Below are 72,089 nucleotides of genomic sequence, written 5' to 3' on the forward strand. Positions count from 1 at the left end.
TCTCTGATGGAACCAAGGTATCATCTTTGGGAGTATCTGAAAGCTAGACAAATTCTCATTACAGACTACGCACGTTTTCTACAGTGTAGAAAATCCCTATGTGAAACTTAATGTATCAGAAGTTCGAGTGGAGGAGGTGACAACACCATGCTGGCCAGGTAGAGATGCACTGGATAATGCTAAATCTCAACAAACACTCAAGTGCACAATCTCTACACCATCAGGAAATATACAGTTTAAATAAGATTGTTGTCTGGAATGGCACATACTTTCAGTTAATACCTAATGCAAACCAGAGTGTTCACCAAGAAACACTCGTAGATCCTTTCATTGCCTCTTGCGACAATGAAAACTTTTCATCATTTAATGAGCTGTGGGTTATCATAGACTACATTCTGAATGAGGACGTTTGCACTTATTTGTTGGACAAGCGGACAGAAAACAATGCTAAAAACTTTAGTTAAATTGCTTGACAGGCAAGAGAATAAATTTGTATGTCCAGAAAAGGATGATGCAAGTAAAGTTGGCAAGAACCTTCCACACAAACGTGGGAAAACCTAAATTTTTCTACACTGAAATTAAATGTTTCCCACTAAATCTGTATTCTTAATGGTCTTCATTTATTCATAAATGTGACACTGCACAATAATTTTAACAATTTTAAGTACAGTCAGTCACTGTAGTTTAAGTGGAAGTGTTATGACTGTTACATTAAAATTTACATCTGTAACATTTAACACATCGACTACCACGAGGCCACAGCAGAACCAGCAGTACGAGTTAAATGTCTTGCTCTATATTAATACTAACTTTTAATTTTTTTTAATGGAAAATGAACACAGACCGCATCATCAAATCTTGATTGTATGTTCATATAAAGCTCTATCTGAACAAAAATTAGTAGTCTCCAGGTTTTATTTTCATGCTAATTCTTCACATTCAATTGTACAAATGAAAATACCCATAAATATTGTAGAAATTTAAAGTTATAACACCGTAAATCTCCCTCACACCGTCATCAGCACTTGGTCAGTGAAACTAATGTAATAATTAAATTGTGGAATATCCTATGACAGAACACACAGTGGCAATAGCTAACATTTTACAACAAACAATAAAAAAGGAAAATGCTTCTTTAGTTACACTGCAGTGAAGTATACAATTCAGCACCTTTTTTTATTTGTTAAAAATTGGTTTCAGGTCATAATTGTGAAATTACAAAACATTTAAAAGTTATGTAAGTGTAAGAAGAATTTTAACACTTTTTGGAGTGAGTGTTAAATTACTATTTTGGTAGGCGGGAAATTTTGCTACTTTATTACAAGACACCTGCTGAATTGGCCTCAGCTGTGTGCCGGGTACTTCCACAGCAAATGTAGCGGAAGACAGCTTAGCACTGAATTCTTTACTCAGTATTTAGGTGAATATCCACTGAAGAAACTGACTTAATCTAAACATATTATGGTGTGCACATGTGGATTAGTAATTGTTCTTTGAGTGTAGCTAAAAGTACGGAGCTCTGTCGAAAGAACAGGGACTTACTGTGTTTTGTAACTAACTCGTGCACATTCGCCGCAAACAGTTCGGAAAATTGGAATACTATTTACAAAATAAGTGAGGATGTGTGGAATAAACCGTGTTCCCGTAACAAAACAGCAAGAAAAGGCGCCAGTTGTGCAAAGTGTAAGAGGAAATTCCATAACTCATGTGTAAATGCAACAGATAGAGTGAAAACCTGGTAATGCAGTGATTGTCAAGTATTCGAAAAGAATTATATGTGTATTAATAAACAGAGCACAGAGCACAACTTAATCATAGCTAACACTTGGTTTAATAATCATGAAAGAAGGTTGTATACATGGAAGAACCCTGGAGATACTAAAAGGTATCAGATAGATTATATAATGGTAAGACAGAGATTTAGGAACCAGGTTTTAAATTGTGGGACATTTCCAGGGGCAGATGTAGACACTGACCACAATCTATTGGTTATGACCTGTAGATTAAAACTAAAGAGACTGCAAGAAGGTGGTAATTTATGGAGATGGGACCTGGATAAACTGAAAGAACCAGAGGTTGTACAGAGTTTCAGGGAGAGCATAAGGTAACAATTGACAAGAATGGGGGTAAGAAATACAGTAGAAGAAGAATGGGTAGCTTTGAGGGATGAAGTAGTGAAGGCAGCAGAGGATCATGTAGGTAAAAAGACGAGGGCTAGTAGAAATCCTTGGGTAACAGAAGAAATATTGAATTTAATTGATGAAAGGAGAAAATATAAAAATGCAGTAAATGAAGCAGGCAAAAAGGAATACAAACGTCTCAAAAATGAGATTGAAGGAAGTGAAAAATGGCTAAGCACGGATGTAGGCTAGAGGACAAATGTAAGGATGTAGAGGCATATATTACTAGGGTGAGATAGATACTGCCTACCGGAAAATTAAAGAGACCTTTGGAGAAAAGAGAACCACTTGCATGAATATCAAGAGCTCAGATGGAAACCCAGTTCTAAGCAAAGAAGGGAAAGCGGAAAGGTGGAAGGAGTATATAGAGGGTCTATACAAGGGCGATGTTCTTGAGGACAATATTATGGAAATGGAAGAGGATGTAGATGAAGATGAAATGGGAGATAGAATACTGCGTGAAGAGTTTGACAGAGCACTGAAAGACCTGAGTCGAAACAAGGCCCTGGGAGTAGACACCATTCCATTAGAACTACTGACAGCCTTGAGAGATCCAGTCCTGACAAAACTCTACCATTTGGTGAGCAAGATTTATGAGACAGGCGAAATATCCTCAGACTTCAAGAACAATATAATAATTCCAATCCCAAAGAAAGCAGATGTTGACAGAAGTGAAAATTACTGAACTATCAGTTTAATAAGCCACAGCTGCAAAATACTAACACAGATTCTTTACAGACGAATGGAAAAACTGGTAGAAGCTGACCTCGGGGAAGATCAGTTTGGATTCCGTAGAAATGTTGGAACACGTGAGGCAATACTGATCCCACGACGTATCTTAGAATATAGATTAAGGAAATGCAAATCCTACGCTTCTAGCATTTGTAGACTTGGACAAAGCTTTTGACAATGTTGACTGGAATACTCTCTTTCAAACTCTAAAGGTGGCAGGGGTAAAATACAGGGAGCGAAAGGCTATTTACAATTTGTACAGAAACCAGATGGCAGTTATAAGAGTCGAGGGACATGAAAGGGAAGTAGTAGTTGGGAAGGGTGTGAGACAGGGTTGTAGCCTCTCCTCGATGTTGTTCAGTCTGTATATTGAGCAAGCAGTAAAGGAAACAAAAGAAAAATTTGGAGTAGGTAATAAAAGCTTTGAGGTTCGCCGATGACATTGTAATTCTGTCAGAGACAGCAAAGGACTTGGAAGAGCAGTTGAAGGGAATGGACAGTGTCTTGAAAGTTGGATATAAGATGAATATCAACAAAAGCAAAACGAGGATAATGGAATGTAGAGAATTAAGTCGGGTGATTCTGAGGGAATTAGATTAGGAAATGAGACACTTAGATTAGATTACATTACATTACATTAATACTAGTTCCATGGATCATGAATACGATATTTCGTAATGAAGTGGAACGAGTCAAATTTTCCAATACATGACATAATTAAGTTAATTTAACAACATACTTAAGTTAATATAACAACTTTTCCCTTTTTTGTGTTTTTTTTATTTTTTATTTTTTTAATTTTCTTAATTTATATCTAAAAATTCCTGTATGGAGTAGAAGGAGTTGTCATTCAGAAATTCTTTTAATTTCTTCTTAAATACTTGTTGGTTATCTGTCAGACTTTTGATACTATTTGGTAAGTGACCAAAGACTTTAGTGCCAGTATAATTCACCCCTTTCTGTGCCAAAGTTAAATGTAATCTTGAATAGTGAAGATCATCCTTTCTCCTAGTATTGTAGTTATGCACACTGCTATTACTTTTGAATTGGGTTTGGTTGTTAATAACAAATTTCATAAGAGAGTATATATACTGAGAAGCTACTGTGAATGTCCCTAGATCCTTAAATAAATGTCTGCAGGATGATCTTGGGTGGACTCCAGCTATTATTCTGATTACACGCTTTTGTGCAATAAATACTTTATTCCTCAGTGATGAATTACCCCAAAATATGATGCCATATGAAAGCAATGAGTGAAAATAGGCGTAGTAAGCTAATTTACTAAGATGTTTATCACCAAAATTTGCAATGACCCTTATTGCATAAGTAGCTGAACTCAAACGTTTCAGCAGATCATCAATGTGTTTCTTCCAATTTAATCTCTCATCAATGGACACACCTAAAAATTTGGAATATTCTACCTTAGCTATATGCTTCTGATTAAGGTCTATATTTATTAATGGCATCATACAATTCACTGTACGGAACTGTATGTACTGTGTCTTATCAAAATTCAGTGAGAGTCCGTTTACATGGAACCACTTGGTAATTTTCTGAAAGACAGTATTGACAATTTCATCAGTTAATTCTTGTTTGTCAGGTGTGATTACTATACTTGTATCATCAGCAAAGAGAACTAACTTTGCCTCTTCATGAATATATATTAAGAACAACAAAGGACCCAAGACTGACCCTTGTGGAATCCCATTCTTGATAGTTCCCCAGTTTGAGGAATGTGCTGATCTTTGCATTTTATGAGAACTACTTATTTCAACTTTCTGCACTCTTCCAGTTAGGTACGAATTAAACCATTTGTGCACTGTTTCACTCATGCCACAATACTTGAGGTTGTCTAGCAGAATTTCATGATTTACACAATCAAAAGCCTTTGAGAGATCACAAAAAATCCCAATGGGTGGTGTTCGATTATTCAGATCATTCAAAATTTGATTGGTGAAAGCATATATGGCATTTTCTGTTGAAAAACCTTTCTGGAAACCTAACTGACATTTTGTTAGTACTTCATTGTTACAGATATGTGAAGCTACTCTTGAATACATTACTTTCTCAAAAATTTTGGATAAAGCTGTTAGAAGGGAGTAATTGTTGACATCAGATCTATCACCCTTTTTATGCAAAGGTATAACAATAGCATATTTCAGTCTATCAGGGAAAATGCCCTGTTCCAGAGAGCTATTACACAGGTGGCTGAGAATCTTACTTATCTGTTGAGAACAAGCTTTTAGTATTTTGCTGGAAATGCCATCAATTCCATGTGAGTTTTTGCTTTTAAGCAAGTTTATTATTTTCCTAATTTCAGAGGGAGAAGAGGGTGAGATTTCAATTGTATCAAATTGCATAGGTATGGCCTCTTCCATTAACAGCCTAGCATCTTCTAATGAACACCTGGATCCTACTATATCCACAACATTTAGAAAATGATTATTAAAAATGTTTTCAACTTCTGACTTTTTGTTCGTAAAGTTTTCATTCAATTTGATGGTAATACTGTCTTCCTGTGCTCTTGGTTGACCTGTTTCTCTTTTAATAATATTCCAAATTGATTTAATTTTATTATCAGAGTTGCTGATTTCAGACATGATACACATACTTCTGGATTTTTTAATAACTTTTCTTAATATAACACAATAGTTTTTATAATGTTTGATAGTTTCTGGGTCACTACTCTTTCTTGCTGTCAGATACATTTCCCTTTTCCGGTTAAAAGATATTTTTATACCCTTAGTAAGCCATGGTTTGTTACAAGGTTTCTTACGAGTATATTTAACTATTTTCTTGGGGAAGCAGTTTTCAAATGCATTTACAAAAATGTCATGAAATAAATTATATTTTAAATTGGCATCAGGTTCATGGTACACCTCATCCCAGTCTAACTGCTGTAGGCTTTCCCTGAAATTTGCAATTGTTAAATCGTTGACTGAACGTACTACTTTGGAGGACTGTTTAGTATTGCTGAATGGAGCTATGTCATATATTGTAACTAGCTGTGCACCATGATCAGAAAGACCATTCTCAACAGGCTGAGCATTTATCTGGTTAAACTTATCTTGGTCTATAAAGAAGTTATCTATCAGTGAGCTGCTACCCTTTACCACCCGAGTAGGAAAATCAATAACGGGTGTCAAATTGAAAGAGCCGAGTAATACTTCAAGGTCATTTTTCCTATTACTCTCTTTCAGAGAATCTACATTGAAGTCCCCACAAATAACAATTTGCTTCCCCCGGTCTGACAGATAGCACAACAAGGAGTCCAAATTTTTCAGAAATAGTTGAAAATTTCCTGATGGGAACCTATATACAGTTACAATTATAAATGTGCCTTTATTTAATTTAAGCTCACAGGCACATGCTTCTATATGTTTCTCTACACAAAACTTTTTTGTTTCTATACTTTTTGCACAATGATAACTTTTGACATACATGGCAACTCCTCCTTTCTCCATATTTTCTCTCATTACATGTGCAGAGAGCTTATATCCACGTACATTTACCTTATCCATATCAGTAACAATGTGATGCTCAGACAGGCATAGTATATCTGTTTAATCCTCAGCTTCTAAATCTTCTAAACAAACCAGAAGCTCATCTATTTTATTCTTTAAACTCCCAATATTTTGATGAAATATACTTACATCATTTTTAATTATACTTTTATGAGAACCTTTCCTTATTCTAACATTTGCAGTACTCTCCTGTCTGAGTTTCTCATTGTGCTTAGGCCTAGTTGCTAACCAGTGGTCACATGGTGTTCAGAGAGGCAGATTACGTCAACTGGGTTGGGTGACTTTAATTCATCAATGCAATTACTTAGGACTGAAATACAACTTAGTTGAGATAAAATTTCTGCTGATTGGTGAAAATTTATAACTGACAGCTGTGATTGGTGATCCAATGTGCTAGAATTGTGGTGTTTAATTTCTTTCCTAAACTGAAGATTTGTTTCAATCCTGACCTCTTGTAGAACTTGACTTCTGTCTTACCTATCCTAAAAAGGGTGCTGCTCCAACACCTGTAACCACTGGTATTTTACCATTCATGGCAGTGCCCCTCTCCCCCCCCCCCTTAAATTTCCTGCTATTACCCCAGCCAGTTTCCCCTTCCCTTTCCTGTTGAGATGTAGGCCATGCCTGGTATAGTCCCACCTACTGAGAGAATCCTTGAACTTGAAGTTGTAAAGGAGTTTTGCTATTTGGGGAGCAAAATAACTGATGATGGTCGAAGTAGAGAGGATATAAAATGTCGACTGGCAATGGCAAGGAAAGCATTTCTGAAGAAAAGAAATTTGTTAATATTGAGTATCGATTTAAGTGTCAGGAAGTAGTTTCTGAAAGTATTTGTATGGAAGTGAAATGTGGACTATAAATAGTTTGGACAAGAAGAGAATAGAAGCTTTTGAAATGTGGTGCTGCAGAAGAATGCTGAAGATTAGATGGGTAGATCACATAACTAATGTGGAGGTATTGAACAGAATTGGGGAGAAGAGGATTTTGTGGCACAACTTGACAAGAAGAAGGGACCAGTTGGTAGGACACGTTCTGAGGCTTCAGGGGATCACAAATTTAGCATTGGAGGGCAGTGTGGAGGGTAAAAATCGTAAAGGGAGACCAAGTGATGAATACACTAAGCAGATTCAGAAGGATGTAAGCTGGAGTAGGTACTGGGAGATGAAGAAGCTTGCACAGGATAGAGTAGCATGGAGAGCTGCATCAAACCAGTCTCAGGACTGAAGGCCACAACAACATCAAACAATTAAAAACCCTTATGTTGTTTGCATTAATAAGTCTTCTTTGTACATTTTTTCAGTGACTGTGCATTTCTTATTGTTCTCATTCCTTATTATCATTTTTAAAGCCATACGGTCACAAAAGCTTGTATCAGTTACTTCAATATTGTTCTCAATGCTTTGCTTGTTGGTAAATATCTGATCAAGTGTTGTTTCAGACCCATCCCCATATCTGGTAATTTCATGCACCAAGGTTGCATTTTGTATGAGTTAAACAGGTTTAATAATTGGACCTTGTTCTTATTACTTTTGTTAAAATTAATTTTAAATTCACCATAACTACTATGTATTTTGACCTGTCTCTCAATTCAATTACAGTATCATCTATATAATATAAGAATTGGGTAAAGTCACCTGATGGGGATCTATAGATGCAAGCAACGATAGTCTGACAATCAGTAAGTTCACAATTACAACATTCAAAATCTTTTTCCGCACACTTCACCTTGCTAAGTTTTGCCTCTTTATATTTAACATTACTTCCAACATAGATGCATACACCTCCACATTTATGAGTTTCCCTGCAAAAGCTACTTATTAAGCCAAAGTCTGGTATATTTGCTGCACAATTCTGAGTGACCCGAAGCCAGTGTTCATTGATACACAGCACAGAAAAATTACTTCCAGCTCACACATTTTGTTGCCTAATCCCTGTACATTCGATGCAACAAAGTCGAGCCACCTAGATTTGGTGCACACCCTAGTGTCCCCTTCAGTCTGCTTCGTAGAAAAAAATCTTCATGTGCAATGATCTCGTCACTCTTCTGATTGGCAGTCTGCTGATTGTTTCTGCTGGACTGGATGCTGTTGTTGATGATGGTGGTGTGTCTGCTACTGCTGCTACAGCTGACAGATTCTCTGCTGCTACTGGTTGTTGTTGTTGATCTGCAGCTGATAATGGAGATGTTGTTGTTGTGCTGTTTCTGGTAATGACATACACTCAACTGTTGCTATTCTTCTTTCTACAAGTAGGTCTGTCTCCGTATACGGATGCAAACAATAAAAACATATAAGTAGCAGCTTGTGAAAAAACAATGTTTCAGTACCCAATAACAGAATGTGAAGTTAGAAATGCTATTAATAAACTTAAAAATAAAATGTCTTGTGGGAATGGTACAGGTGTACAGCGCTGACAACAGTCCAAATATGCAGAGGCGTGTTGGTGCATGTCAGAGTACAGTTCAGCGAGTAAGTGTGCGCACATTTTCAGACGTGCTAATGGTGACAGTGTGTTGAAAGTGGCTCAAAGAACACATATTGATGACGTTATGAGGGGTTGAATACTAGGGCGACTGGAGGCTGGTCAAACACAGCAGGTCGTAGCACGGGCCCTCCGTGTGCCACAAAGGGTGATCTCAAGATTATGGCAACGATTCCAGCAGACAGGAAACGTGTCCAGGCGCTACAGTACGTGACGTCCACAGTGTACAACACCACAAGAAGACCGATGTCTCATCAACAGTGACCGCAGACGGCCACAGAGTACTAAAGTTAGCCTCGCTCGGGACCTCACCACAGCCACTGGAACAGTTGTCTCCAGACACACAGTCTACAGACAACTGAACAGACAAGGTTCATTCGCCAGGAGACCTGCAAGGTGCATTCCACTGACCCCTGATCACAAGAGAGCCCGTAATGCCTGGTGTCAAGAAAAGAGTACATACTCATTGGAACAGTGGTCCCAGGTTATGTTCACGGACGAGTCCAGGTATAGTCTGAACAGTGATTCTCGCCGGGGTTTCATCTGGCATGAACCGGGAACAAGATACCACACCCTTAATATCCTTGAAAGGGACCTGTTTGGAGGTCGTGGTTTGATGGTGTGGGGTGCGATTATGATTGGTGCACGTACACTCTTTGACAGAGGAACTGTAACAGGTCAAGTGTATCAGGACATCATTTTGCACCAGCATGTCCGCCTTTTCAGGGGTGCAGTGGGTCCCACCTTCCTCCTGATGGATGATAACGCACGGCCCCACGGAGCTGCCATTGTGGATGAGTATCATGCAACAGAAGATATCAGGTGAATGGAGTGGCCCGCCTGTTCTCCAGACCTAAACCCCATCGAGCACGTCTGGGATGCTCTTGTTCAACATATCGCTGCACCTACCACACCTACCACACTTCAGGAGCTCAGACAGAAACCGGTGCAAGAATGGGAGGCTATACCCCAGCAGCTGCTCGACCACCTGATCCAGAGTATGCCAACCCGTTGTGCGGTCTGTGTACGTGTGCATGGTGGTCATGTCCCAGATTGATGTCGCTGTACATGCACAGCAAACAGTGGCGTTTTTTAGCACACATGTTTCGGAACTATTTTCTCAACTTATCACCAATACCGTCAACTTACAGATCTGCGTGGTGTGCGTTCCCTATGTGCCTACACTATTAGCGCCCGGTTTGTGTAGTGCCACGTTGTGTGGCAGCACATTCTGCAATTATCCGTAATTCATGAGCATGAGTGTAGTTCTACTGGTATACATACTCACCTAACTGACATTATTAATACTTCTTTCAGGACAGGAGTGTTCCCATCAAAACTAAAACTCTCCATAATAAAGTCACTTCACAAAAAGAATAGTACAACTGATATAAATGATTATAGGCCAGTGTCGTTATTGTCAAGTTTTTCTAAAGTAATTGAAAGAGTAATGTATGAAAAGCTAGCTGACTTCCTGAATAAAAATAAAGTACTGACTAATGCTCAAAATGGGTTTAGAAAGAACAGATCCACAGAAGTGCCAGTCTTGCAATTCATTAAAATGGTCCTAAATGCCTTGGACAAGAACGAATTAAGCTGCAGGATATTCTTAGATTTATCTAAAGTGTTTGTTGCTTATGAAACTCGAATTTTATGGGATCTATGGACAAGCCTTCAAATGGTTCACGTCTTATCTTTCTTACAGACAACTGAAAGCACAAATATGTCATGAAGGCAAAGAGTATCTTTCAGATTTAAAAAAAAATCTAGCTATGGAGTGCCCCAGACTTCCATGTTAGTGCCTCTGATGTTCTTGGTGTATATGAAGAATTTGCCAAACAATCTGACACTTGCAGAAACGGTGATGTTCGCTGTTGACACTAGCATTTTCATTAAAGGATACACTGAGGATAACTTACAGCAGAGTGTCTCTAGGACAATAAATGAGAGAGGAAAATGGTTAAGCAATAATGCTTTGATCATAAATAAGGATAAAATGGTGTTGATGAATTTCGGTAAAATTAAAAGTAAAGCTAGAAGAAGAGTAAAAGCCGAGTGAGGGAACTATGTTACTGCATAAGCTTCACACAGAAAATTCCTAGGTATATGGGTGGATGAGCACTTGTAATGGGAAAAGCATCTAGAAGTTTTGAGAAAAAAAACTAAGTAAATGCTGCTACGTGCTAAGAATTCTTTGGGAATGTTGCAGCACTGAATCACTGCTACGTGCCCATTATGCTTATATGCTTAGATGTGGTGTGATCGACTAGGGAAATACAGGTATGGAAAAACAATCTTTCAAACTTCAAAAAAGGGCTATTAGAATAATGAAAGGGGTTCCCTGTAGAATTTCATACAAGCAGTGCTGTTTTTCTGGGGGAACTCTGGGTGATGCATACCCCTAAAATTTTTCATTGCGAAAGATTTATTTCACAGACGTAAATTTTTTATTTCATTTTTTCGTGTTGGTAATTGCAATATGAACGATACCAGTGAAGTTTTTGATGAGAAAATCGATGCCATTGATTGTTTCAAGCATTTCGAAGCTGTGGCAAGTGTTTTCTACAACTGAATCGCTGGCAGCCAGTTCGACAAGCAGGTAGTGCCTTCGCCCGCTAACAGTGGGCGATGGTAGTGCTAAACGGATATGCGTATGCTCAAATCGCATGCTTCATTTGAGGCGATACACACTGAAGATTTTGATACCACTTTCTCATGTATGTTTGTGTGTTTCTCGGTATTGCCTGCTTCATTTGAGCTGTAAAGTCAACGGAAGATTCCAATACCTTATTTTTTTTTTTTTTAGTTCGACATGATGATGACGTCATGACTAAAAGCAGTTGGGTGGTATCCCATGCTTCAGTTATAACTAATTTTTGCTGCATTATATCCCATGTCGGAGTACCCTCAAACTTTTTTTAGAAAAAAAGCACTGCATACAGGGAAATATTTAGAGAACATAAAATAATGACACTCTGTAGCTTATACATCTATGAATGTGTCTGCTATCTGAAAACTCACCAGGAATTTTCAACATTAAATAATCAGGTTCATAACCATGAGACAAGGAACAGAGATGATTTTCACAGAGACACCCACAAAGGAGCACTCTTCCAAAAAAATGTAAACTACCAGCCCAAAATACTTTTTAGTGCATTGCCTGCCACAATAAAGAAAATTAAAGAATTTCATAAATTCAAGGTAGATCTTAACCAATTTTTACTATCACATAGTTTTTATAACATTGAAGAATATCTGAAAATGGAAATGTAATTGTTTATATATACTGATATAAAATATTCGTTTTTATTACCCAAGTTTTCGAAACAAATTAAATATAAGAAATTACAATGTAACTGACGACATCCATACAATGTATATTGTTAACAGATGAATAGATTGATTCATTGATTATGTGTAAGAAACGTCACCCAAAGCTAAAACCAGAAAACGTACCCTCAAAGAATAAGGTGAACGTAGAGAAACTGGAACCACCGCATAGCTGAAACCTAAGTTTCAGTTCCTACAGTATGTGTGAAACAAACACCAATTTTGACTGTAATTCCAAAAGGCATTCAAATTGTTTTGTTCTTGCTTGATCGATACAAGCTATTTTTGCATAGTATTCACTGAGCAGTTCTGCTGAAGAAATTCAACAATGGAAAAAGAAGTACCGTGGCTTGAAGAACATACACTACGGCCACAAAACACTGTAGCATTTATTGCGTGCAAGCCCACACTGGCACAAACACGCACATCACCATTATCGAGTCGGAAAATGGGGAAAAAAAATCTTGCATAAACTCTTGGCTGACAACAGGCACAAACAAATTATAGGAAGGGACTACTTTCCTGAGATGTTTTCAACAGTACATAAGACACTAATTTTTAACACAGCCATGGTCACAATTATCTATAGTCACTAAATTAATCTCATTTATAATGTGCAGGGACGACACTGGAAGAATTTACTAGTTAAAATTTATCCATTACACACGCAATTAATTACTGACATAGTAACTTATATATCTTACTGCTTTCGTTAGGCATTCCTACTTTATGACATTCTTATATTTAATTTTCATAAGCCAGTTGTAGATAGATAGCAAAAATACTTTGACTTGTTTAGGTGTAATATCGATTTTAGACAATCGAGTCAATCGCCTGCAGGGAACTTTCGTGACAGCCCCTGACCTGGAAGAAGTCCTACCCATTCCGCAACGTCACATATCTTCTGCATCCTTCGCTTAGCGCTAACAGTTCAGTCAAAGAGCATATTTTTTGAATTGTATCACTACGTGTACATGCGAAACATGTTCTGAAATAAGAAAACCGAATTCCGGAAACCGTTTTTCGCTTTCGTGTTACGATCTCAAGCGGATTTGCTAGTCCAGTTAAATTTGGCACCCGGAAAACAACGGTTATAGTTTCTGTGTTAGTCAAGACAATCGCCATTTGTCTTTAATCAGCCTAGGTGTAAACAGCTTCAGTCTAATATTTCCACTTATCCTTCACCGTACGAAAAGCCATTCCGTCCGTAATAGCTGAAATTTTTTTAAAAACAAGACAAAACCTGACAGCCCAGCACTTTTGAAAACCGGTTGAATTTACACGGAAGCGAAAATATATTGCTGAATTGCAAAACTGGCAACTAGAAGCGGATTTCCAGAATAGATTTTGAAGTGTTTACAATAACCAACCAAAAACGGTATTGGGGTAATCGTTTGCAATATAAATTTATTAGGTCCCCGTGTAAATAGTGTGTATGTTTGCTCTGCCGTTTCCCTAAAGGAACATATTAAACTAAATAAAATGCTTAATGAAAAATTGTCCTTATTGACAGTTAACATCAAAATATTTTTTTGTTTTGTGTTGCTGGTAATGTTTTCAACTCATTGTATATAATTTTTTATTTCTCCAATAATAAGCTCTCGTATTCTATTCATAGACGTAAACTTGACTTACGTTATGAATATCGTATTAATGTTATATACTTAGAGACATTCACCCTTAAACGGTCCGGACTACAAAACTCCGAACCATCCAAAAATTTTCAAACAAAAGGTGTGTATTTCAATTTGAGAACATGACATTTCATTTTTTTTTTTTTTTTTTACTTTATTGTAATTTTGAAACCTGAACAAACAGGTAGGCTGGCAGCAGCACAATACGCTGCTCTTCAGCCGAAGAGAGTACATGGAGATAAACAAAGAAGAGACATTACATAGAAAAACGGCGGGAAAACACAGGAGACACAAGAACAGAAAAGCACAAGAAGCCGTTCACACTTGATGACAATCCACACTAGGAACTGGAGACCCGACGCACAAACACTGAAGAAGACGATGTCACAGGTGAACAATGGAGCGTGACGGCGAAACGGAACACTAAACATGACGGCACACACGATACACTGATGGCGGTGATCTCCAGCGCGCGAATGTCCACTTAGCGTGTGCGAGTCCGGGGACCTGCCAAGAGGGCAACAGGGATGAGGAAGGGGAGAGGGGAGGAAAAGAGGATGCCACGGCTGAGGAGACGGGGACAGGAGGATAGGGACAGGAGAGGGGGGGCCCGGGGGACGAGGGACGAGAAAAGGAGGAGGGAGGGAAAAGGGAGAGAAGGGAGGGAGGGTGCCCCGAGGAGCAAGCACAGGAGGAGGGCGGGAGGATCAAAGTTGGTAGGAGGGGTAGATGGAGGGGAGGAGGGCATCATCAGGGAGGGGGAGCTGGCGGAAGCCACCTTGGGAGAGGGTAAGGAGGGTGGAGAGATGGAGACCGGGTGGGACATGGGAGTACAGGCGCGGCAGCGGGCGGGGTTGGGAGAGGATCGGGGAGACGAGCAGGTGAGGAGGATCGAGTTTATGGGAGATGTAGAGGATTCGTATCCTTTCGAGGGAAAGGAGGAGGTGGGGGAAGGGGATAAGGTCATACAGGATCCGCGTGGGGGAGGGGAGACGGATGCGATAGGCAAGGCGGAGAGCATGGCGTTCAAGGATTTGGAGGGATTTATAAAAGGAAGGGGGGGCGGAGATCCAGGCTGGATGGGCGTAACAGAGGATAGGGCGGATGAGGGACTGATAGGTGTGGAGGATGGTGGAGGGGTCCAGACCCCACGTTCGGCCGGAAAGGAGCTTGAGGAGACGGAGTCGGGAACGTGCCTTGGCTTGGATTGTCTGGAGATGGGGAGTCCAGGAGAGGCGGCGGTCGAGGGTGACGCCAAGGTACTTAAGTGTGGGGGTGAGAGCGATGGGACGGCCATAAACGGTGAGATAAAAATCAAGGAGGCGGAAGGAGGGAGTGGTTTTGCCTACAATGATCGCCTGGGTTTTGGAAGGATTGACCTTGAGCAACCACTGGTTGCACCAAGCGGTGAACCGGTCAAGATGGGATTGGAGAAGGCGTTGGGAGCGTCGCAGGGTGGGGGCAAGGGCAAGGAAGGCGGTGTCATCGGCAAACTGGAGAAGGTGGACGGGGGGTGACGGCGGCGGCATGTCCGCCGTGTACAACAAGTACAGAAGGGGGGAGAGGACGGAGCCTTGGGGCACACCGGCGGAGGGGAAAAAGGTGTAGGAATCGGTGTTATGGATGGTGACATGGGAAGGACGGCGGGAGAGAAAGGAACCGAGCAGACGAACGTAGTTAAGGGGAAGGGCGAAGGTTTGGAGCTTGAAGAGGAGACCGGAATGCCATACGCGGTCATATGCGCATTCGAGGTCAAGAGAGAGGAAGATTGCGGAGCGACGGGAATTGAGCTGTTCGGAAAGGAGATGAGTGAGGTGAAGGAGGAGATCGTCGGAAGAGAAGGACGGCCGAAAGCCACACTGGGTAACGGGGAGGAGGCGGTGCTGGCGGAGATGCTGGTGGATGCGGCGGGTGAGGATAGATTCCAGGACCTTGCTGAAGACCGAGGTAAGGCTGATGGGACGGTAGGAGGAGACGGCGGACGGCGGTTTGCCAGGTTTGAGGAACATGAGGATACGGGAGGTTTTCCACAGGTCGGGGTAGTAACCAGTGGACAGGACTACATTGTAGAGCCTGGCCAGGGTGGAGAGAAAAGAGACAGGAGCTTCACGAAGGTGACGGTAGGTGACACGATCGTGACCAGGAGCGGTGTTGCGTTTGGTGCGGAGTGTAGTAATGAGATCCTGTGTAGTGATGGGGGCGTTAAGTTCCGTGCGTGGAATGTTGTCCAAGTACTGGAAACCAGGAGCGAGGGGAGGGACAGAGGTGTCAGTTCGATCGCGGATATCTGGGAAGAGGGAGTAATCGAACCGGGGATCATCAGGGATGGAAAACACATCGGACAGGTAGGAGGCAAAGTGGTTGGCCTTACTAAGGGCGTCAGGGAAGGGGTGGTCATCGTGGAGAAGAGGATAGTAGGGGGAGGGCTTAGTTCCGGTAAGGCGACGGAAGGCGGTCCAGAACTTGGACGAGTTGATGGGGAGGGTAGCATTTAAACGGGTGCATGTCTGTCGCCAGTCCCGGCGTTTCTTAGCCGCGAGCAAATTTCGAATGTGTCGCTGTAGTTGCCGGTGGCGTCGTAGGGTGTCCGGGTCACGCGTGCGGAGGAAGGCACGGTAGAGACGACGGGATTCACGGAGGAGGAGGACGGCCTGTGGTGGTAAGGTAGGACGGTGGGGGTGGATGGCAACAGTAGGGACGTGGGCCTCCACGGCCTCAGACAAGGTCTGCTGGAGAAAGGAGGCGGCATGGGAGACATCATCGGGATGGCGGTAGGCGAGAGGGTGGCTGTCGACCTGAGTGGAGAGGGTATCCCGGTAGGCATCCCAGTTGGCACGGGAATAGTCATGGATGTACTTGGGGGGAGGGTCATGACGAGGGTCGGGGCGGGGGCGACGACCGTCGGAAACGGTGAGGAGGACAGGGAGATGGTCACTACCAATAGGCTCCAGGACATCCACCGTAATGCGACCAAGGAGGTTGGGGGAGGAAAGAATAACATCGGGAGTGGAATTGGATTCGGGGCGGGTGTGCTGGGGGATGGGGACGAGGTCGCCTTGAAGGGAGGAGAGGAACCGATGCCACCGCCGCAACTGGGCAGCGGAGCGACTATGGATGTTGAGGTCGGCGGCGATCACATAGGAGGAGAAGGTACGGTCGATGTGGGAGAGGAAGTCGAAAGGAAGAGGGGCGTTGGGGCGGACATAGATGGTGGCACAGGTAACGGTAAGGCCGGGGAAGAAGAGACTAAGGATCAGGTGTTCGGTGGGGTCGGGAAGGAGAGGTTGGAGCCGAACGGGGATCTGGCGGTGGTGGCCAATGGCAACTCCGCCACGCGCAACTGGGAGGGGATTATCGGAGCGGTGGAGGAGATAGGGGGAGGTGTGGATGGAGTGGTGGGGTTGGAGGAAGGTTTCATTGAGAAGGAAGGCATCCACACGGTGGGTAGCAAGGGTGTGCAGGAAGAGGTTCTTGTTGGCGGGAAGGGAGCGGATATTGTTGAAAAGGATACGATGCTGTCGCGCCATGATAAGGATTTAGACGAGGGTGTCAAGGCGGGAGAAGGTGAAATGGGCCTGGTTATTGGAATAGGTGGCGTACATTTTAAGGTGGAATATGGAACGGGCGGCGAGGGAGATCTGTTGGAGGGTGTGGGGGCGCTGAAAGGGATGGACGTTTTGGAGGACAATGGTGAGGAACCTGATGATGTCCTCAGCAGTGGGGGGGGGACGAAGGGAATTGCCAGGAGGGGTGGGGGCGTCCAGGGGACGGACAGGGACGGTGAGTTCAGGGGTGGTGGGAGGGGGCCGGGCTTTACACTTTTGGGAGTAGGTAGGGTGGGGGAGGCTGCAGGTATTACAGGAGGGAGGGGATTGGAGGTTGGGGCACTGCCGGAGGAAGTGCGCTTGGCGACAATGCGGGCATGTGGGGGCCTCGCGGCACTCGGCTGTTGTGTGTGCATTGTAGCGCAGACATCTCTGGCAGCGCAGGGATTGAGGGGGGGAACGGGAGGGGTCGACGTTGTACCGCTGATTGAAGAGGAGGGCACCCTCCTTCAGGAGACGGTCAATGGAGGGGGCGTCCTCTGAGAAAACCCGCATAAGGCGGGTGGGGCCGGTCGTGTTGAAGATGCGGCGGACTGCCCGCACCTCCAGGGTGGGATGGGCCTTCAGCTCCGCCAGCACCTCCTCCTCCGTGATCGACGGGCTAAGCCGAGTGATCACGGCGGTGAGGGTCGGCGGGCGACGCGGGGGTTGGGGTTGGCGGGTAGGAGATGGGGAGGGAGCAGGGGTGAGGGAGGCGTGAGGACCAAAACGGGTGATGGGGAGGCGGGAGAGGATGTCAGTATGGAGGGTCGGGCTGGGGGAGGAGATAAGAACAGAATCCCGTCTGGGAGTAAGGAGAGAGATGGGGGCGCCTGGGAAATGTTGGCGGAGGAGGAGGGAGAGATTCCGGGCCTCGAGGAAGGAAGGATCGGGACGGGACAGGAGATATTTGTAGAGACCGGGGGGGAGGAGGAGGAGGAGGAGGAGGGAGCGGGGCCTGGTGGGGAGACGTCCATGGCATTTTGGGGTGGGGATGGGGGGCGGGGTGGAGCCTTTTTAGGAGTAGAGGAAGTGGAGGCGCCACTAGGGCGTTTGACAGCGGCAGATGGGCGGGTGGTGACAGGAGGGACGGGAACGATGGGGAGGTGGTGGGAAGGGACAGGTCCCGGCACGGACGCAGCAGTCGGCGCCGGAGGAAGTGACTGTGACGGTGCAGGCGAATGTGGCAGTGATGGCGATGGCGACGATGATGATGACGGCGGTGGCGATGGCGATGGCGATGGCGACGGGGAGAGCTGGGCGTGGGCAGTGGCCCGACGGGCCACCACCCTAGCCGGAGCTGCAGTGACAGGCTGGGGGAGTGGGGGGAAGGGATCAGAACGAGAGGAGGAAGCGGGAGAGGGGGCGACAAAGAGCGAGGGCGAAGGGATAGAGAGGAGGGGAGGGATGGAAGGAGGGGGGTGGGACTGGGCACACCAAGTGATTGTGGTGGAGGCGGCGGATGGGGACGTGTACACGATGGCGGTGGTGGTAGTAGTGACGGTGGTGGTGGGGGCGGACATGACGGCAAGAAGAAGAAAGAAAAAACACAACACTAAAAGGACAGGACACACACTGGGAGACGGCGGACGGCGGACGGCGGACGCCGGACGGCGGACGGCGCACGGCGGACGGCGGACGGCGGACGGACGTCGACGGCGGCGACGGCGACGGCGGCGAGAGGCAGGGACGCTGCTGCCGCGGACGGGGCCGGGGCGGCGGCGGCTGCTGCTGCTGCTGCTGCTGCTGGCTGGACTGCTGCTGGCTGGACTGCGGCTGCCACCGGAGGGCTGGCTGGCTGGCTGGCTGGCTGGCTGGCTGGCTGGCTGGCTGGCTGGCTGGCTGGCTGGCTGACCACTGCTGCAGGCCGGTACCGCGAACTGCTGCTGCTGCTGCTGCTGCTGCTGCTGCTGCTGCGGGCGGGCTGGCTGGCTGGCTGGCTGGCTGGCTGGCTGACACCTGTAACCCCTAACACTTCGATTAGTGCGAAGGTGCACTATCGAAGGGCGGTAACCTTTCGGTGTACCGCCGGAGATGCATGACATTTCACATAGCTTCCTCATGTAAAGACCGTATTACCAAGATTGTAACAGGGTACGAAGTATTTTCGTCATAAATAGTAAGAACATGTGACTACTTAAAGCTATTTTATTAACAAACTAAAAATAATTAACTAATACAGCCAAAAATATATTTATTCCTTCCAACATTTTCTTGCTAGACTCCTTAATGTGAAGTGAAATAAAAGGCTAATGGGTGCTGCAGGGTTTCATGTTATGGCCGGCAGATGTCAGCTCGACGCGATGCCTTGGAAAAGGTGGCAATCATAGTACACCGTCTCTTGCCGCTGCCAGCAATTAGTGATTGGATGAAAACGAATCACATAATATTTGCAGCCACATTGATCGTATATGTTGCTGTTGCTTGGTACGGATACCAGGGGTTATGCATCTTTGTAAATTCGAGGCGAAAGCAGGAGACTTCATAGAAGAGAGAGAACAAACCAAATTCTCGTTCAGTTTGTAATGGGCACTTCCTGAAGCATACTTTTTTTTTTTCTTTTGTTTTAGTGGACAATTGGGAAACAATTAACAGAAACAAGACAATTTAAAAATATAAGAAACTTGCTAGTCTAATGTAAGTAGTTGGTTTACAGACGATATTTTTAAATTTATCGATATTTTATGTCTGTTTCTTCAGTACTGCACATATGTGTATAGACTGCTGTTATACATGAAATTTCGGTTTCTATATTGTTTTTTCTTAAAAAAAAGCTTACTTCCAAACATTTACGTACGTAGTATGAGATGGGGGAGAAACTGCCATGTGGATTACCCAACACGTAATGTAGTGCACCTGAAACTGTGATTAATTTAGTCCAATTTTTGCCTCTCTTTTGCTATGCAGAAAAAAACATAGGATAGTGAACGAGAAAAAATTCCGAATACATTTTTGTAGTATTGGCAAAGACGTGTACCGTTAAGTAAGTTATTAAACAAAAAGCATCACATCTGTTGTCCTGGTAGCATAAAAAAAAGTGGGTCAGTGTAACTTGCACACAAGGCTGCTTTGACCCACACAGTCATTTCTGCATGAAAAAATGGCAATATGATGCTGTGACAAAGTAAATTCAATGAATGTCACTAGATTAGGCATTCAGGAGCATAAGAAACAAATAATTTTCAAGGGTAAGGACAGGGACTAATGAACTTCAGTCAGAAAATATACAAGCGTAGCATATTTCTTCATCTGAGCAATTAATTATCAAGTTACACCTTGCACTATGAGAACTATTTGCAAAGAGACTAGGTCATATGTTACGGATGTTGTAAATTATGAACATGAGCCTTTTACACAAACTACTCAAGTGTGGATATTTGAAAATAGCCACATTTTGTTACCCTTGTTCAACTGATAATTTACAACAAGTCCTCCTGACAATAAATAGTTTATCTCTTTGTTGTATCAATTTGCAGTAGGACTTAGTCTTTCCCATATAATTTACTTCAGCATACTCATCACTCACCTCAATCAATATTCTAGAATATTCTTGTTTGTAGTATAAAGCTGTAGCTTACTGCCCAACGGTTAATTTTGTCTTTCAATATTTTGTGATATTGGACACCATGTTGCACATCAAAAGAACTTGCAAAATAACTAGCAGATTCTAAAACCACTTCATTTCCATTTTGGTGTCACTTTGACATGGGCTAAAGTTGCTTCAGACTTCACAGTAATGTAGACCATTTTACTGAAGTGTTAAATTCACAGTGTGTTTGAAAATGATGTCCCTAGTTTTAATGTGTCCTAGAACCTGTACAAAGTGACATACACTATTCCAGTTTCTGGTGTTTGGTTCATCAACTTTCCAAGTTTGGCTCCCCTGCCGTTGGCAGGTCTGCTTGACCTTGAGATGGCACCAGTGCTGTTTTTTTCCTTCTGTTCAGTCCAGGTGTGGGTGCAGTGCAGAGCAACCACGCAACAATGTGTACACCGCAACAGAAAGCGCAGTGTGTTATTTGGCTTGTGAAAACTGTGTCGGTTATAACACAGCAAAGTAATTTTAGACGTGAGTAAAGTGGTGAACTGTTGTTGTTGTTGTGGTCTTCAGTCCTGAGACTGGTTTGATGCAGCTCTCCATGCTACTCTGTCCTGTGCAAGCTTTTTCATCTCCCAATACCTACTGCAACCTACATCGTTCTGAATCTGATGGTGTATTCATCTCTTGGTCTCCCTCTACGATTTTTACCCTCCACGCTGCCCTCCAATGATAAATTAGTGATCCCTTGATGCCTCAGAAAATGTCCTACCAATCGATCCCTTCTTCTAGTCAAGTTGTGCCACAAACTTCTCTTCTCCCCAATCCTATTCAATACTTCCACGTTAGTTATGTGTTCTACCCATCTAATCTTCAGCATTCTTCTGTAACACCATATTTCGAAAGCTTCTATTCTCTTCTTGTCCAAACTATTTATTGTACTCAGTGTTAACAAATTTCTCTTCTTCAGAAACAACTTCCTCGCCATTGCCAGTCTGCATTTTATATCCTCTCTACTTCGATCATCATCAGTTATTTTGCTCCCCAAATAGCAAAACTCCCTTACTACTTTAAGTGTTTCATTTCCTAATCTAATACCCTCAGCATCTCCCGACTTAATTCAACTACATTCCATTATCCTCGTTTTGCTTTTGTTGACGTTCATCTTATATCCCCCTTTCAAGACGCTATCCATTCCGTTCAACTGCTCTTCCAAGTCCTTTGCTGTCTCTGACAGAATTACAATGTCATCGGCGAACCTTAAGGTTTTTATTTCTTCTCCATGGATTTTAATACCTACTCTGAATTTTTCTATTGTTTCCTTCACTGCTTGCTCAATATACAGATTGAATAACATCAGGGAGAGGCTACAACCCTGTCTCACTCCCTTCCCAACCACTGCTTCCCTTTCAAGTCCCTCAACTCTTATAACTGCCATTTGGTTTATGTACAAATTGTAAATAGCCTTTCGTCCCCTGTATTTTACCCGTGCCACCTTCAGAATCTGAAATTGAGTATTCCAGTCAACATTGTCAAAAGGTTTCTCTAAGTCTAAGGTTGGTTTGCGTTTCCTTAATCTAGCATCCAAGATAAGTCGTAGGGTCAGTATTGCCTCATGTGTTCCAATATTTCTACGGAATCCAAACTGATCTTCCCCGAGGTCGGTTTCTACTAGTTTTTCCATTCGTCTGCAAAGAATTTGCATTAGTATTTTGCAGCCGTGACTTATTAAACTGATAGTTCGGTAATTTTCACATGAGATAAGCCTCTACATCCTTACATTTGTCCCAACAAAAACTGTCTCTCATTGGCTAAAGTCATTCAAGTCTTGCTTCACAAGTCTGCACCACTCTGAGGTCTCTGGCTGTGAACACTCTATTAAAGGATAGACGAAGGTGGTATTCTGGTAGCTATGCTACTACGCTATCTGTTGGCACATGACGCTGAAACGATTATATCTGTCATCCATCAGGTTTCATATGCCATCGAGGGATCAAAAGTGACATCATTTTTCGAGGTGTACACCAGGGGCCCTGAAGATGGACTCGCAGCTCGCCAAATGTCACCGACAGTTGGCAAAGTTTCTATCAGATGGCATACCCTGAAAAGCCCTCAAGTTGTCGGTAGTCTCGTCACACGTGCAACAAATGGCAATCAGGGCAAGACCACTGGCTTGCCATATGTGTGGTAAATTAATGACGCCGAGGATCCAATTTTCACTGCAGGCAAAAATTATGATGCCCAGAGGTACACAAAACGCGACGTCAGCACAGGCAAAGACAGACTGGGGCTGTTGCCTCGGCATCAGTGGTGGTAACTTACGACGACACAGCAGGAGGCGAGACCATCTAGGGTACCTGACAGGGCTCCTGGAGCTGTTGACCATGCACACCTAATTCTGCCACCTGACAATTGTCAGGAAGGATGTCCCAACCTCTCGCCAAAAACTCATGTGATTCTGCAATTTATGGTATGTCAGCTAAAGGAGGGTTAGACAAGGTCAACGCCCTAGTCTGATCCTCAGGATCACGAGCTAACTGAACAATTATGCCCCGAATTAACGAGTCTGTGTTAGAGGTAGCACTCGGGGACACTCAAACTGACACTCAAACTGACACTCGTGCGAGAGGCCTCGCAGATAAGCGATACGGGCTGCATACGACTGCCCATAGCAGTTGTGGTCCTATTTCAACTGCAGCCACGTTGCTACAACATGGGTTTGATGGTCGAAATACTGTGTAAGCAACTGACAACGTTTGTCAATAGAAACCTTCTTGGGCTCAGTGGAGGGCTGAAATTTTGGCACAATGTCATAGAGGCTGTGGCATCATACCCTTCTGACTTCAACACACAATTAAACCCATTTTATGAATAAGATTTTTTTTTCCTTTTTAATAGTGTAGGTACATAACTAAAGTTTTCTTTTACATAGTTCTGAAAATCATATAAATAGGTGATGTTCCCCATTGCCCACAAAATGAATAATCCTGTTCCTGGCATTTCTCATAAACCTTACTAGCACAGCAGCAGGTACATTGGCCATTTCTACATGAATGTTGGACTTCAGGTATTGTAGGCTCCTTGGACGGTTCATATAACTGGACTCCAAATTACCCCTTCCTGAGGTGAGTCTCTTCTCGACATCTTCCTTTGAAACAGCCATTGATGCCCGTGAAGTCTAAGCTGTTGCTCTACCATGTTGGAGTGAAATGTCCACCAAGTTGAGGACAAACAAGTTCCTCCATCATGTTCACATACTGGCTTGAATTCACTGTCACTGTGATCCCATTCTCTTCAAAGAACCAGGGATCAACAATCCCAGCTGAGGAAGTTGCACGACACAATGTCACTTGAGATGACTGCAGCAGCCTCCAATGCAGTTCTCGGGGATTGATATCGGCCCAGTGGCACACATTTTGTCAATTGACACTTCCGATTAAGTGAAAATGGGCTTCGTCACTGAAAAAAGCAGTTGTGTCCTTAGGAATGTTTTTGAGAAATGCCTCACACGTGTTCCTCTGAGATTTGAAGTCCTGTACTATTGCCAACTTGTACGGATGCTAATGAAAGTCATCACGAATTCACCTTATGAACAATCAGAATGTCCAACAGCAAAGCACGTTTATGCGCAGAATGCTGTGGGCGTTGCTAGAGTGAAGTTCTCACTCCTCGACGTTCTGATGCAATCTAATTGGCCGAGGGAGTCCATTTCTTTGTCTTGTTGTACTTGTTGTTTGTCTGAAAGTTGTGGCCTGTGTTACGAGTGATTTACGGTCTCAGACACAGCCCAGTGGGGCTGGACTGAAGTGATTTCGTGAGGCATGCTAGTCTGCAGTCACAGAGCATCCTGCCGAAAAGCAGGCCTCTAATGCAAACGCACGCTCCTGCTCGTCACTGTTCCTTACTGACCTGGAAGAGGACAACACCTGTCCGATGAGAGAGCAACACCTGTAAATGAGACAACTCACCCCACCAAGACCACTACATACCAAATAGCGTGCGTGTCAAATGAAGTTACGGTGCACCTCTCGTACTTACCTAATCTATATCTAAATCTGCATGGATACTCTGCATATCACATTTAAGTGCCTGGCAGAGGGTTCATTGAAACTCTATAATAGACTATCAAATAGTATAAAATGCTTACAAAATATTAGTGCTTTTGAAAGATCTGTCTGAGAATATGTACAGTACCACTGTTTCTACTCAGTAAAAGAATACTTGGACCAGAATAACTGTTAAGAACTAAAGCTACTGTAATTTGAAACATTGTATCATTATAAGAACTACAACTATGAAATTGGTAGCACGTTGAAAAATGATTATTTAAATATGTATCATTTTGAACTTAGTAATAAGTCCAATATCATCCTGTACCCTGTACTACATATGATCAAAGGACTCAATAAATAAATAAATTAATAAACATAAACCCTCACAATTCTCTATTACTCCAATCTCGTATAGCGCATGGAAACAATGAACCCCTATATCTTTCCGTACGAGCTCTGATTTCCCTTATTTTATCTCGGTGATCGTTCCTCACTACGTAAGTCGGTGTCAACAAAATATTTTTGCATTAGGAGGAGCAAGTTGGTGACTGGAATTTCGCGAGAAGATTCCGTCGCAACGAAAAACGCCTTTCTTTTAATGATGTCCATCCCAAATCCTGTATCATTTCTGTTACACTCTCTCCCATATTTCCCGATAGTGTGGGCAGACTCCTTAGTAGGTCTGTTACATTTTCTAAGTGTCCTGCCAATAAAAAACAGTCTTTGGTTAGACGTCCCCACAACATTTTCTATGGGTTCCTTCCAATTTAAGTTCTTCGTGATTGTAATACCTAGATATTTAGTTGAATTTACGGGTTTTGGATTAGGCTGATTTATCGTGTAACCGAAGTTTAACGAGTTCCTATTAGCACTCACGTGGATGACCTCACACATTTCGTTATTTACGGTCAAATGCAACTTATCACGCCATTCAGATATCTTTTCTAAATCGTTTTGCAGTTTCTTTTATCTTCTGATGACTTTATTAGTCGATAAACGACAGCGTCATCTACAAACAACCGAAGACAGCTGCTCAGATTGTCTCCCAAATCGTTTATATATATAAAGCACAGCAAAGGGCCTATAGCACTACCCGGGAGAACGCAAGCAATCACTTCTGTTTTACTCGATTACTTTCTGTCAGTTACTACAAACTGTGACCTCTCTGACAGGAAATTACAAATCCAGTCACATAACTGAAACGATACTCCACAAGCACGCAATTTCACTATGAGCTGCTTGTGTGGTACAGTGTCAAAAAGCCTTCTGGAAATCCTGAAATACGGAATCGATCTCAAATCCCTTGTCAATAGCACTCATCACTTCATGTGAATAAAGAGCTAGTTGTGTTTCATCGAACACAATATATGTTCTAAAATCATGCTGCATATCGACGTTAACGATATAGACCTGTAATCTAGTGGATTACTTCTACTACCTTTCTTGAATATTGGTGTGACCTGTGCAACTTTACAGTCTTTGAGTACGGATCTTTCGTCGAACGAACGGTTGTATATGATTGTTAAGTATGGAGCTACTGCATCAGCATACTCCGAAAGGAACCTAATTGGTGTACAGTCTGGACCAGAAGACTTGCGTTTATTAAGTGATTTAAGCTGCTTAACTACTCCGAGGATATTTACTTCTACGTTACTCGTGTTGGCTGCTGCTCTCGATTTGAGTTCTGGAATATTTACTTCATCTTTTTTTGTGAAGGCATTTCGGAAGGCTGTGTTTAGTAGCTCTGCTTTGGCAGCACTGTCTTCGATAGTATATCCATCGCTATCGTGCAGAGAAGGCATTGATTGTTTCTTGGCGCTAACATACTTCACATACAACCAGAATCGCTATGGATTTTCTGCCAGGTTTCGAGACAAAGTTTAGTTGTGAAAACTGTTATAGGCATCTAGCATTGAAGTCCGCGCTAAATTTCGAGCTTCTGCAAAAGATCGCCAATCTTGAGGATTTTGCGAATGTTTAAATTTGGAATCGTTCATATGGCTCTGAGAACTATGGGACTTAACATCTGAGGTCATCAGTCTCCTAGAACTACTAAAACCTAACTAACCTAAGGACATCACACACACCCAAGCCCGAGGCAGGATTCGAACCTGCGACCATGGCGGTCACGCGGTTCCAGACTGAAGCGCCTAGAACTGCTCTGCCACGCCGGTCGGCTAAAGTTGGCATGTTTAATTCGTTGTTTCTGCAACAGTGTTCTAACCTGTTTTGTGTACCAAGGAGGATCAGCTTCGTCGTTTGTTAATTTATTTGTTATAGATCTCTCAACTGTAGCCGATACTATGTCTTTGAATTTAAGCCACATCTGGTCTACACTTATATTATTAATTTGGAAAGAGTGGAGAATGTCTCTCAGGAAGGCGTCAAGTGAATTTTTATCTGCTTTTTGAATAGGTATATCTTTCGTGAAGTTGGGGATTACAATATTCAATCTCGCTACAACAACCCTGTGTTCACTGATCCATGTAACCGTTTTGATGCTCGTTATTAACTCAGGATTATTTGTTGCTAAGAGGTCAAGTGTGTTTTCACAACCGTTTACTATTCGTGTGAGCTCATGATTAACTGATCGAAATAACTTTCAGAGAATGTGTTTAGCACAATTTTGGATGATATTTCATGCGTACCTCCGGAATTAAACATGTATTTTCGCCAACATATCGAGGGTAAATTAAGGTCACCACCGACTATTAACGTACGAGTCGGGTACGTGTTTGAAATCAAACTCAAGTTTTCTCTGAACCTTTTAGTAACTGTATTATCTGAATTGGGAGATCGGTAAAAGGATCCAATTATTATATTATTCCAGTTGCCAACAATGACCTCTGCCCATACTAACTCACAGGAAGTATCTACTTCAATTTCGCGACAAGTTAAACTACTTCTAACAGCAACAAACACGCCACCGCCAACCGTGTGTAGCCTATCCTTTCGGAACACTGTTAGGTTCTTCGCAAAAATTTTGGCTGAGCTTATATCTGGCTTTAGCCAGCTTTCAGTGCCTATAACGATTTGAGCATCAGTGCCTTCTATTAGCGCTTGGAGCTGTGGTACTTTCCCAACACAGCTACAATTTACAACAGTTATACCAATGGTGCCTGTATATACGTTCTTCCTGTGTTCAGCCTGCACCCTTTGTGACTGAAGCCCTTCTTGTGTTTTCCCGAGACCCTCTAACCTAAAAAACCACCCAGTCCATAAGAATTTCAAAACGGTGTAAAAGAAAACTTTAAGTATGTGCCTAAATGATTAAAAAAATTAAAAAGATCTGCTTCACAAAATGAGTTTTATTAAATAAAGAAGTTCTGCTGCAGCACCAGGTATAGACGACACTGCAGGATAACAATAAGTAGCCCCATCAACCAGGCTGACTGTAGGTCCATGTGTGGGTGGCCACCCACCAGTGAAGCAAGGGAGCAAAGCGAATTCACTTTCTGGATTACCAGCTTCGGAATGTGCTTATGTTGCTGCTCCTTCTGTAGGCACAACTGTTCCTGCCAGCACTGCAGAAACTCTTAGTCCATGGTTGGACAAGGTGAGCACTACGAAAATGGGGAAAGAAAAACAGGAAGGAGTAACTGGCGTGTCACACACATAAGGCGTCCTTTGTCAACACTTTAGTATTTCCAGCAGATTGGGACAAAGTCACTACATGACACAGCCAGCAAAGGTACGTGGCTAAGTAACAACTAGAGAACTGGATGCTGCGGGTAGAACGAACTCACCTCGTGAATTGAACCACAGTAAGCAGAGCATCCAAACTCTCGTCGATACTTGTCCGACAGAGTAATGAGCATGCGGTGTGCACGGGTGGCCGACAACTGAGCGTGCGACAACTCTCGGCACCAGTGCGAGGCTACGTTTGCAGCAGGTTAACTCTGCTGGAGAACAGGCCTGCTCCGACGACTGCCGCTCGCAATGAAATACGGCCGTCAGTGGGTCTGTCCGTACGATGTGCAGGTCCGCCTTCACGTCAGGCTCTCAGCTTTCCCACTGTTCGACCCGTGGCAGCTCGTCTGCCTCCGTAAGGATGTCTGCTTATTTCTTAAGAGGGCCAAGGATGCTGGAGTAAGTGGTAATGTCTTTCTGAGCATACCTGAAGAAAATATACTGAAGCGCCAAAGACACAGGTACAGGCATGCGTATTCAAATACAGGCAGAATACGAAACTGCAGTCAGCAATGCCTATATAAGACCATAAGAGTCTGGCCCAATTGTTGGATCTGTTACTGCTTCTACAATAGCAGGTTATCGAGATTTGAATGAGTTCGAATGTGGTGTTATAGTCGGCGCACAATCAGTGGGACACAACAGCTCTGAGGTCGCGGTGAAGTGGGGATTTTCTCGTACGACCGTTTCGTGAGTGTACCGTGAATATCAGGAATCTGGCAAAACATCAAATCTCTGACATTGCTGCGGCCTGAAAAAGATCCTGCAAGAATGGGACCAATGACGACTGACGAGAATCGTTCGACATGACAGAATTTCAATGCTGGGCCATCAACTAGCATCAGCACGTGAACCGTTCAACAAAACGTCATCGATATGGGCTTTCGGAGCTGAAGTCCCACTCGTGCACCCTCGATGACTGCACGACACGAAGCTTTACGTCTCGCCGAGCATGTCAACACTGACATTCGAATGTTGATAACTGGAAACGTGTTGCCATTATGAACGTGTCTCGTTTCAAATGGTATCGAGCGGATGGACGTGTACAGGTATGGAGACGAGCTCGTGAATCTGTGGACTCTGCTTGTCAGCAGAGCACTCTTCAAGCTGGTGGAGGTCCTGTAATAGTGTGAGGTGTGTGCAGCATTCATTCATGTCCATTGTGCATTCTGACAGACTTTGGCAATTCCAGCATGACAATTGCTACGGACTGGCTCTGGGAACACTCTTCTGAGTTTAAACACTTCCTCTGCCCACCAAACTCCACAGACATGAACACTATCGATCGTGTCTGGAATGTCTTGCAACGTGGTGTTCAGAGGGGATTTCCAATCCCTCATACTCTTACGAATTTATGGACAGCTCTGCAGGATCCATGGTGTCAGTTCTGTCCAGCACAACTTCTGACATTAGTCGAGTCCGTGCCACCTCGTGACGCAGCACTTTGAGCATTCCTGGGGGACCCACACAATGTTATGCAGATGTACCAGTTTCTTTCGCTCTTCAGTGTAATAAGAAATGTGTAAGCTGGGTTTTTTTTAATGAGGAAACCACATGCCTAGAAATCTTTGACTTTCAGATTTTCTCCTGGTAAGAAGTACATGAAACACTACTATATTTATTTATTAATTGTGTCCAAATCAAAAAACATAAAGCACAATATACATAAGTGAATACAAAAAATAAACATCACAAATGTAAAAAAAAAAAAAAAACAGTAACAATTCAGCAGCTTCAGGTTCTTAGAAATCCAGCCCAAGGGTCTAACTAGAATATTGTTGAACAACTTACCCTCTTGGCCAGGGATGCCCTTTTTGCCAGCTTTTGATGTCCTCCTTGCTCTGTCCATCATTGGTTGCTTTACTGCCTAGGTAGCAGAGTTCCTTAACTTCATCTACTTTGTGAGAATCAATCCTTATGTTAAGTTTCTCGCTGTTCTCATTTCTACTACTTCTCATTACCTTCGTCTTTCTCCGATTTACTCTCAAACCATACTGTGTACTCATTAGACGGTTCATTCCGTTCAGCAGATCATTTAATTCTTCTTCACTTTCACTCAGGATAGCAATGTCATCAGCGAATCGTATCATTGATATCCTTTCACGTTGTATTTTAATTCCACTCCTGAACCTTTCTTTTATTTCCATCATTGCTTCCTCGATGTACAGATTGAAGACTAGGGGCGAAAGGCTACAGCCTTGTCTTACACCCTTCTTAATACGAGCACTTCGTTCCTGATCGTCCACTCTTATTATTCCCTCTTGGTTGTTGTACATATTGTATATGACCCGTCTCTCCCTATAGCTTACCCCAACTTTTTTCAGAATCTCGAACAGCTTGCACCATTTTATATTGTCGAACGCTTTTTCCTGGTCGACATATCCTATGAAAGAATCATGATTTTTCTTTAGCCTTGCTCCCATTATTAGCCGTAACGTCAGAATTACCTATCTCGTCCCTTTACTTTTCCTAAAGCCAAACTGATCGTCACCTAGCGCATTCTCAATTTTCTTTTCCATTCTCCTGTATATTATTCCTGTAAGCAGCTTCGATGCATGAGCTGTTAAGCTGATTATGCGATAATTCTCGCACTTGTCAGCTCTTGGCGTCTTCCTAATTGTGTGAATGATGCTTTTCCGAAAGTCAGATGGTATGTCGCCAGACTCATATATTCTACACACCAACATGAATAGTCGTTTTGTCGCCACTTCCCCCAGTGATTTTAGAAATTCTGATGGAATGTTATCTATCCCCTGCCTTATTTGACCGTAAGTCCTCCAAAGCTCTTTTAAATTCCGATTCTAATACTGGGTCCCCTATCTCTTCTAAATCGTCTCCTGTTTCTTCTTCTATCACATCAGACAAATCTTCACCCTCATAGAGGCTTTCAATGTATTCTTTCCACCTATCTGCTCTCTCTCCTCTGCATTTAACAGTGGAACTCCCATTGCACTCTTAATGTCACCAAAGGTTGTTTTGACTTTCCTGTATGCTGAGTCTGTCCTTCCGACAATCATATCTTTTTCGATGTCTTCACATTTTTCCTGCAGCCATTTCTCCTTCACATCCCTGCCCTTCCTATTTATTTCATTCCTCAGCGACTTGTACTTCTGTATACCTGATTTTCCCGGAACATGTTTGTACTTCCTCCTTTCATCAATCAACTGAAGTATTTCTTCTGTTACCCATGGTTTCTTCGCAGTTACCTTCTTTGTACCTATGTTTTCCTTCCCAACTTCTGTGATGGCCCTTTTTAGAGATGTCCATTCCTCTTCAACTGTACTGCCTACTGCGCTATTCATTATTGCTGTATCTATAGCGTTAGAGAACTTCAAACGTATCTCGTCATTCCTTAGTACTTCCGTATCCCACTTCTTTGCGTATTGATTCTTCCTGACTAATGTCTTGAACTTCAGCCTACTCTTCATCACTACTATATTGTGATCTGAGTCTATATCTGCTCCTGGGTACACCTTACAATCCAGTATCTGATTTCGGAATCTCTGTCTGACCATGATTTATTTATTAATTTATCTATTTATTATCATCCCAATGATCACATTTGTGATATAGGATTTGTCAGGGTACATTTTAACAACTATATAATATCTTTACAAAATTTGTATCTGTGCTGAATTCATACTAATCTATCTTATGTTTAATACAATATACAACTAATAAGTGTTTTTATAACATAATTTATTATGCACTGATGTAATTTCATTTGTCACATTAACTTAAACATATATTTTATACAGGTGCGCAGAGATATTCACTTATGCTGTAATAGCATTTGTCAAGCATGTGGTTCTTTAGAACAGTTTTAAATTTATCCTCATTTTCCAGCTCTTTGATATGTTTTGGTAGTGCATTAAAAAGTTTGATGCCTTGATTACATACATGTTTCTGGCTTCGGGTTCTTGTTACAGCTTGTATGTGGAGATCTTTACATTGCCGTGTATTGTAATTATGGAAGTCTGTATTGGTTTTCATTTTGTCCTGATTTCTTTTGATCACCAACAGACATTTCAGAATGTATAATGATGGAATTGTTAAAATTTTCAATGCTTTAAAAAGGGGCCTACAATGTGTTTGAGGTGGGCTGTGGGTCATTATCCGAATAGCACGTTTTTGCAATTTGAAAATCTAATTGAAATCTTCCCATATCTCCCGGCCTTTTCCAAGTATACCTCCTCCTCTTGTGATTCTTGAACAGGGTATTTGCTATTACTAGCTGAAACTTGTTACAGAACTCAATTAGTTTTTCTCCTCTCTCATTCCTTGTCCCAAGCCCATATTTTCCTGTACGCTTTTCTTCTACTCCTTCCCCTACAACTGCATTCCAGTCGCCCATGACTATTAGATTTTCGTCCCCCTTTACATACTGCATTACCCTTTCAATATCCTCATACACTTTCTCCATCTCTTCACCTTCAGCTTGTGACGTCGGCATTTATACCTGAACTATCATTGTTGGTGTTAGTTTGCTGTCGATTCTGATAAGAACAACCCTATCACTGAACTGTTCACAGTAACACACTCTCTGCCCTAGGTTCCTATTCATAAAAATCCTACTCCCATTATACCATTTTCTGCTGTTGTTGGTATTACCCTATCCTCATCTGACCAGAAATTCTTGTCTTCTTTCCACTTCACTTCACTGACCGCTACTATTTCTAGGCTTTGCCTTTGCATTTCCCTTTTCAGATTTTCTAGTTTCCCTACCACGTTCAAGCTTCTGACATTACACTCCCCAACTCGTAGAATGTTATCCGTCCATTGATTCTTCAATCTAACAGAAATGACATCCCTTTGAACTTACTGTAAGCCGTGGTTTCGCCTTCTACCATACTTCACTCCCTTCCCAAGTACTACACACCTTTCATGTCTTTTTCATCCTAGTGTGCAAATTTTAGTCTTTGTATTTTATCCTTGCTACCGTCAGAATTTTGAAATGTATAGTCCAGCCAACAGTCACTTGTAAGATTTTCCATAGGGCCAATACTGCCTCATGTGTTGCTACTTTTTCTGGATAACAAAGCGACCTTTCCCGAGGCCAATTGGCATCTACCAGTTTTTCCACTCTTCTGTAGTTAATTTGTGTCAAACTGCAACCATGACTTGCCATACTGATAGTTCTGTAATATTCTCAACTTTCAGTACCTGGCTTTTTTGGAATTGGAATTATTACTTCCTTCTGAAGTGTGAAGGTATTTCGCTTGTCTCTTATCTTGCATACCAGATGGAATAGCTTGACCTGGCTGTCTGTCTGAAGGATCTCCACAAATGTGAGGGAATATTGTTTACTCCAGGGGTCTTGTTTGGGTGCATGTCTTTCATTACACTTTTAAATTATTCTCTTAGTCTATCTCCCACCTAGTTTTCATCTGCCTCCTATAATATTGTATTCAAATTAATTTCTATTGTTATAGTAATCAGGTGAAGTAAGAGCTCATATTGCCAATCTCGATTGTTTTGCATGATAATTTTATATACTATCTGTAACGTATCTTAGTATAAAGGTAAGTTAAGCAATCCCTATTCCTCCTGCTGCATTAAAAATATTAAGAAAGATGGTGATCAATTCTGAATGTCTTGACACAGTGTATTTTTTGGAAACTGGTCCATAAACAGGCAGTTACTGACCAGATTTTTTTTATGCTCTGGCCATATAACAGTAATGTTTTTGAGTTAGCCTGTTTCACTTTGCTGTTACACAAATTGGATTCGTCACTTGCAACCAGGTATTTATCATCTGTCTACAGTAGGATGCAGATGGCTGAAATCTCCAGACAGGTTACGGAAAGAGCTTAATCGAATAAAAGTGACTACATATGGCATCCCTTTATACTTTTGGGGAACTGTGCCTGCTTTTTCACTAGTTTGTAAATGACTTGTTTCTTAATCTTCCTTAATGTGACTACTATTTGGAGTAACAAATCTATTTTTCCATGGTAAGTTACCAGCAACGACAGGGTGAAGCTGAAAGAACGTTGTGATACATAAGGAATATCAGTCACTTATGTGAATTGGTAGTGTTTGTAACAGAAGCCTCTAAGAAATTTAATAAATCTAAAAGGAAAACAGAGCAGCAGAGTGCAACATTCAAGGCTGAGAGGTTCCTTAGTCTCATGTGAAACATACCTTGATGAATATAATTTGCCCCTGCTAGACTAAACTAGTTAAAAGGTTCAAGGTTTTTACTGAGGCATCACAATGATGTAGTACTACTGAATGCTGGCTGTTTTGTCAGCTTTGGTGAATAATCCTCAGTAAATACCTTACTAATTTAGGTATCTTCTGTACACAGTTTCTGATCTATTATTGCCTCATTTCCAATGAAATGATAATATCTTATACAGGTGATGACTCAGGTCATCAAGCAATAGGACTATTATACACAAACAAAAAATATAAAAATTATTCTATTTCAGTGGGCATTTACATATGATTATACCTTACCACCATCAAGGTTAAAAATATTACTTGAACATAAATCCATCTTTCATGTTGAAAATAATAAGCTTGAATGGATAATTCAAAATGTAAGTTATTTAACACAGAATAGCCATCAAAAACTGAAATTGTATAAAATGTCATCAGTGAGGCATTAAACATTTTTAAGTATTTACGCATTGACTGGAATCTAACATAGTGGGTTATAAATACTCAGTTTAAGAACGGAAACTGTTTCGTCAACCACAGTTTTACTTGACTTGGCACATACTGGAGGGAAATCTTAAGTTTATTACCTGACAGTGGATCAATACTGTGGCTATGGCAATATCTTCCACAATCACCTACTGAGGAACAGTTTAGAGTTTGTACAGAAAATTTGAAAACTTTTCTATATCAGTACAGAACACTCATTTCTAAAGCAGCTTCTTTAACATTCTCAAAGACAGCTGAAAGGCTGTCTGTTTGCTTCCCCAACAAATCAGCATACACACACACACACACACACACACACACACACACATATATATATATATATATATATATATATATATATATATATATATATAGAGAGAGAGAGAGAGAGAGAGAGAGAGAGAGAGAGAGAGAGAGAGAGAGAGAGAGAGAGAGAGAGAGAGAGAGAGAGAAACATTCCACGTGGGAAAAATATATCTAAAAAGAAAGATGATGAGACTTACCAAACTAAAGTGCTGGCAGGTTGATAGACACACAAACAAACACAAACATACACACAAAATTCAAGCTTTCGCAACCAATGGTTTCCTCATCAGGAAAGAGGGAAGGAGAGGGAAAGACAAAAGGATTTGGGTTTTAAGGGAGAGGGTAAGGAGTCATTCCAATTCCGGGAGCGGAAAGACATACCTTAGGGGGAAAAAGGGATGGGTATACACTCGCACACACACATATCCATCCACACATATACAGACACAAGCGGACATATTTAAAGACAAAGAGTTTGGGCAGAAATGTCAGTCAAGGCAGAAGTGCAGAGGCAAAGATGTTGTTGAATGACAGGTGAGGTATGAGTGGCAGCAACTTGAAATTAGCAGAGATTGAGGCCTGGTGGATAACGGGAAGAGAGGATATATTGAAGAGCAAGTTCCCCTCTCCGGAGTTCAGATAGGTTGGTGTTGGGGGGAAGTATCCAGATAAGCTGGACGGTGTAACACTGTGCCAAGATGTGCTTGCCGTGCACCAAGGCATGTTTAGCCACAGGGTGATCCTCATTACTAACAAACACTGTCTGCCTGTGTCCATTCATGCGAATGGACAGTTTGTTGCTGGTCATTCCCACATAGAATGCATCACAGTGTAGGCAGGTCAGTTGGTAGATCACGTGGGTGCTTTCACATGTGGCTCTGCCTTTGATTGTGTACACCTTCCGGGTTACAGGACTGGAGTAGGTGGTGGTGGGAGGGTGCATGGGACAGGTTTTACACAGGGGGCGGTTACAAGGGTAGGAGCCAGAGGGTAGGGAAGGTGGTTTGGGGATTTCATAGGGATGAACTATGAGGTTCCGAAGGTTAGGTGGATGGAGGAAAGACACTCTTGGTGGAGTGTGGAGGATTTCATGAAGGATGGATCTCATTTCAGGGCAGGATTTGAGGAAGTCGTATCCCTGCTGGAGAGCCACATTCAGAATCTGATCCAGTCCCGGAAAGTATCCTGTCACAAGTGGGGCACTTTTGTGGTTCTTCTGTGGGAGGTTCCTCATCCTCTTAAACCCAGAACCTCCTACAGAAGAACTACAAAAGTGCCCCACTTGTGACAGGATACTTTCCGGGACTGGATCAGATTCTGAATGTGGCTCTCCAGCAGGGATACGACTTCCTCAAATCCTGCCCTGAAATGAGATCCATCCGTCATGAAATCCTCCGCACTCCACCAAGAGTGTCTTTCCGCCGTCTACCTAACCTTTGTAACCTCTTAGTTCATCCCTATGAAATCCCCATACCACCTTCCCTACACTCTGGCTCCTACCCTTGTAACCGCCCCCTGTGTAAAACCTGTCCCATGCACCCTCCCACCACCACCTACTCCAGTCCTGTAACCCGGAAGGTGTACACAATCAAAGGCAAGCCACGTGTGAAAGCACCCACGTGATCTACCAACTGACCTGCCTACACTGTGATGCATTCTATGTGGGAATGACCAGCAACAAACTGTCCATTCGCATGAATGGACACAGGCAGACAGTGTTTGTTGGTAATGAGGATCACCCTGTGGCTAAACATGCCTTGGTGCATGGCCAGCACATCTTGGTGCAGTGTTACACCGTTTGGGTTATCTGGATACTTCCCACCAACACCAACCATCCGAACTCCGAAGAAGGGAACTTGCTTTTCAATATATCCTCTCTTCCCGTTATCCACCAGGCCTCAATCTCCGCTAATTTCAAGTTGCCGCCACTCATACCTCACCTGTCATTCAACAACATCTTTTCCTCTGCACTTCTGCCTCAACTGACATCTCTGCCCAAACTCTTTGTCTTTAAATATGTCTGCTTGTGTCTGTATATGTGTGTATGTGCGAGTGTATACCCGTCCCGTTTTCCCCCTACGGTAAGTCTTTCCGCTCCTGCGACTGGAATGACTCCTTACCCTCTCCCTTAAAACCCACATCCTTTCGTCTTTCCCTCTCCTTCCCTCTTTCCTGATGAGGCAACAGTTTGTTGTGAAAGCTTGAATTTTGTGTGTATGTTTGTGTTCGTTTGTGTGTCTGTCGACCTGCCAGCACTTTCATTTGGTAAGTCACATCATCTTTGTTTTTAGGTATATTTTTCCTACGTGGAATGTTTCCTTCTATTATAACCAGACATATATATATATATATATGTGTGTGTGTGTGTGTGTGTGTGTATGTATATATATATATATATATATATATATATATATATATATATATAAACAAAGATGATGTGACTTATCAAATGAAAGTTTTGACGCACCTCAAAAAGCTATCCAATCTCCTGGTTTCCCACCTCCGGAAAGACAACTGACTCACCCTTCACAACCTTTCCAGCAAACCTCAACCACCTCTCATTGAACACAAACCCAGTCTCTCCCAACTACTCAATCTCCCACTTCCAGCTCCACTCCCTCCAAAACCTCAAAATTCCAATCAACACAATCTGGTACCACAACACCCTAATTCAGTAGTTAACCTTTCCTCCAAACCTCTCTCTCAATACGAAACCTCTGTCCTATCCAAAGGCCTCACCTTCAGTCCCACTCCCAGATTCAACCAAACAGCCCTCGTCAAAGATTTACTGTCCTACACTCGTACTCTCTGCTGGAAGTATCACTTTGCCATGAAGAAAAATGATCCTAATCCTACCCCTAATGATCCAACTTCCCAAGACACTATCCAAATTGAACCCTGCCTGGAACAATTCCGTACTCCGTCACAGCGGGACCCACCTCCTCTTCCTCAAAATCACCCTCTCCAAACCTTCCAGGAATTTCTGACTCCCAGCCTTGCCTCTCAATCCTTCTTAAAAAACCTTAATCCTACTCCCAACATCACCACTGCTGAAGCCCAGGCTATCCATGATCTGAAGGCTGACCGGTCCATCGTCATTCTTCCGGCGGACAAGAGTTCCACGACCGTGGTACTTGATCGTCGGGAGTATGTGGCTGAGGGACTGCGTCAGCTTTCAGACAACACCACATACAAAGTTTGCCAAGGTAATCCCATTCCTGATGTCCAGGCAGAGCTTCAAGGAATCCTCAGAACCTTAGGCCCCCTACAAAACCTTTCACCTGACTCCATCAACCTCCTGACCCCACCGACACCCCGCACCCCTACCTTCTACCTTCTTCCTAAAATTCACAAACCCAATCACCCCGGCCACCCCATTGTAGCCGGTTACCAAGCCCCCACAGAACGTATCTCTGCCTACGTAGATCAACACCTTCAACCCATTACATGCAGTCTCCCATCCTTCATCAAAGACACCAACCACTTTCTCGAACGCCTGGAATCCTTACCCAATCCGTTACCCCCAGAAACCATCCTTGTAACCATGGATGCCACTTCTTTATACACAAATATCCTGCACGCATAGGGCCTCGCTGTAATGGAGCACTTCCTTTCATGCCGATCACTTGCCACCCTACCTAAAACCTCTTTCCTCATTACCTTAGCCAGCTTCATCCTGACCCACAACTTCTTCACTTTTGAAGACCAGACATACCAACAATTAAAGGGAACAGCCATGGGTACCAGGATGGCCCCTTCGTACGCCAACCTATTCATGGGTCGCTTAGAGGAAGCCTTCTTGGTTACCCAGGCCTACCAACCCAAAGTTTGGTACAGATTTATTGATGACATCGTCATGATCTGGACTCACAGTGAAGAAGAACTCCAGAATTTAATCCAACCCCAACTCCTTTGGTTCCATCAGATTCACCTGGTCCTACTCCAAATCCCATGCCACTTTCCTTGATGTTGACCTTCACCTGTCCAATGGCCAGCTTCACACGTCCGTCCACATCAAACCCACCAACAAGCAACAGTACCTCCATTACGACAGCTGCCACCCATTCCATATCAAACGGTCCCTTCCCTACAGCCTAGGTCTTCGTGGCAAATGAATCTGCTCCAGTCCGGAATCCCTGAAGCATTACACCAACAACCTGACAACAGCTTCCGCATCTCACAACCACCCTCCCGACCTGGTACAGAAGCAAATAACCAGAGCCACTTCCTCATCCTCTCAAACCCAGAACCTCCCACAGAAGAACCCCAAAAGTGCCCCACTTGTGACAGGATAATTTCCGGGACTGGATCAGATTCTGAATGTGGCTCTCCAGCAGGGATACGACTTCCTCAAATCCTGCCCTGAAATGAGATCCATTCTTCACTAAATCCTCCCCACTCCACCAAGAGTGTCTTTCCTCCATCCACCTAACCTTTGTAACCTCTTAGTTCATCCCTATGAAATCCCCAAACCACCTTCCCTACCCTCTGACTCCTACCCTTGTAACCACCCCCGGTGTAAAACCTGTCCCATGCACCCTCCCACCACCACCTACTCCAGTCCTGTAACCCGGAAGGTGTACACAATCAAAGGCAGAGCCGCGTGTGAAAGCACCCACGTGATCTACCAACTGACCTGCCTACACTGTGATGCATTCTATGTGGGAATGACCAGCAACAAACTGTCCATTCACATGAATGGACACAGGCAGACAGTGTTTGTTGGTAATGAGGATCACCCTGTGGCTAAACATGCCTTGGTGCATGGCCAGCACATCTTGGCACAGTGTTACACCGTCTGGGTTATCTGGATACTTCCCACTAACACCAACCTATCCGAACTCCGGAGATGGGAACTTGCTCTTCAATATATCCTCTCTTCCCGTTATCCACCAGGCCTCAATCTCCGCTAATTTCAAGTTGCAGCCACTCATACCTCACCTGTCATTCAACAACATCTTTGCCTCTGCACTTCTGCCTCGACTGACATCTCTGCCCAAACTCATTGTCTTTAAATATGTCTGCTTGTGTCTGTATATGTGTGGATGGATTTGTGTGTGTGTGCGCGCGAGTGTATACCCGTCCTTTTTTCCCCCTAAGGTAAGTCTTTCCGCTCCCGGGACTGGAATGACTCCTTACCCTCTCCCTTAAAACCCACATCCTTTCGTCTCTCCTTCTCCTTCCCTCTTTCCTGATGAGGCAACAGTTTGTTGCGAAAGCTTGAATTTTGTGTGTATGTTTGTGTTCGTTTATGTGTCTGTCACCTGCCAGCACTTTCATTTGGTAAGTCACATCATCTTTGTTTTTAGGTATATTTTTCCTACGTGGAATGTTTCCTTCTATTATAACTACATATATATATATATATATATATATATATATATATATATATATATAATCAATTCATGTGCATAATGAAATGACAACATATAGCCAATACATTAGCTCTAGATAGAGATGTTGATAATAGTGTCACTAGGACACACATACATTGTCAAATCAATCAATCTCTGTATTCATCCTTTAACAATATACATTGTATGGATGTAGTCAATTACAATATCGTTTCTTATATTTAATTTGTTTCAAAAACTTGGATAATAAATAGAAATATTTTATATCATTATCTATAAATATTACTTTTTCATAATCAGATATTCTTCCATGTTATAAAAACTATGTGTTAGTAAAAATTAAGATCTACCTTGAATTTATGAAATTCTTTAATTTTCTTTATTGTAGCAAGCAATGCACTAAAAAGTATTTTGGGCTGGTAGTTTATGCTTTTTTGGTAGAGTGCTCCTTTTTGGGTGTGTCTGTGAAAATCATCCCTGTTCCTTGTTTCATAGTTATGAACCTGATTACTTAATGTTGAAAGTTCATGATGAGTTTTCAGAAAGCAAGCACATTCATAGATGTATAAGCTACGAAGAGTCTTTATTTTAAATTCTTTTAATATTTCCCTGCATGACACTCTGCAGGGAACCCCTTTCATTATTCTAATAGCCCTTTTTTGAAGTTTGAAAGCTTATTTTGCCATACCTGTATTTCCCCAGAAGATCACACCATATCTAAGCAAACTGTTCATGTAAGCATAATAGGCACACAGCAATGATTACTACATTTTACCCTGCTGAAAAAAACAGTGAATACTACATTTTACCCAGCCGAATAAAACAATTAGTAGTCACATATTTTGGACCCATTAATGTCCAAATGAAGCATTGTTTGATGATACTAGAGTGCAGAATCAGGCTGATGAGTGGGACAAGGAATCAGTCAGTCACATGATTTATTACAGACATGGTATGGATGCCAATGGAGGAGTAAAACCATTACTTTTTTTGCTGTTGGCAAAGAGATCTTTTGAAGGAATATGGGGATAGTTGTTTGTTATATGCGACATACAAAACAACAATAACATATGATATGTATTTATTTTTTAAAGCTGTGTAGAGTAATGTGGGCTATTTGGTCGTTGTTTTTTTTCACTCAAGTTGAAAATGCAATATCCATTCATGAAGTGCAAGGTATTTTGAAGGACTGGAACAAGGATTGGAATCCCATCTACTGTATTACTCCGCTGCAGAGTGAAAATCACATTCTGGAAACATCCCCCAGGCTGTGGCTAAGCCATGTCTCCGTAATATCCTTTCTTTCAGGAGTGCTAGTTCTGCAAGTTTCGCAGGAGAGTTCTGTAAAGTTTGGAAGGTAGGAGACGAGATACTGGCAGAAGTAAAGCTGTGAGTACCGAGTGTGAGTCATGCTTCGGAAGCTCAGATGGTAGAGCACTTGCCCGCGAAAGGCAAAGGTCCCGAGTTCGAGCCTCGGTCGGGCACACAGTTTTAATCTGCCAGGAAGTTTCATATCAGCGCACACTCCGCTGCAGAGTGAAAATCTCATTCTGTAATAATGTTGTTAGCTTTGCCCTACCAAACTGCACATGTGAAGATTTTCAAATATATAATTACTCAGGCAAGCATTTCTGTGGAATCTTTATTTTGCATCCAGAGTGGGATTTTGATAAAATACCAGAAAGCTGAAGGAATAGCACTTAAATCTGTCCCGGTGAGATGTACGGGGTTGGCTTCAGAAGTGGTTCTGCAGTAATTTCACATGAAGACAGTAACAATGAGGATACATTTGAGGTAACGAATATTGAGCACCACATTGAAACCTGAACCATTTATTTGCAGCAATCTGAAGTGAGGGAGTTGTTAAACAGGTTTATAATCTCACATACAACTGCAGCAACAGTTAAACATTGCAAAATGTACTCGAATCACTCAGAAACTGTGTTCAAGATTTTCAGTTAGTGAACCCTGAAGTTTGTGGTCTCCCCACAGCTCTAACATTAAATTCCCACAAATAATATCAACTAAGATGCCGTTAATTTTACAGGGCCTGGCATTAAGACCCCTCTCATTGTAATGTTCATATACTTGTGCTTTCATGGGTAATTAACTATTAAGGAGGTCATAGCATTCCATTTGAAGGGTCAAATAATAACAGCCATCTAAAATACAAATAAGGGAGATCTTTATGCTAGGTTCTGTTAGTAAACCTTTCTCACACATGTAAATTTTTAAGTAGCAGTAGAGGAAAATATTTTTCTGTGGGAAGTCAATAAGGTAGTTGTATTGACCCTGATTTGCATTTCCATTACCCAGCTGATGATGTATACTTCTCAGAACAATGAATTATTGGATTGCCGAGAGACTTTGTTCACAAATTATAATCAAGTTGCAAACATTTATGTGCTACTAGAAATGGCAATTTGATAAACATGTGAAAAACTATATGGATGATTTTTCTTCAGCAATACTATCAATCTTCCAAGCTATCTCTGGAATAGAACAGTCTTGATTCAACCTGGTGTGAATTTTCCCATGGATTGACTGCCCAGAGATCATCATAACTGAACCTAACACATAAATTAACAACACTAAAACAAAGTAATTGAGTTATGCTACGTTAAGATAACTGATACACATGAAGTTTTCAGAGCACAACTCCAAAATTGAATACTCTTCTATTGGTGCTTGGTGACACTGCTCACCAGCTGCAATGCTGAGAACTTATTTAGAAATGAATCTAATAAACATTACTGGCATTCCATTAACAGTATTTGCTTCTGTGTGGAATCTGCAGTAACTCTGCAAAGTCATTAAGAACATTAGAACCAAGGAGGTACCTATCCAATATGTAGGTAACTGATACACATAAAGCTTCAAAGCAATTGAAAAACTGAATACTTACTTCATTTGGTCCCCAATGACATTGCTGACCAGATTTCGTATCAAGGAAGCACTGTATCCTTCTGAAAGTGTGATATTGGGCAATCTCACATGTCCATTAACAGGGCAGTCTTTATCTTTTTCTTTGTTTCAAATGTGAATCACTAGAAATGTATTGAAGCAAGTGAGAGCTAGTACATTCTTACTTGCAAAAAGAAGTACAAAATCTTTCCAGCATCAGTCGTACGACATCTCAGTATGACTTGTCTAATTCGTCAGAAAATCTATTTTATCTACTGAACAATGGAAAATCCAGTATGGAATGTAACAATATTAAGAAAAGCATAGTTGCTACTCGCCCTATAGTGAAGATGCTGAGTCGCGGAAAGGCACAACGAAAAGACCGTCGGAACGTCAGCTTTTGGCCAACAAGGCCCTATTCAAAAGTGGACAAAATACACACACACAAAAATGAACCACAGATGGAGCCTCAGCTCCAGCTACCAGAGACTGTGGTCGTGCACGTGTGGTGTCTATTTTTGACAAAGAACCCTGTTGGCCAAAAGCTAACTTCCCGACAGTTTTTGTTGGACCTTTCTGCATCTGAACATCTCCACTTTATGGAGATTAGCAACTATCCTTTTTATATTATTTTATCTACTGCTACTTTGAAATTCAAATGTGCAACAAAGTTTAAAATCAGAGCCCAACATAAAGACCTCATAGTATTCCATCTCAAGGATCAGAAATGATGGAGGTTATTTGTATTTTACATAGACTTAGAGTTATCTAAAATACAAATAAACTTTCATTTCTTACCCTTCAAATGGAAAGTTATGATGTGTTTGAAGCCAGGTCCTGTATGGGTTTTGGGATCTTTCTTCTCTATTCTTGGAACTTGATGACACTGCTAACAGGAGACTACGAACTTCAGAGTTTGCTAATTGCAAATCTTGCACCAAGTTTCTGAGTGATTCAAGAACTTTTTGTAATGTTTCACTGTTGCTGCAGTTGTAGATTGTAAATCTGTTTACACAACTCCCTTGCTGCAAAGGAATATTCGGGGTTTCAACGAGACCATCTATATTTGGGGCTTCGAAAGCCTCCTCGACCTTGACAGCCTCCTCAACCTCGACAGCCTCCTCAGCTGCTTCAACAGCCTCCTCAACTACTTCATCACTGCTTCTGCCTTCATATCAAATTACTGTACAGCCACTTCTGAAGCCTACCCCATACATTTCATCAAGACAGAATATGGGGCTGTTCTTATAGGTTTCTGGCGTTTTATCAAAACTCCACTCTGGATAAAAAATTAAGGTTGCACAGAAATGCTTGTATGGGCATTTATATCACTGAAAATCTTCTCATGTGGAATCTGGGATATCTAAGTTAACAAAATAATTACAGTTTTTGGACAATGCACTCTCCACACAAAATGAACTATCTGATCTCCTACCCAGTGATCTTACAGTTAACACAACTTTTGCTGAGGCATGTCGCTGTGTGACCTGTTTCACAGACTTGTTCATTTTTTTTATGCCAAAACAGTGGAACATCCTTGTTATACGATTTGATGGCAGAATTCCTGCAGCAGACAGGACTTTCTAATTAGGCTTGGAAGAAACTGGTTTACTCTAACCTTAGTAACCCATGTTAAAGTCTTGTCTGTATTGTGTATTAGGAAAAAATGTTTTATAATCTTGTTCATAGCTTCAACCCAATTTGTAGTGTCAGTCCTTACAGACCTGCCCTTGTCTTCAAACACTTCCACCCAGCTTTCACATACCAATAGCCACTGTTGTTTAAGGTCTGGCCACACATGCTAGTTTCTCTGAAAAACCTCATGCATTCGCAACTGTCCTATACGATCTCTAAATCCTCCCTCTGTTGACGATTCTGCAGTTTCTTGCCATATATCTAGAAATGTTATAAAGATTACATTTTTTTCCAACCATCTTCCCCATGCCTGTTTCCAATGGACTCGGTAAATCAGTAACCCAGTAGAGGGGATTCCAATCCCTGGTTCCAGTCCTTGAAAATGTCTAACACTTGATGGATGGAACTTGCATTGTGAACCTAAATGAAAAAAAGAGACAACCAAATAGTCCACATTACTCTTCACAGCTATAAAAAATAAAAGAATATCATATGTTGTTGTTTTGTATGTAGCGTCTAACAATTATCCCCATGCTTCAAAAGATCTCTTTGCCAACACCTCTGATAGCAAAAAGTAATGGTTTCACTTCTCCATTGGCACCCGTACAATGTCTATAATGAATCATGTGATTGCTCAATTCCTTATCCCACTCATCAACCTAATTCTGCAGTCTAGTCTCATCAAACAATACTTTATTTGTACCGTACAAAGTCTGATATATTTGACTGCAAATTGCTTTCTCAGTGCAGTAAAATGTAATATTCATTTGACCCAGTATGTGTGTCCCAGCAAAATTTATCAACAAATCTATCTAGAGCAAACTTAATGACTGGGAGATGTCTCTCCATTAAGTACGAATTTTTTTTATTTCATTTACGTATGAAGGACGTATGTACCAACTTGCCTCAACATGTTTGGTACCATGTGTGTGTGTGTGCTTACTTGGGAAACAATTAAGTACTAATACAAGTAACTATTTGGTGGGATTGGCTATGCTAAATCCTTGTGTAGCCTTGCAAGAACCTGTAGGACAATACAAATTTATCAATTATTTAATTAAGAGCATTAAAAACAAGTAATTTTTCAGCATACTGTCAACTGTTCATTACAATTTTCTCAAAGCAGAACCCAGACTGGATACTCACTTTTGCCTTGGTATCCCTGTGTTTATTTACTAACTGCTTAACTTCATGTTTAGAGTAGCTGGGCAATTGGTTTTCTTTGTATCCAAGATTCGCAATCTCTTCTGAAGATACACATGTTCTTCCTAAAAGGATAAAGAACTACTATAAATTTTATTTAGTACACTTTCCATGTAACAAACTTGTTTTATGGAAAGTTAGTATATCTTAATACAGCACAGTATTACCAAATGCTCAGGCACACCAATATCTTTGCATTTATAATATTTTGGCCCCAAAACACCATGCCTAGAACACACACTCTTAACAGCAATGGCAGAACTGAAAAAGGGTATGGGGAAATGTCCCTGCATTTGTCTAAAGAAATACTTTGTTTTACCTGGAACAGTTAATAAAATATTTCTCACGGTCAAAAACACACATGTTGTTATCATTAATTATTTAACATCTGTTATTGTTAATTAATTTAATTCAGTACGAGAGAAAATTCCATTCAGTTCATAGGTTTTGACGAATAATAAAGTTCTCAAATGATGGAAGCAGATTGTTGATATATTTTACATAGTGTTGGAGCAAAATTTTACTGGACATCACACCTATCACATCTAGCAAAGAAATGGATGCCACACTGCTTTCCAACAAGTGAAGTGGCTTATTGTGGTTTCAATAAATGTGGAATTAATATTCTTTGCAAACAAAGAAGATGTGAAGAATATTTATGTAGAAAAATCTAATTACCGTAAATGTGGATTTACAAAAAGTAAACTTAACTGGGAAGACAATTATGCTAAACATGCCCTGTCAATAGGTTCATAAGCTGACTGCTGTTTTACACATCAGCACCCCAATTATCAGAAACCATAGAAACCATTTCTTTCAACCTGAACATAGTGGTACAGCTTCATTAAAATTGCTTGTACATTGCCATCTGTCACTTGTTGCTGCAGTGTTGCTGCCGCTGTATTATAGGCAACAAATAGAGTGGGTCACTCAGCAAGTGCTGCTCAATTTAACTTTTGTGTTAAAAAAAAAATAGGTTCAACTCGGTAGAGCTAGAGCACAGGTTGGGATTACAAAAGGGTGAGAGACGTATACATGTAACTCCGTGCAGTGTCAGAAGTGGCCATCGTGAGATGACAGGACTACGAGACGCTCTGCCGACAACTGATTTTGGGGTGACCAGTGGCATAACTGTGGCAGATATGACATTTTGTAGCCCTGAATTGAAAGTCATTTGATAACCTAACCAGAACCTCACGACATGCAATATATCCTAGAAAATCCTCACACAGGCTATGTGAACTGCCGAGTTGCCAACTGATGAGGAGTTCTGGTTTGCATTCAGTTACAGGTTATCAGTGACAAGCCGATTCCAAATGAAGAAAGAATGATAGGAAGAAGAAATGTAAGGAAAAAAGGTAAATACAGTGTTGAAAATGACACAGCAAAGTGTTAGAAATAAAACTGCATGCAATCCCATTAAGTGAAAAAATATGATTAAGTAATTTTGATAAGATTAAAATTATTTGTTGGTTGACAATTCACCTGTCAGAGCTGGTTTCCTCCAATTAAGGACTGGTCTCAGATATTCAATTAAACTGTTTACTGAACCTGATGACATCGAGCTGTCAGTAACACAAAGTACCAATGTCTCGTTTACTTTACTTCGAAGTGTTACTGGAATTTTCAAAACGCAGAACCTGTATGTATCACAGCATCAACAACAAATTTAAATAACACACAGCTTTATCCCAGCAGGAAGACAGACTACTACTTACATTACAGATGATAGCAGTAACTGTGATTTGCTTTCAGTGTTATCTGTAAGGTAAGCTGTAGCCTGTCTTTGTGACCACAATTAACTTAACATAGCTGTTAGTGTAGTCCTTTTACATCTGATCATCTTGTCAGACAGCAGAGTATCCTAATTTATCATTATTTACAGGATAACAGATACATTCGCAGTAGTATTATATATACATCTGAAAGCAGAAAAACAAGTGTTTTCTGGAGACAATTTCTTAATCAAAACTGTGTAGCACAATAAATACCTTATATCTCTCTCATCATTTGAACTTCTGAATCAAATCTGCAGTGACTTTGCATTATGTGGTGCAAATTATAGATGTACCATGATACCGGAAGGGCGTAGAACAAATTTTTATGGACTCTCACAGTAAGAATTGTTACAAGAATACTTTACAAACCAGAAACTACAGTAAGAAAAGTTCATAATGTTTTGCCGTAAATTTTTAGTACAATTTTCACAAACTGAACAGTTACAGCCATATGAGAAGAAAGTCGACATGAACTGGATTCAGTTAAATTTGCAGGAAAGTGGAAATAATGTGAAAGGTTTATGACAACACTCTTTGTAACACCGCATGTGTAATTTGCTCTTGTTTCTTCCTGCTGAGAGAGCTGTGCACTCCATAGCAAACTGCATTGTAGCTTGTTCAGTCAAGTGATTTACCCATTTTTCTTACATCCATATATAGTTTTTGTGTGAGGACACTGCATTTCATTATTCAGGTTCAACACACAAGTATTCTTTCCAATTTGACTGTGGTATAATGAACACTGGAAGAACAGTTTTTTAAAGAATTTTATGGTGCCCTTGGAGGGTTTTTTTTTCATGATCATTTAAAGCCATTTATGCACGATCAAAACCCATTTGTATGGTCATAGAAACCATTATTAATATACAAGTTAGAAAGCTGACCTGTGTGTAGCCAAAGAATCACCACTTAAATGTATAACAAAGGCTGCTCCTTCTGAAAAGTTGTTTAATAATTAGCTGAGAAGACTGGAAAAGGCATTAATTAACTTCCCGCAAGGCATAAGCTAGCACACACATCTATTTCTAATGTAAGTAACAGCTCTTGGGAAAACCAATATTTCATTATAACTGCACTGGACTCTTTATGTATCCCAGGAAATAAAAATTAATGGCCTTAGCACAGCACTATGCTTAACAGTTTATTGTTTTTTTCTTTTACCTAGTACGAGCTGCGTACTTGACAACAAATGCTATTCCTTGTAAACAATGGCAATGTTTAGATCCTCTCTACAGTTATACATGATGGTTTACAGAATGTGTTAAGGAAATAATGCATTTATTATATACTTGAAGCAGACATTTTATGCTACCTATTTGGTCCTCTACAGACTAAACAGATCAATCACAGCATCGGCAAGAAACAGCTAAAATCCGATAAGGTGAGCATTCATATACTGGTATATGTAAATCACTATAGAGCACCATCCAATAATTCATTACTACCTGGAAAGTCATCAGCTGTTCTGATAGTGGTAGCTTCTATGAGAGCAAATGTTGACACAAATTATTTAACTTCCAGATGACTATTTTAGAACAGATGGGTTGGAAGCGGGTATTTGGTCAATTCTGTAAGCGACGTGATGAACACACATATTAATGGTTCATTCTATATAAACAATAAAAGGTACACATTTTCGATTAAAACATCTGACTTTTTTCACATTTGCAACTTTCAGTGATTGTGATTAGATATAAAAAAAAAAATCAACTAAAAGTCTGTAGAGGTATGTGTTAACTCTATAGAAAGTTACAAGTCTGCAAAAGTTCAAAAACAAATTAACACATATCAAGATAAATGACTATCATTATTCTAATCCATACAGGGCAATGGTACTTCTATTATAGAAAAATAAATTTGCATGGCTTCGTACATGACCTCACATTCTCCAGTTTCCCGTCACTCTTTCCCTCCCTACCCCAGACCATTACCAGCCAACAATCGAGATAGTGAGGGGAGCAGTGGAACCTCTTTAATTTCAGTTTGTTGTCTCCTGTTTTCCTTCAATAGAAAACTTGTAAGATTGTATGATATCTATCACTTCCATTTTTATCAGTACAGTAAATAATTGCCTTTTCATCCATTTATTTTCTCAAATACCTGAAGGATATAGTTATGCATTTGTGTGGTTTCAATGTTTAGTTTACACATGTAATTTAATGAAAAGTCAAATCAAAGTGCTGAATTTTGATATGCAATAGATTTTGTCTTCCTGTATATCAATTCAAAAATCATAATGTACAATTTCTGAAGCTGTATAATATATTGAACCATAATGAGATATAAGATATATTTTTAGTGAAAATGGATTGATGAATATTTACTCAAAGTGGATAAAAATCATGTATTTGGTATGAAATATTACCTTGCTGTTTCATTGTTCTAGTGAATCATTTAGAGACCTCCAAATATTTTGGTATGCTATTTGGATACACATCTTCACATTTTAGAAATAAAAAAATACAATAGTACGTTTAACTTATTTACTCCCATAATGTTATATTTCACACGGTGACTGCCAACAGCCAGAGCAGACCCTGATGCTGTTTGCCCACCAGTGTGGCGGTGAAAACCCATTACTGGTCATGCTGCATTCAGTGTTCTGTGTAGGAAACAGTATAGTGCACTCCAGATTAAGTTCAGTGAGACCTTTATTGTTCATCAGGATGAGGTGAGGAGTGCACACTCAAGTAAGGAACAAATTACTATTTACACAGCAGTGGTTTACACAGTTACCACTCCAGTTTCAGTATCTGATTATTTGTATTCTATATTTATTGATCCTGTGAATCATACACTGAAAAGGGGTACATAATGATATAGGACAAGTCAAGTAATTTGCAATAAAGTTTACCAGGAAAACTGTTATATGGTTTTCAGTAGATAGCAATATAACTAACATATGGAAATAACATTTCACATATACACAAATAAATTTTATATGCACACATTTCATACTTTTGGCATTCATTATACAGACACACACATATATGTAATAGACCACATATAATACACAGATAAATCTACATGTACACATTTCTTATTTTGGCCTTAATTGTATAAACTATTTAAATTTTTCACATATTTACAATGTAGATAAAAATTCATCAACACTATAGTGGCAATTCTGTAGCAGTCAGTCACTCACTGCAGTTTTGAATTTATGCATGTCAGTTATTGCCTTAATTTTTTTAGGCAGTTTGTTATACAGTTTTCTTCCTACTTGCAAGGGTCCTTTTTGTTTTAGTGTTGTATGTGAAAACTGCATATGTAAATCTTGATTATTCCTTGTGTTGTATGAATGGATATTTTGGTTTTTTGGAGCAATCTTGCTATTTTCATGTCCGATTTTCCTTACAAACATTTTGTTTCTAGGATATATAGTCATGGTAATGGAAGAATATGAAGCTTTTTAAATCAGGGTTTGCATGAAGATCGAGGTGCTGAGCCTTCATAGGCTGTTATAATACTCGTTTGTTCCAGCAAATTAAACCATATGTTAGTAGTGATTCTGCTTGGGCATAGTACACATTTTTTATGGCTTGCATTGATGTGCATCCAGCAAGAATTTTTATACTATAACAAATGATATTTAATTTACTACATAGGTGTTGTGTGTGTTTCTACCATCTTAGGTAATCTTGGATCCAAACTCCAAGAAATTTGGTCCTATTTACAATTCCAAGTCTTTTGCCTAACAGTTCTGTGGTTGCAGTTAAAGGCTGTTTATTCTGCACTGTGTGTAGATGCACAGTGTTTGTTTTATGTGTGTTTATTATTAAGTTGTTCACTGCGAACCATTCGGATACCTGTGAAGTGCTCTTTTTTATTTCATTTTGGAGCTCTTTTGGGGTCTTTCCTTTGATAAGTATATTTGTATCATTGGCATATTTAATGTACTTATAGTTAGGGATGGATGGTTCTAGGTCATTTACAAACAGCAAGAACAAGACTGGTCCCAGTATGGAACCCTGTGGCACACCGTATTTAACACACGGTTTTTCTGATTGCTAGGAAGTTAAAGTTTTTCCTTCTTTGTACAAGACTTCAACTATTTGGTGTCTTGTTTTGTAGATACGACTTTACCCACTCACAGGCTGGGCCTCTGACACCAACATTTTCTAGCTTTCTAAGCAATAGACCATGGTTAATAATGTCAAATGTTTTTGAAAGATCTAGGAATATTGCTGCTATGTGTTCTTTTTTATCTAATGCATTTAAAGCTTCATTTAAGAAATCGAAAACAGCTGTCTCAGTGGATTTACATTTTCAGAAACTTTGCTGTGTAGCTGAGAAATTTTTTTTTTTTTTCAATGAAATGTACGAGTCTTTTATAAAAGATTTTTTCAATTATTTTAGAAAAAACAGATAGTAGAGAGACCAGCCTATTATTTGTTATATCTGCTTTTTCACCCTTTTTGTACAATGGCTTCACTTTAGCTATTTTTAACCTTTCTGGGAAGATTCCCTGAGAAAAGGAACTATTGCATATGTCTACCATGGACTTAGTTACTAAGGGTGCACATTTTATAATGATATGGTCTGGTATGTTGTCAGTACCAGAGGCAAATTTTGATTCTAGCTCTCCTATTGTTTTTACCACTTCCTGTTCATTTGTTGGGTACAGGAAGAGAGACTTGTTACTAGGGATAGTTTTAATCTGATTTGCAGTGACGGCATATTGAAAGTTTTGCTTCACCAGAATCTCAGCTGTAATATTTAAACTGTGGAATATCCAATGACAGAACACACAGTGTCAATAGCTAACATTTTACAACAAACAACAAAAAAGGAAAATGCTTCTTTAGTTACACTGCAGTGAAGTATACAATTCAGCAGCTTTTTTCAATTTGTTAAAAATTGATTTCAGGTCATAATTGTGTTATTACAATACATTTAAAAGTTATGCAAGTGCAAGAAGAATTTTAACACTTTTTGGAGTGAGTGTTAAATTACTATTTTGGTAGGCGGGAAATTTTGCTACCATATTACAAGACACATGCTGAATTGGCCTCAACTGTGAGCCGGGTACTTCCACAGCAAATGTAGCGGAAGACAGCTTAGCACTGAATTCTTTACTCAGTATTTAGGTGATTATCCCCTGAAGAAACAGACTTAATCTAAACATATTATGGTGTGCACATGTGGATTAGTAATTGTTCTTTGAGTGTAACTAAAAGTACGGAGCTCTGTCGAAAGAACAGGGACTTACTGTGTTTTGTAACTAACTCGCACATGTTGGCCGCAAACAGTTCGGAAAATTTGAATACTATTTAGGAAATAAGTGAGGATATGTGAAACAAACCGTGTTCCTGTAACAAAACAGCAAGAAAAGGTGTCAGTTGTGCAAAGTGTAAGAGGAAATTCCATAACTCGTGTGTAAATGCGACAGATAGAGTGAAAAGCTGGAAATGCAGTGATTGTCAAGTATTCGAAAAGAATTATATGTGTATTAATAAACAAACTCCGGAAGCGAGAATCAGCCAAGAAACAAATGTGTAAAATCTACAGATTCGAGGTGCCCAACAGAAAGCACTAATCACAATACAGTGTGCATACCACAACAAAGAATGCAGTTTTAAAAGGAAATCAATCTAAGGGTGCAGCAATCAACATGCAAAACTTTGCTCCTGAGAGTCAGTTAGTGAGTAGGAGACCCAAAATATTTGTTGCCTCTGCTAGCCATGGCAGAGACAGTGCAAGAAACATTTTAAATTTAACTTCAAATAAATATGACATTGAAGGGAAGGTGATACCAGGTGCCGCCACAAGTGTGTAATATTACAAAAATACAGTAACCTTCACAAGCTGGCAAAAGAAGATTTTCAGTTATTTGGGCAGGGGCTAATGACGTAGCAAAGGATGAAGCCAACTTGGCAAATTGTTCATTACAAAAACCCTTGTCAGCATTACAAAATAAAAATGTGATTGTAGCTGGAGTATCACACAGGCACCTGCCTGATTGGTGTTGTGTAAACCAAGTAATTCAATCCACAAACAGAAAACTAAAAAAAAAAAAAAAATAGTGAAAGGCATCCATAATACTTGTTTCATTTAATACTCCTAGTAACAAGGAGCTATATACAGCACATGGACAGCACCTAAATGCAAAATGCAACTGGTGAAGAACTAATGGCTGCAAGAATTCATGAATCAGTGGAAACAAACAGGGAAGTGTACAAAACAGCAATAGAGCTTAAATGGAAGGATACTGCAGTCTCAGGTAAAGCATCAGTGAGAATGGTTACTGACACAACTCGTGCACAAATAACAAGAGAATCCTTAAAAGTGAAAAATGTACCTATTTACATCACAAGTACTCAAGAAGTAAACATACCGAAGAGATCAGTGAAAAAGTTAGAAGAAGCAGCAAACGATGTGGCAGGAAGGGAGACACCGTATAAGGAGGCGGATCTACTTGCACAAAGAAGAATAGCGACAGTTGAGTGTCTGTCAATACCAGAGACAGCACAACAACAACATCTCCATTATCAGCTGCAGATCAACAACAACAACCAGTAGCAGCAGAGAATCTGTCAGCTTTAGCAGCAGCAGCAGACACACCACCATCGTCAGCAACAGCATCCAGTCCAGCAGAAACAATCAGCAGACTGCCAATCAGAAGAGTGACGAGACCCTCACACTTGAAGAATTTTTTTCTACCAAGCAGACTGAAGGGGACACTAGGGTGAGCTGTGCAAAAAAATCTAGGTGGCTCGACTTTGCTGTATCGAATGTACAGGGATTAGGCAACAAAATGTGTGAGCTGGAAGTAATTTTTCTGTGCTGCGTATCAATGAGCACTCGATTTGGGACACTCAGAATTGTGCAGCAAATGTACCAGGCTTTGGCTTAATAAGTAGCTTTTGCACGGAAACTCATAAATGTGGAGGTATATGCAACTATGTTAGAAGTAATGTTAAATATAAAGAGGCAAAACTTAACAAGGTGAAGTGTGTGGAAAAAGATTTTGAATGTTGTAATTGTGAACTTACTGATTGTCAGACTATCATTGCTTGCATCTATAGATCCCCATCAAGTGACTTTACCCAATTCTTATATTATATAGATGATACTGTAATTGAATTGAGAGGCAGGTCAAAATACACCGTAGTTATGGTGAATTTAAAATTAATTATAACAAAAGTAATAAGAACAAGGTCCAATTATTAAATCTGTTTAACTCATACAAAATGCAACCTTGGAGCAGGAAATTACCAGATATGGGGATGGGTCTGAAACAACACTTGATCACATATTTACCAACAAGCAAAGCATTGAGTACAATATTGAAGTAACAGACACAAGCTTTTGTGACCGTATGGCTTTAAAAATGATAATAAGGAATGAGAACAATAAAAAATGCAGTCACTGAAAAATATGTACAAAGAAGACTTATTAATGCAAGCAACATAAGGGTTTTCAATTGTTTGTTGTTGTTGTGGTCTTCAGTCCTGAGACTGATTTGATGCAGCTCTCCATGTTACTCTATCCTGTGCAACCCTCTTCATCTCCCAGTACCTACTGCAACCTACATCCTTCTGAATCTGCTTAGTGTATTCATCACTTGGTCTCCCTTTACGATTTTTACCCTCCACACTGTCCTCCAATGCTAAATTTGTGATCCCCTGATGCCTCAGAACATGTCCTACCAACCGGTCCCTTCTTCTTGTCAAGTTGTGCCACAAACTCCTCTTCTCCCCAATTCTATTCAATACCTCCTCATTAATTATGTGATTTACCCATCTAATCTTCAGCATTCTTCTGCAGCACCACATTTCAAAAGCTTCTATTCTCTTCTTGTCCAAACATTTATAGTCCACATTTCACTTCCATACAAATACTTTCAGAAACTACTTCCTGACACTTACTCAATAGTAACAAATTTCTCTTCTTCAGAAATGCATTCCTTGCCATTGCCAGTCTACATTTTATATCCTCTCTACTTCGACCATCATCAGTTATTTTGCTCCCCAAATAGCAAAGCTCCTTTACAACTTCAAGTGTCTCATTTCCTAATCTAATTCCTTCAGAATCACCCGACTTAATTCACTACATTCCATTATTGTCGTTTTGCTTTTGTTGATATTCATCTTATATCCAACTTTCAAGACACTGTCCATTCCCTTCAACTGCTCTTCCAAGTCCTTTGCTGTCTCTGACTGAATTACAATGTCATCGGCGAACCTCAAAGCTTTTATTACCTACTCCAAATTTTTCTTTTGTTTCCTTTACTGCTTGCTCAATATACAGACTGAACAACATCGAGGAGAGGCTACAACCCTGTCTCACACCCTTTCCAACTACTGCTTCCCTTTCATGTCCCTCGACTCTTATAACTGCCATCTGGTTTCTGTACAAATTGTAAATAGCCTTTCGCTCACTGTATTTTACCCCTGCCACCTTTAGAGTTTGAAAGAGAGTATTCCAGTCAACATTGTCAAAAGCTTTCTCTAAGTCTACAAATGCTAGAAACATAGGTTTGCCTTTCCTTAATCTATTTTCTAAGATACGTAGTGGGGTCAGTATTGCCTCACGTGTTCCACCATTTCTACAGAATCCAAACTGTTCTTCCCCGAGGTCAGCTTCTACCAGTTTTTCCATTTGTCTGTAAAGAATCTGTGTTAGTATTTTGCAGCTGTGGCTTATTAAACTGATAGTTCAGTAATTTTCACATCTGTTAACATCTGCTTTCTTTGGGATTGGAATTATTATATTGTTCTTGAAGTCTGAGGATATTTCACCTATCTCATAAATCCTGCTCACCAGATGGTAGAGTTTTGTCAGGACTGGTTCTCCCAAGGCTGTCAGTAGTTCTAATGAAATGTTGTCTACTCCCAGGGCCTTATTTCGACTCAGGTCTTTCAGTGCTCTGTCAAACTCTTCACGCAGTATTCTATCTCCCATTTCATCTTCATCTACATCCTCTTTTCCTTCTTTGCTTAGAACTGGGTTACCATCTGAGCTCTTGATATTCATGCAGGTGGTTCTCTTTTCTCCCAAGGTCTCTCTAATTTTCTGGTAGGCAGTATCTATCTCACCCCTAGTAATATACGCCTCTACATCCTTACATTTGTCCTCTAGCCTACATCCCCACTTAGCCATTTTTCACTTCCTGTCAATCTCATTTTTGAGACGTTTGTATTCCTTTTTGCCTATTTCATTTACTGCATTTTTATATTTTCTCCTTTCATCAATTAAATTCAATATTTCTTCTGTTACCCAAGCATTTCTACTAGTCCTCGTCTTTTTACCTACTTGATCCTCTGCTGCCTTCACTACTTCATCCCTCAGAGCTACCCATTCTTTTCTACTGTATTTCCTTCCCCCATTCCTGTCAATTGTTCCCGTATGCTCTCCCCAAAACTCTGTACACCCTCTGGTTTAGTCAGTTTATCCAGGTCCCATCTCCTTAAATTCCCACCTTTGTTCAGTCTCTTTAGTTTTAATCTACAGTTCATAACCAATAGATTGTGGTCAGATTCCACATCTTCCCCTCAAAATGTCTTACAATTTAAAACCTGGTTCCTAAATATCTGTCTTATCATTATATAATCTATCTGATACCTTCTAGTATCTCCAGGATTCTTCCAAGTATACAATCTTCTCTTGTGATTCTTGAACCAAGTGTTAGCTATCATTAAGTTATGCTCTGTGCAGAATTCTACCAGATGGCTTCCTCTTTCTTTTCTTACCCCCAACCCATATTCACCTACTATGTTTCCTTCTCTCCCTTTTCCTACTCTCGAATTCCAGTCACCCATGACTATTAAATTTTCGTCTCCCATCACTACCTGAATAATTTCTTTTATCTCATCATACATTTCTTCAATTTCTTCATCATCTGCAGAGCTAGTTGGCATATAAACTTGTACTACTTTAGTAGACATGGGCTTCGTGTCTACCTTGGCCACAATAATGCGTTCACTATGTTGTTTGTAGTAGCTTACCCGCACTCCTATATTTTTATTCATTATTAAACCTACTTCTGCATTACCACTATGTGATTTTGTATTTATAACCCTGTATTCACCTGACCAAAAGTCATGTTCCTCCTGCCACCGAACTGCACTAATTCCCACTATATCTAACCTACCTGCCCAATTAAGGGATCTGACATTCCACGCTCCGATCCGTAGAACGCCAGTTTTCTTTCTCTAGGTAACGACGTCCTCTTGAGTAGTCCCCACCCGGGATCCGAATGGGGGACTATTTTACCTCCAGAGTACTTTACCCAAGAGGACGCCATTATCATTTAAACATACAGTATAGCTGCATGCCCTCGGGAAAACTTACAGCTGTAGTTTCCCCTTGCTTTCAGCCGTTCGCAGTACCAGCACAGCAAGGCCGTTTTGGTTAGTGTTACAAGGCCAGATCTGTCAATCATCCAGACTGTTGCCCTGCAACTACTGAAAAGACTGCTGCCCCTCTTCAGGAACCACATGTTTGTCTGGCCTCTCAACAGATACCCTTCCGTTGTGGTTGCACCTATGGTACGGCCATCTGTATCGCTGAGGCACGCAAGCCTCCCCACCAACGGCAAGGCCCATGGTTCATGGGGGCAAGGGGGTTTAAATGTTTAATAGTATGCTAAAAAGGGTGCTGTGGGGCATAGTGCAAACTGATGATGTAGACAGAAAAAGTGACCCTTTTCTTACTGATTATAAATATTGCTATGATGTAGCATTCCCATTAAAAAGAATTAAATTCAGTGAGAAACAAAGACATGGGTAACACAAGGGATTAAAAAATCAGCAATCACACTTAGATATCTAAGCAAACATGCTAAAATAAATACAACAATAGCACCATATTATAGGAAATACAGACAGGTCTATAGGAAAGTTTTACAGGCAGCAAAGAGCCTAAGCAATTATTCATACACTAACAAGGGAAGCAATGAATCAAAATTGATCAAGAAAGTTATAAATAATAGCATAGGAAAATGTAAAATCAAGACCAATGACTTCTAAATTAAAAGTGAGGGTAAAGTGATAGAAGATGCTCAACAGATAGCTAATACATTCAATGAACATTATGTGAACATAGCACTGAACCTAATTAAAAGTCTGTGCAATGCAAACAACAAAAACATATAAGTACCAGCTTGTGAAAAAACAATGTTTCTGTACCCAATGACAGAATGTGAAGTTAGAAATGCTATTAATAAACTTAAAAATAAAATGTCTTGTGGTAATGGTACAGGTGTACAGTGCTGACAACAGTCCAAATATGCAGAGGCGTGTTGGTGCATGTCAGAGTACAGTTCAGCGAGTAAGTGTGCGCACATTTTCAGACGTGCTAATGGTTACTGTGTGTTGAAAGTGGCTCAAAGAACACATATTGATGACGTTATGAGGGGCAGAATACTAGGGCGACTGGAGGCTGGTCATACACAGCAGGTCATAGCACGGGCCCTCCGTGTGCCACAAAGGGTGATCTCAAGATTATGGCAACGATTACAGCAGACAGGAAACGTGTCCAGGCGCTACAGTACGGGACGTCCACAGTGTACAACACCACAAGTAGACCGATATCTCATTAACAGTGCCCGCAGAGTACTGAAGGTAGCCTCGCTCGGGACCTTACCCCAGCCACTGGAACAGTTGTCTCCAGACACACAGTCTACAGAGGATTCAACAGACACCGTTTATTTGTCTGGAAACCTGCAAGGTGCATTCCACTGACCCCTGGTCACAAGAGAGCCCATAATGCCTGGTGTCAAGAACAGAGTACATAGTCATTGGAAATGTGGTCCCAGGTTATGTTCACGAACGAGTCCAGGTATAGTCTGAACAGTGGTTCTCGCTGGGGTTTCATCTGGCATGAAACGGGAACCAGACACCATACCCTTAATATCCTTGAAAGGGACCTGTATGGAGGTCGTGGTTTGATGGTGTGGGGTGGGATTATGATTGGTGCACGTACACTCCTGCATGTCTTTGACAAAGGAACTGTAACAGGTCAGGTGTATCGAGACGTCATTTTGCACCAGCATGTCCGCCTTTACAGGTGTGCAGTGGGTCCCACCTTCCTCCTGACGGATGATAACACACGGCCCCACGGACCTGCCATTGTGGATGAGTATCCTGAAACAGAAGATATCAGGCGAATGGAGTGGCCTGCCTGTTCTCCAGACCTAAACCCCATCGAGCACGTCTGGGATGCTCTCGTTCGACATATCGCTGCACATCTTCTAACCCCTACGACACTTCAGGATCTCAGACAGACACTGGTGCAAGAATGGGAGGCTATACCCCAGCAGCTGCTCGACCACCTGATCCAGAGTATGCCAACCCGTTGTGCGGTGTGTGCATAGTGGTAATGTCCCAGATTGATGTCGCTGTACATGAACAGGAAACAGTGGCGTTTTTCAGCACACACGTTTCGGAACTGTATTCTCAACTTATCACCAATACCGTCAACTTACAGATCTGCGTCGTGTGTGTTCCCTACGTGCCTACACTATTAGCGCCCGGTTTGTGTAGTGCCACGTTGTGTGGCACCACATTCTGCAATTATCCGTAATTTATTAGCATGAGTGTAGTTCTACTGGTATACATACTCACCTAACTGACATTATTAATACTTCTTTCAGGACAGGAGTGTTCCCATGAAAACTAAAACTCTCCATAATAAAGTCACTTCACAAAAAGAATAGTACAACTGACATAAATTATTATAGGCCAGTGTCATTATTGTCAAGTTTTTCTAAAGTAATTGAAAGAGTAATGTATGAAAGACTAGCTGTCTTCGTGAATAAAAATAAAGTACTGACTATTGCTCAAAATGGGTTTAGAAAGAACAGATCCCTATAAGTGGCAGTCTTGCAATTCATGAAAATGGTCCTAAATGCCTTGGACAAGAACGAATTAAGCTGTGGGATATTCTTAGATTTATCTAAAGCGTGTATTGCTTATGAAACTCGAGTTTTATGGGGAGTATCTTTCAGATTTTAAGTAAGATCTTGCTATGGAGTGCCCCAGAGTTCCACGTTAGGCCCTCTGATGTTCTTGGCATATATGAACGATTTCATTTTCATTAAAGTATACACTGAGAATAACTTACAGCAGAGTGTCTCTAGGACAATAAATGAGAGAGGAAAATGGTTAAGCAATAATGCTTTGATCATAAATAAGGATAAAATGGTATTGATGAATTTCGGTAACGTTAAAAGTAAAGCTAGAAGAAGAGTAAAAGCTGAGTTAGGGAACTATGTTACTGCACAAGCTCCACACAGAAAATTCCTAGGTATATGGGTGGGTGAGCACTTGTAATGGGAAAAGCATCTAGAAGTTTTGAGTAAAAAAACTACGTAAATGCTGCTACGTGCTAAGAATGCTTTGAGAATGTTGCAACACTGAATCACTGCCAAGTGCCCATTATGCTTAGATGTGGTGTGATCGACTAGGGGAATACAGGTATGGAAAAACAAGGTTTCAAACTTCAAAAAAGGGCTATTAGAATAATGAAAGGGGTTCCCTGTAGAATTTCATACAGGCAGTGCTGTTGTTCTGGGGGAACACTGGGTGATGCATACCCCTAAAATTTTTCGTTGACAAAGTAATATTTTTACGATGTTGAGAACTTGGAAGAGTGCCAAAGACTTTTTTCACAGACGTAAATTTTTTATTTCATTTTTTCGTGTTGGTAATTGCAATACGAACGATACTAGTGAAGTTTTTGATGGGAAAATCGATGTTGTTGACTGTCTCAAGCATTTCGAAGCTGTGGCAAGTGTTTTCTACAACTGAATCGCTGGCAGCCAGTTCGACAAGCAGGTAGTGCCTTCGCCCGCTAACAGTGGGCGATGGTAGTGCTAAACGGATATGCGTATGCTCAAATCGCATGCTTCATTTGAGGCGATACACACTGAAGTGTTTGATACCACTTTCTCATGTATGTTTGTGTGTTTCTCGGTATTGCCTGCTTCATTTGAGCTGTAAAGTCAACCGAAGTCCAATGCCTCTCTTTTTTTTTTTACTTTTTTTTTACTTTTTTTTTTTTTTTTTAGTTCGACATGATGACGTCATCGCTAAAAGCAGTCGGGTGGTATCCCAAGCTTCAGTTATAACTAATTTTCGCTTATATCCCATGTCGGAGTATCCTCATACTTTTTTTTAGAAAAAAAGCACTGCATACAGGGAAATATTTAGAGAACATAAAATAATGACACTCTGTAGCTTATACATCTATGAATGTGTCTACTATCCGAAAACTCACCAGGAATTTTCAACATTAAATAATCAGGTTCATAACCATGAGACAAGGAACAGAGATGATTTTCACAGAGACACCCACAAAGGAGCACTCTTCCAAAAAAAGTATAAACTACCAGCCCAAAATACTTTTTAGTGCATTGCCTGCCACATTAAAGAAAATTTAAGAATTTCATCAATTCAAGGTAAATCTTAACCAATTTTTACTAGCACATAGTTTTTATAACATTGAAGAATATCTGAAAATGGAAAAGTAATTATTTATATATACTGATATAAAATATTCGTTTTTATTACCCAAGTTTTCGAAACAAATTAAATATAAGAAATTACAATGTAACTGACGACATCTATACAATGTATATAGTTAACAGATGAATAAAGAGATTGATTCATTGATTAAGTGTGAGCAACGTCACCCAAAGCTGAAACCAAAAAACGTACCCTCAAAGAATAAGGTGGACGTAGAGAAACTGGAACCACCGCATAGCTGAAACCTAGGTTTCAGTTCCTACAGTATGTGTGAAACAAACACCAAGTTTGACTGTAATTCCAAAAGGCAGTCAAATTGTTTTGTTCTTGCTTGATCGATACAAGCTATTTTTGCATGGTACTCACTGAGCACTTCTGCTGAAGAAATTCAACAATGGAAAAAGCAGTACCATAGCTTGAAGAACATACACTACGACCACAAAACACTGTAGCATTTATTGCGTGCAAGCCCACACTGGCACAAACACGTACATCACCATTATCGAGTCGGAAAGGATGGAAAAAAAATCTTGCATAAACTCATGGCTGACAACAGGCACAAACAAATTATAGGAAGGGACTATTTTCTTGAGATGTTTTCAACAGTACATAGGACACTAATTTTTAACACAGCCACGGTCACAATTATCTATAGTCACTAAATTAATCTCATTTATAATGTGCAGCGACGACACTGGAAGAATTTACAAGTTAAAAGTCATCAATTACACATGCTATTAATTAATGACATAGTAACTTATATATTGTACTGCTTTAATTAGGCATTCCTACTTTATGTCATTCTTATATTTAATTTTCATAAGCCAATTGTAGATAGATAGCAAAAAGACTTTGACTTGTTTAGGTATAATATTGATTTTAGACAATCGAGTCAATCGCCTGCAGGGAACTTTCATGACAGCCCCTGACCTGGAACAAGTTCTACCCATTCCACTAAGTCACATATCTTCTGCACCATTCGCTTACCGCTAACATTTCAGGTCAAAGAGTATCTTTTTTGAATTGTATCACTACGTTTACATGCGAAACATGTTCTGAAATAATAAAACCGAATTGCGGAAACCGTTTTTCGCTTTCGTGTTTACATGTTACTATCTCAAGCGGATTTGCTAGCCCAGTTAAATTTGGCACCTGGAAAACAACGGTTATAGTTTCTGTGTTAATCAGGACAATCGCCATTTGTCTTTAATCAGCCTAGGTGTAAACCGCTTCAGTCTAATATGTCCACTTATCCTTCACCGTATGAAAAGCCATTCCGTCCATAATAGCTGAAAATTTTTAAAAACAAGACAAAACCTGACAGCCCAACACTTTTGAAAACCGGTTGAATTTACAAGGGAGCGAAAATATATTGCTAAACCGGCAACTAGAAGCGGATCTCCAGAATCGATTTTGAAGTGTTTACAATAACCAACCAAAAACGGTATTGGGGTAATCGTTTGCGAAATACAGTTATGGGGGCCCCATGTAAATGATGTGTATGTTTGCTCTGCTGTTTACCTAAAGGAATATATTAAACTAAATAAAATGCTTAATGAAAAATTGTCCTTATTGACAGTTAACATCAAAATATTATTTTTGTTTCGTGTTGCTGGTAATATTTTCAACTCATTGTATATAATTTTTATTTCTGCAATAGTAAGCCTTCGTATTTTATTGATAGACATAAATTTGACTTGTTTCTTAGTATCGTAATAATGGAATATACATACCTTAGACCAGGGGCGGGCAAACGTTGCACGCGGCTCATGAGCGCACAGCGCTGCACGTGTGTTGCTCGCGTGCAATCGTCGACTGGGGCAGTGGCGACAGCCGGCAGGTTGCGGCAGTGTAGTACCAGGCTAAGCTGCGGACGTTGATGCGTAGCGACCACTACGTAGTCAACGTTGTATTTCAAGAACCGGAAAATGCAGAGTGAAACAAGGAAACGGAGAAGTGGAGATTTGCTATCTTTTAAAAAGTAATGGGAGAATCATTTTTTTTGTGCAAAAACGTGAAAATTCAAAATGTTTAATATGTGGTAGTATTCTCGCTGGTCAGCGGAAGTTTAGTATTGAAGGCCATTATAACAAATTTCACAAGGACGAGAACAATTTATTGTCGGATTCTGAGCGGATGGGGAAATTGACTGAGCTTAAGAAGAGCGATCTGACGATACTAGATGAATCTGTCGTAGTTGCTATGGTCACGAGAGATATGCGACTTTGTTTCGTCATGTCTCTCATGTAACTGATGTAACATTTTATGGAGCACCGTTTTCAATTTTTCAGGACGACAACAATAATAGCCCAGCGTACGAGCTTAATATAGAGAAAGCTGGAAAACCATTTGCTGAAATAGTAAGTGTCGGTTAAGAGCAAACATCAGTGATGAAAATTTAAGTAACTGCTTGCGTTTGTCTGTATGTAGAAATTTTGTTCCACTCCACCTGTGATAATTAAATAAAACGTATCGTAGGTGATAGGTACTCTTTCAAAACACGATGTCTTTCAAGTACTACTACTACTAATCTTATTCCTACATACAATAAAGCAAGCTAGTCAGCGGAAGTTTAGTATTGAAGGCCATTATAACAAATTTCACAAGGACGAGTACAATTTATTGTCGGATTCTGAGCGGATGGGGAAATTGACTGAGCTTAAGAAGAGCGATCTGACGATACTAGATGAATCTGTCGTAGTTGCTATGGTCACGAGAGATATGCGACTTTGTTTCGTCATGTCTCTCATGTAACTGATGTAACATTTTATGGAGCACCGTTTTCAATTTTTCAGGACGACAACAATAATAGCCCAGCGTACGAGCTTAATATAGCGAAAGCTGGAAAACCATTTGCTGAAATAGTAAGTGTCGGTTAAGAGCAAACATCAGTGATGAAAATTTAAGTAACTGCTTGCGTTTGTCTGTATGTAGAAATTTTGTTCCACTCCACCTGTGATAATTAAATAAAACGTATCGTAGGTAATAGGTACTCTTTCAAAACACGATGTCTTTCAAGCACTACTACTACTAATCTTATTCCTACATACAATAAAGCAAGCTAGGAAACAAAACGCATAGCAGAGGAAGGAGCGGACACAGGGTACGGCGGGGAGGGGAGATAAGGGGGCGACCAGCTTGAGGAATCGTTAGCGCCAGGATTTCACCCGGAACAAGTCCCGCCCACTCACCACCGTTCTTCCCGGTCTTTGTTCGGCGCCTGGGATCGTTTCAGTTGACCCACGTGGTTTACCGCGTTCGGCTGCACTCGCTCGGAGTGAATGTTAAATTAATATGTTGCCAGGTCTTAAATTTCGCACGTTACAAAAACGTGCACAGTTGGCCTCAGCTGTGCCAGGTACTTCCACAGCAAACATAAGAGAAAACAATTTAGCACTGAATTCTTTAAATACGAGAACTCAGTATTTATATGAATAGCCTATGAAGAAACACACTTTTGTGTGAGGAAAAGCACCCAAAGCTAAAACAGGATAAACCTACCCTCAAATAATAATTTGCTCGGAGAAATATGAACCACGGTATACTTGACACTCCAGTTTCAGAACTCAGACAGTATACGCGAAACAGGCATCAGTGTTCACTATAATTCCAGAGGGCATCAAAATTACTTTGTTCCTGCACGCTATTTTCGCGTGTTATTCACTGAATAGTTTTGCTGAAACGTTTTAGGGGTGGAAGAAGAGCTAGCACAGCATGAAGGACGTTTTACAGCCGTGAAACACTGCAGCATTTATTTCCTCCATAACTGTTCTGTGACAAACATACACATCATCATTATTATTTTTTAAAAATGGTTTGAATGAAATTTACAAAATTAATGAATCTTTTGGTTAAAAATATACAAGACAAAGAATAACGACAGATTATTTCCCTGAGACGTTTGCAACAGCATATAGTACATTAATCACACAGAAACAGCCACAATTCTTTATAACCTCGTTTATAATGCGTAGGTATGGCATTGGAAGAATTTACAAGTTAAAATTCACCCATTACCCATGCAGATACTAACGAAATATGTCATGTAGGGAAATATCGTACTGCCTTCATTAGGCATTTCTACTTTATGGCATTCTTATATTCTTTAATTTTCGTGAGTTACTATGAGGGCCTACATAAACAAAACGACTTTCACTTATTTCTATATAACGTTGATTTTAGACAACAGAGTTAGTCGACTGAATCCGTGGCTTTACTATCTACATAACAGATTCAAGACCATTGTTTTCGCATTGTATGTTTGCTCTGCTGTTACCCTCAAATAAACGTATTATTAATAAGTGAATTAGTTAATGAAAATTTGTCCTTATTGCTCTTAAATAACATCACGTTATTTTTTTGTTTTCTATTGCTGGCGATGCTATCAATTCTCTATAAATATTGTTATTTCTTTAATAATGCAAATTCATGTTGTATTACCATCCAGAACAACTTAAATTTCTTATCATTACCGAATTTCATCACAGTGTAACGTGTGTTGGACTGTGACGATAACAACTTTGTTGTAGCTTCCAGTTTGCGGAACTGGGAGCTGGCGGCTGTTTAGGGGAGGGCCTTACACTATGGAGGGTCGTGGAGGGGGGGGGGGGTGAATGGGCGGGACTGGGGGGGGGGGGTGAATGGGCGGGACTTGTTCCGGGTGAAATCCTAGCGCTAAGGGCACGTACCAGCTTGCCCCTGTGTGCACGCAGAACACCCATTAACTGCACGCGTGCATGATTCCTACCCGCCCCTGCCTTAGACAGATTCACCTATTACCGGCTTGGGCTACAACAACCCAAACCGTCCAAAAATTTATTTAAATGTACCTACTTTTTGTGAGTTCTACTGAACATAGCTCGCTTATATAAAAACCGTGTTACCAAGATTATAACAGGGTACGAAGTATTTTCGTCATAAATAGTAAGAACATGTGTCTACTTATAGCTATTTTATTAACGAACTAAAAATAATTAACTAACACAGCCAAAAATATGTTTATTCCTTCCAACATTTTCTTGCTAGACTCCTTAATGGGAAGTAAAATAAAAGGCTAATTGGTACGGCAAGGTTTCATGTTATGGCCGACAGATGTCAGGTCGACGCGATGCCACAGGCGTCTAAAGCTAGCGAAATGAGGGATGCTCAACTACCGGACCTACCGATAGATGGCTCTACCAGCTGATTACTGTCGTCTGTATTGCCCGCCGTATTCGAATTTTCCAAGAAGTTTCTCTCGGTCTGTACTGTGTATAAGGAATTAAGGATTATCGAAATGGTGATTTCTTGTTCCGCTTTCAATTGTACGAAGCGATGGAGTAAGGAAAGTGACTTACCATTTCACAGGTCATAGGACTACCGATACAATACGATAACCTAAATTATGAAGAAAATGTTTTGATATTATATAAGCTAGTTATTTACTGTGATTCTTTTCTTATGTGTGTATTTAATTACTGTATAAAACATTGTTTTACATAATGCTGAAGAAAACGTCTTTAGTTCTGTTTCTCCCCTTTCTGTAACTATGTGAATATCGTACTGAAACTAAAACCCTCTGTAAACTTTGATGAAGCCAATTGTATGAAAAGTACTGAAAGGCTAATAAAAATATTCTATTCTAACAACACAGACTTAGTGCGTTTGCTAATTCGATGTTTTTGAACAGGTTTCCTCTTTAGCACGCAGAGCTGCTAAAGAAGTGGATTACTTCCGTGAAGCGGAAAGATTTTAATCCTACGTCTTGCAGTTTTCCTTGCGGAAACCTTTTCCGATAAGATGATTACGTAGTGAGCCCTGGAACGTGGAAGAAACGTGCCATCAGTTTTTGACTTTCCGACACATTTGATGCCACCAAATAAACAGCCACGACGACATGTTGTTAGGATTTTGTGTGACAACGATGCTTCTCCATGTTATGGCCGACAGATGTCAGCTCGACGCGATGCCTTGGGAAAGATGGCAATCATTGTACACCGTCTCTTGCCGCTGCAAACAATTAGTGATTGGATGAAAACGAATCGCATAATATTTGCAGCCACATTGATCGTATATGTTGCTGTTGCTTGGTACAGGTACCACGGGTTATGCATCTTTGTAAATTCGAGGTGAAAGCAGGAGACTTCATAGAAGAGAGAGAACAAACCAAATTCTCGTTTCAGTTTGTAGTGGGCACGTCCTGAAGCATGCTTTTTTTTCTTTTGGTTTAGTGGACAATTATAGGAAACAATAAACTGAAACAAGACAATTTAAAGATATAAGAAACTTGGAAATCTAATGTAAATAGTTGGTTTACAGACGATATTTTTAAATTTATCGGTATTTTATGTCTGTTTCTTCAGTACTGCACATATGTGTATAGACTGCTGTTATACATGATATTTCGGTTTCTTCTTCTTCTTCTTCTTCTTCGTTTCACCCAACTTTGGGGTACGTTGAATCAATCACTTCTGTGTGTTCTGTGCCTTTCTTTTCGCCCATTACTGTTTCATTCTTTCTGATCTTGCTTTTCTTTCCTCATCAGAGATGACAATCGTTCTTTTCTTTCTATTTTGGAGCTGGAATCCCTCTTTTCTGTCTTTGCTTATCATTTTTGCGGTCCTGTCTGTGAGCATTTTTTCTGTGATGTGTAGTTCTCTTAAGTCTTTCTCTGTTTGGATAAACCAATTTGGTTTGGATTTTTTATTCCTGAAGTAGTCAAACATTCTTTTTGTAAGTCTATTTGGGTTCATTCTGAGAATGTGCCCATAAAACTCAATTCTTCTTTTCCTCATTGTATCCGAAAGTTTTTCTGTGGTTTTGTAGAGTGTTTCATTTTTGGTATGAATTAGTTTGTCGTTATGAAATTTGGGGCCTAAAATTTTTCTCAATATTTTTCTTTCTTTGATCTCTAGCCTTTCAATTGGGCCATGGTTAGTGATAGATAATGTCTCAGCTGCATATAGTGCTCCTGGTTTAATGACAGTGTTGTAATGTTTTATTTTTGAATTCCATGAGAGGGACTTTTTATTATAAGTATTTTTAGTAAGCTGAAAGGCTAGTTCAACTTTGTTTCTTCTTAATTCTATTGATTTTTTCTCAAGGGCGTTCCAGCTAATCCATTCACCAAGATATTTGAATTCTTTAACAATTTCGATCTTTTGGTCTCTTACTTTAAGATATTTCATTGGCTTTTTTATATTTGTGATTATTTTGGTTTTTTCAAAAGAAATTTTAAGGCCTATTTTCTCTGCTTGTTTCTGTAATTCGAGGATCTGTTCTTTGGCTTCTTCCCATGTTTCACCTAGTAGGGCCATATCATCTGCAAATGCTAGGCAATTAACCTTGATGCCTTTGTTTTTTGTTCCTAGTCGGATTCCACTATTGATTTTCTTGTTCCATTCTCTTACTATTTTTTCTAGGGCACAGTTAAATAACAATGGAGAGAGTCCATCACCTTGTCGTACTCCAGTTTTTATCTCAAATAGGTCTGAGAGTCCTCCCATAAATTTAATTTTGGAGTATGTGTTGGTGATGGTTTCTCTAATTAGGTTTGTAGTTTTATTGTCTAGGTTCAAGTCTTTTAATATGGAGATTAGAGATTCCCTGTCTATGGAGTCGTACGCCTTTTGAAAGTCAATGAATGTGATGACATACGCTTTTGCTCTCGATTTTTGGTAGGCCATAAGATTTTTGAGGTTTAGAATTTGTTCTGGGCAGGATCTTCCCTTTCTGAAGCCTGCCTGGTATTCTCCAAGTTGACAGTCTAGCTGGGGTTCTGCTCTGTTCAAAAGGACTTTAGACAGTATTTTGTATGTTACGTCAAGGAGCGAAATCCCTCTGTAATTGTTGGGGTCTGTTCTGGATCCCCTCTTATGAATTGGGTGAATGAGGGCCATCTTCCATTCATCCGGAATTCTTTCTGTTTTCCATATTTCTTCAAATATGTTTTGGAGAGATTCTATGGCATTTCTATTGACATTTTTCCACAGTTCAGCTGTAATTTGGTTCTCTCCCGAAGCCTTATAGTTTTTGAGATTCAAAATGATTGATTGTAGTTCCTCGACGGTGGGTGGTTCTGAGTTAGGACTTGTTGAAGTTGAGTTGCTGAAATCCATTTTTTCAATTGGTTCTTTACAGTTGAGAAGGTTTCTGAAATATTCCCTCAAAATTTTGCAATTATCCCTGTTGTTGTGTGCAATATTACCATTTTTATCTTGTAATTGGAGTGTCGGTGGGCTGTACTTGGTTATTTTTTGTTTAAAAGTTCTGTAAAAGCTCCTAGTCTTGTTTTTGTTGAAGTCTTCGTTGATCTGCAAAAGGAGTTGATCTTCTTGTGCTTTTTTAATTCTTTTGAGGTTTTTACTCACTAGTTTTCTTACACTCAGGAAATTTTGCCTATTATATTCATTTTTCTGAGATTGCATCTGTTGCCATGCTTTCTTTCTTTGCTCAATAAGTTTGTCACATTCCTCTGTCCACCATGCGTGTTTTTTGATTTTGGTTATAGGTGCTATTTGTTCAGCTTTGGTTAGTAGGCTTTCCTTCATTTGATCCCAATTTTGGTTCCTTATATCTTGAGTCGCGAGGGGAAACTCCTTCGAATTCATTATCTTTTCTGGATCGTATCTTCTGCTTTTGGGTTTACTGTTTCTATCTTTCCTTTTGGGGATAATTTTGAGTTTTATTTTAGAAAGATAGTGATCAGAATCCAAGTTTGCTCCTCTGAGTACTTTGACATTTTGTATTTCTGTATGGTGTTTCCATTTTATCGCCACATGATCAAGTTGAAATTCACCCAAGTGTGGGTTTGGTGAGGTCCATGTCTTCTGTTTTCTGGGTAGTCTCTTAAAGGCTGTGGATTTCAGGATCAAGCCATGCGCTTGGCAGAGTTCTACTAATCTGACTCCATTTTGATTAGTTCTATTGTGCGCTGGGTAGTTTCCAACAATATTTTTGTATTTCTTCTCTTTTCCTACTTGAGCATTGAAGTCCCCCGTAAGTATGATGTTGTGTTTGTCTGGGATCTTTTGCACCGCATCATCTAGTTGTTCCCAAAAACGT

This window comes from Schistocerca cancellata, chromosome 11 (assembly GCF_023864275.1).
Source record: "Schistocerca cancellata isolate TAMUIC-IGC-003103 chromosome 11, iqSchCanc2.1, whole genome shotgun sequence".
NCBI classification, from domain to species: domain Eukaryota; kingdom Metazoa; phylum Arthropoda; class Insecta; order Orthoptera; family Acrididae; genus Schistocerca; species Schistocerca cancellata.